The following is a 70,442-nucleotide window of genomic DNA, read 5'->3' on the forward strand; positions in this document are numbered from 1 at the left end:
ACAAATGAATCAAGGAGAAAATGTCAAAACACTTAGAATAATAAGCATACATTAACTCTGCATATACCATGTGCATTGATGCTGAGAGAAAGCAGACGAGGGAGCAGGTGCACCCTTGGAAGAGAACAATCCATGAACTTTCACAAGAGCTTTCTCCTACTGTGGAAGGATGTGTTGTAAATTCTGGTTTTTCAAACTGTGGTCACAGACCATTGATGAGTATCATAAATGAGGAACATTTATTTAAGTAGAAAATAGAATGGATGATATATGTATCTTCAATTTTATCTGTAATTTATTAATTAGAAAGAAGGGGCGCCTGGGTGGCTCAGTCGTTAAGCGTCTGTCTTCAGCTCAGGGCGTGATCCCGGTGTTGTGGGATGAGCCCCACATCAGGCTCCTCTGCAGGGAGACTGCTTCTTCCTCTCCCACTCCCCCTGCTTGTGTTCCCTCTCTCGCTGGCTGTCTCTTTCTCCGTCAAATAAAGAAATAAAATCTTAAAAGAAAAAAGAAAAGTAGAAAGAAGGGTACATACAGGGGCGCCTGGGTGGCACAGCGGTTAAGCGTCTGCCTTCGGCTCAGGGCGTGATCCCGGGCCTTCGGCTCAGGGCGTGATCCCGGCGTTCCGGGATCGAGCCCCACATCAGGCTCCTCCGCCATGAGCCTGCTTCTTCCTCTCCCACTCCCCCTGCTTGTGTTCCCTCTCTCGCTGGCTGTCTCTATCTCTGTCAAATAAATAAATAAAATCTTTAAAAAAAAAAAAAAGAAGAAAGAAGGGTACATACATGGCATATACTGAAAACAGGCCATACATGGCAGTTTATTACACTTTTACTTCAGTTACTTATTTGGTTTTATATGTGTCAGTATGTGCTGAGACATAATACACAGAATATTTCTTGCTGTGAAATGATCCAACATGTTTGAAAGCCACTGCTTTTATACCACAGTAAATTGAGCAACAAAGGGTCTCTGTGGCCAGCAGGAAAGGCCAATACAAGAACAGTCATCCTTTCTGTCCTGTACACGCACAGTGGTCACTCCTCGTGGCCAGGCTGCAATCGCTCTTTGATGGGCTCATACTCTGCTGCCTTGTCTTTTAAGATTTATAGCCAGGCAGCAATCTTTGTTTAAAAGAACTTCCCCCTTTTCGATCTTAAGCATGAGTGCTGCTTGTGTGATAGAGGCCCGCTTCTCTTCTTGAGAGCTTTATGCTTAGCCTGGCCTCCGCACCAGTCACATGTTCTGGCCCTCACAGGCCTCCCTCCTGGGTTTTCCGCTGGGTGCAAACGCCCTGCTGCGCTACCAGCCTTTGCTCAATTTAGCTCCTGCACAGATCCTGGGGCTGCTTTCAAGTGTTGTTGCCCCAGTACCGTGAAAGGGATTCTAAATGGTTTGTTGCCTGTCTAGATCCAGGCTCACCCATTTCTCTCCAATAAACAGCATATAAATGAATTTCTACCAGCGACTACGGTCTCAGAAAAAGTACTGGTGAGTCTGCCTTTAGTTCTCCTTCACCTCTAACCCTTTCTTACCTCCCAAAAGCTGGAACAATTGTCAGTTCTGAATTTGTTCAATCCCCTAATCTTTACTGATGGTTTCTTATCCCACCCTAGGAGCCAAGCACAGACTCCAGGACCCCTTTCATGTGATACCATCAATGCTGACACACATACGCCACACACACGTGCACATACACACTTTTACACATAGTTACATACAATTGCATTAAAGTCAAGAACATGGTAAGCATATGTTATCACAGTTAATTATCATTGTTCTGGAAAGTCAATGCAGTTAGGTGGGAAAACAAGGCCAGAAGTATAAATATTTGCAAAAATTAGGTCAAAATATTTTATGTAATAGGTCTACGAATGCAAGAAAATCAATGTTAAAACTATAGGAACTGATAAGAATTAATTAAAATCACAATTTATTGCTGAGTAGAACACGTTTAAAAAGCTGGATGAGGGGCGCCTGGGTGGCACAGCGGTTAAGTGTCTGCCTTCTGCTCAGGGTGTGATCCGGGTGTTATGGGATCGAGCCCCACATCAGGCTCCTCCGCTATGAGCCTGCTTCTTCCTCTCCCACTCCCCCTGGCTCTCTCTATCTTTGTCAAATAAATAAAATCTTTAACGAAAAAAAAAAAGCTGGATGAATATTTTGACTTTCTTTAAATTATTTGGAATGATGTCTGTGTGTGTGTGCATGTACGTGTGTATGTGAGTATGTGTGTAAGGATGAGAATATTAAAATGTCAACAGTGGTTATCTCTTTGGGTGATAAGATTACTAATGCTTGCTTTGCCTTATCTGCATTTTCCAAATTTTCTATACTGAACATACATTCTTTTTATAATGAAAAGGTAAGTTTTAAAATGAAAAAAAAAAAAAGAACCTCTCCCATTTTTTAAAACTATTTGCAAACCTGGGATTCTGGTGATGGCTTCTTTGGTATTTATGCCCTCCGCCATCTGTTTAGAACTTGTCCCATCTTTTAAATGTTTATTCTGCCTACTCAGCTTAGAGCAGCCCTTGTCAGCAATATGGGAATCCTGTTGCCCTGCCTGTTCTGTCATTCCCAGTCTAGCAGAACAATGTCAGGATGAACCTATAAAAAGGAATGGATTTTGCACGGTAATTTACTTCTATAAAACCAAAACTTAATATTCTTTCATTTGCTAAAAGGGCAAAGTTTTCCTGTACTATTGCTCTACAACCTGAGTGGAGATTAAAAAAGGAAAGCAAAGATTTGTGTTTTATCAAAATAATTTTCTCTGCTTTATTGGTCTTTTATTGGGTTTTGCTCAACTATGTAACCTCCTGGTATTTGCCATTAAAATCTTTTATTGTCATTGTGGTCAAATACATAATTAAGTATTGATTCATAATCTGTAATCCTATTTGGTCAGGTGTCTAAAACCTTTTGATATTTTTGACAAACCTGCATCCACCTTGGCCATGATCAAGTTTCCTAGGCATTCAAAATTAGACTCAGAAGAAGCAAAGACAAATTTTTGGCTGATCAAGCGGCAAGGACCACTGCCTTAAAATCTATCAAAACCAAGGCCCTCATAGGCAATCACTTACCTCCTGAAAGAAAACCCAAAACTCCTTTGCAAGGATGTTCAGTCTAGAACATCCCACAAAGAAAAACCATATTGGGCTGACAACGGTTGTAGTTTCAGTCCGCTGACTGATTTATGGTATGGTCCAGACAAGAAACCTGTCCTGCCACAGTCCATGAAAAGACCCCTGATGGAAATGACTCATCAGCTGACCCACTGGGCAGCTGATAAACTTAGAAATCTCATGAAACGATACGGGAGGGACTATATTTCTAGGGCCACCAAAGAGGCACAATTGATGGGTACAGTGCCTTTTTTTTTTTAACCAATAACTTGTTATTTTCTTCATAACACTTTTCATAATCGTTTTATTGGGGAATCTCCTTTATCTATTTCTCTCTGAAGTGATAAGACAGTATTTGTAACGTGTGTCCTTATACTCCTTCTTGTGGACCTCTTTGCATGAAATGAAGAATTCCGCGAATGGGCTTATACTTGGCATTTTCACTTGCAGAACAGCCTTTAGACTCTTTGGGGAATTAATCATTAAGGACTGTCGGATTGAGGTATTGGGGCTGTTACTTGTCCTACTATATTAGTATGCTAACGCTTGTTGCTATATTACACACAGTAAGTAAGACTCCTTAGTTGGTGGTAAAACCCTCTAATATCGAAAAACTCACTGCTTTCATAGGTTATTTGCTGTATGGACTGAATCTCTTACTTGTTAATTCCTCTGTCTTGCCTGAAACCCATATACTAGCCAAAACACCTAACTGTCTTTACCTAAGTTCTTCTTACAATGGCCTGTTATTAGGAATAAATCGTAGCCCCTGGGTTAACATATTATTATTTTTTTTTGTGACCCTCGTTGCTGATGGTCAAGACTTATCCTATCTTTTTGCCCCCACCCTGCAAAAAACCATCTGACTCTACAAACCTGACTGACTGTTGATTTCTGCCAGAACAAACCATACCCGTGAGATACCTGAATTAATAGCTTGGCCTCTATTCCTAGAGAGATAGAAAAAATTTTACTGGTAAAAATGTGTAGTATTCTCTGGGTCCTTAAAAATACCCCACAACTTTCTTTTCTTTAGCTAATAACTTCCTTGCCCTACCCTCCTTCGTGTAAGAACCTTCCATTTTGTACAACTCTTTGGAGCATCTCTGTGCTTGCTACGTGGCATGCTGCCTGGTTCATGAACGGCTCAATAAAGCCAATTAGGTCTTCAAATTTACTCGGTTGAATTCTGTTTTTTAACACAGTCAATCCTCACCCCGCCCCCACTGAAGCAATCACCATTCCGATTTCTATACCCATAGATTAATTTTGCCTCTTCTTGAAATACGCGAATATACTTTTTGTGTCTGGCTTTTTTATTTTCTTGCAACATAATATTTTTGAGATGCATCCATTTTGTCATGTGTATCAGTAGATCACTTTGGTATTATCAATGAGTGTTTTCCCAATGTGTGAATTGGGCTATTTTTGGTTTTGGACATTACGAATCACGCTGCTATGAATATTCTTGTAGGAATCTTTTTGTGCACTGTATGTTCTTTTTGTTGGAGTGTAAACCTGGTAGTAGAATTGCTAGGTCATGAGATATTTATATATTTTTTAAAAGATTTATTTATTAGGGAGAGAGAGTGTGCATTGGGGAGGGGCAGAGGGAGAGGGAGAGAGAATCCCAGGCAGACTCCGAGCACAGCACAGAGTTGCCCTGGGGCTCCATGTGGGGCTTGATCTCATGACCCCGAGATCATGACCTGGAGATCACAACCTGAGCCAAAACCGAGTCAGTTGCTTAACTGACTGTGCCACCCAGGTGCCCCTGGATATTTATATTTTTAACTTTATTAGGATCTATCAGTTTCCCAGAAAGGTTGTACTGTTTTACTCTCTTACCAGCAACATTTTTGTCAGCATGAGTGTTCTCCGTCACTTAAATTTTGGCCATTTTGATAGGTATGTATTGGTATATCACGGTATTTTAAATTTGTGTTTCTAATGAGTCATGATTGAGGATTCTTTCTTATGCCTTTTGGCCATAAAGAAATCTTGTTTTGTGAAGAGATTTCAAGTGTTTTGTCCACTTTTATAATTGGCTTGACTTTTTTTTTTTACTTTTTACATAAACTTTTTTATATGAGAGTAGATTCAGATTTATAGAAAAGTTGAGAAGATAGTACAGAAGATTCCCATATACCCTGCATTCAGTTTCCCCTACCATTAGCATCTTGCATTAGATTGGTATGTTTGTCATAATTGAACGAATACATTATTATTAACTAAAGTTCATATTTCATTCATATTTCCTTAGTTTGTACGTAATGACCTTTTCTTATTCCAGGATTCCACCCAGAATATCCCATTACATTCTCCTTATGTTCCCATTGACTGTCACAGTTTCTCAGATTTCCTTTGTCATTGATGACTTTGAAAATCTCAGGAGTACAGGTCATGTACTTTGTAGAATGTCCCTCAACTGGGATCTGTCTGATGTTTCCCCCGATCAGACTGGGGTTATGGGTTCGGGGAGGTAAAGTACCATTCTCATCACTTTGATTTCTGAGTCGTGTTAAAAAGAAAACCACAGGCCCAAAGTGGCATCACTTACATTAAGGGCCCAGTAAGTAAACCAAAACTTAATACCTGACCCAACTGCAGTTTCAACCCCCCAGCAATGTAACCTTCAACCAGTCAACATGGGATTTCTTGGTCAATACTAGGAGCTTTACTGCTAAACCCCTTCCTCTCACTTAAGGAGGGCCATCTTGCCTAAATAATACATTCCTTGCTGGTAAGTTCCTTGTTCTTGTCTTTCTTTCTTTCTTTCTTCTTCTGTTTTTAATGCCTTCTCTTTGCCTTTAAAAACCTCCTTTTGGGGGTGCCTCGGTGGTGCAGTTGGTTAAGCATCCGACTTTTGGTTTCGGCTCAGGTCCTGATCTCACGGTCGTGGGATCCAGCGGCACGTGGGGCTCTGCGCTGAGGGTGGAGTCTGCTTAGGATTCTGTCTCCCTCTCCCTCTGCCCCTCTGCCCCTCGCAAACCCTGTTCACTCTCACTCTCTCAAAAAAATAAATTAATTAAAAAAAAATCTCCTTTTAGTGGAGCTCCCCTGCACTTGTTGGTTGGGATGCTGTCAGATTCAGGGATCTTTTAAAAAACCAATTTGATCTTCGAATTTACTTGAATTTTATTCCTTTTTTTTTTTTTAAGATTTATTGGTTTATTTGAGAGAGAGAGCGAGCTTGGAAGTGGGGGTAGGGGGAGGGAAAGAAGCATACTCCTCCCTGAACACAGAGCTGGACCCAAGGCTGGATCCCACCGCCCTGAGATCATCACCCCAGCAGAAACCAAGAGTCAGAAGCTAAACCGACTGAGCCACCCAGGTGCTCCTGAGCTGTTTCCTGACAGTATGTACTATTACCATGACTTAGCACGTTGATGTCGATCTTGGTCAGCGGGCTGAGGTAGTGTTCGTTAGGCTTCTCCACTGTAAAATCACTTTTCACCCCATTTCCATGGGGAGAAGGAATCACTCAGTAGAGTGTCTACATAAATTTGGAATACTTTTGCTTGGGACATTTGTCTATTTTCCCTATTCATTTATTTATCTATTTACTCATATCAATATGGACATGTGGATATTTATTTATTTTAAAAGATTTTATTTATTTGAGAGAGAGAGAGAGAGCGCGCACGAGCGGGGGGGGGGGGGGGGGGAGGGGCAGAGGCAGAGGGAGAAGCCGACTTCCTGCTGAGGAGGGAGCCTAATACCGCTCTATCCCAGGGCTCAATCCCAGTGCTGGAACCCAGACCTTGATGGCAGGAACCTGGGATCATGACCTGAGCCCAAGGCAGCCGCTTAACCAACTGAGCCACCCAGTGCCGCCATGGATATTTATTTTCTATTTTGGTGTTATAATCCAATACTATTTATTTTGTTGCCCAAATTGTTTCAGTTTCAGCCACTCGGAGCTTTTTCAGTTGATTTCTGTGTTCCTTTGACGTACCCCCCCATTGCGGAGTTTGTTTTTTTTTTCTTTAATACTTTAGTATTTTCTGGCATTACAAAATGTGCTAGGATCACCTTTGTATATTTCCTGCCCCAGTGTCAGAATCAGCCATTTCTCCAAAAAGCGTTGATTCCTTTTTAAAAACTTTTTTTAAAGATTTTACTTATTTATTTGACAGAGATAGAGACAGCCAGCAAGAGAGGGAACACAAGCAGGGGGAGTGGGAGAGGAAGAAGCAGGCTCATAGTGGAGGAGCCCGACGGGGGGGCTCGATCCCACAAGGCCGGGATCACACCCCCAGCCAAAGGCAGACGCCCAACCGCTGTGCCACCCAGGCGCCCCCCTTTTTAAAAATTTTTTTTAACTTTTATTTTTTTTAAAGTAGTCTCTATGTTGAATGTGGGGCTTAAACTGACGACCCTCAGATCAAAAGTTGCATGCTCTTTCAGCTGAGCCAGGCTGGGGCCCAGAGTCCTGATTCCTTTTACTGATGGCTTGACTTTTTATTACTGGTGCCTAAATTTTTTTATATTCAGGATTTGAATCGTTTGTTAGATAAATGTATTGCAATAGCTTCTCCCAGAATGGCTTGCCTTTTCACTTTTTATAATTTTTTATGAGCATAAATGTTTTGTTTTTTTTTTTAATGAAATTCAATTCATATATTTTTTTCTTTTATTGTTAAGTCTTTTTTGTTCTCTGAGAAATCTCTCCTCTCCCAGGACTGTGAACATACTATACTATATTTAATTCTAGGAGCTTTAGACATTGTATTTTCGCTTTTAAAGTTAGGAGTCATCTCAAATTCATCTCCTGAACACAGAAGGCTTGGGAATACTAAACACCGAGAACCATGGTGTATCCACCAACAATATGACCTCCCAGAAACCTATTCTACATTTTTTATGTAAAGACACGAACAGTGTTTTCCTGCCCTGCTCTGGTGCTTTCCTCCCTTGTCCTCATCTCCTCCCCCAACGCCTGCGCCACAGAAGTAGTCAAAGCACTGGTATACCCAATCCAATGGCTTTCCTCCTTAGCTGCCATCCAGGAACCAGGAAGCGTCAACTCTGCCAACACCACCATCTCTCACACCTACTAAACTAGTGATAGAATCTAGAATGTGACTGTCAACAAAGTGTTTAAACACTCATGGTTCCATAACCTTATTTATCATCAACAGCAGCAGTGAGAAGTTTGCCTCTCCTCACTTCTGACAACTCTCTCTTTTTTTAAGATTTTATTTATTTGTTTGAGAGAGAGCATGAGAGAACACGAGTGGAGGGGAGAGGCAGAAGCAGAGGGAGAAGCAGGCTCTGGCGCTCCCCCTGCCAACTCTCTTGTGTGCATCTAATTTCCATCCAGAACCCGACCTGCAAGGGAATCTGAGAAATACAATAGTTTTTAATTTTTTGACCTCGTCAACTAAGAGGATGGAATGGATTTTGAGTGAATCAATCTATATTTAAAGTTGTTTTAGGAGCACCTGGGGGGCTCAGTCAGCTAAGCGTCTGCCTTCGGCTTAGGTCATGGTCCTGGGGTCCTGGGATTGAGCCCAGGCTGGGCTCCCTGCTCAGCAGAGAGCCTGCTTCTCCCTCTCCTTTCCGCTCTTCTCCCCCTCCTGATGCTATCACTGTCTCTCTCCCTCTCTCTCACATAAATAAAGTCTTAAAAAAAAATAAAGCTATTTTAAATCCCTCCCATCCCCTCCAATAACCTCCTCCCGCCCTGATTAGTGACATGGAATTCCAAAGATGCTATAGGAAAATACAATTTATCTAAGGAGACCTGTCTAATTAACAAAGACAGGATGAAATTTTTTCTTAAAAAGCAAAACAACAAACCACACGCTGAGGTGGTGGAAGGGATACTGTGACAGGAATTTCCAACACGACACCAATAACTGTGGATTACAATGGATCCAATGTTCTCAGATTGGATAAAACAGTAACTTCCAGGTATAGCACTGTATTAGAAAAGAGTTAAATCTTAAGAGTAGTAAACATCTGTACCAGGCTACTTGTAAACGAAAGGATGAAAGAGTGAAACATGAATATCAGACAAAGATAAAAAGCAAAAGAAAGCTTTAAATTAGATAGAGGAGTAATATGCCGACATCTACCAGTACCTGTAATCTACTCCAATTTTTTTCCCTGAACCAGCGTTTCTGGGGGGCCAGGTCAGAGCATGTGATGAAGGGAGGACATCGTGAACAAATTTTCCTTTATTTGCTTTTATAGAGGTCTGTGTCGGGCAGAAGAATTGAAAAGCAAGATTCAATCCTTGGCCTTTTCCAGGGACTCAATAGAGGCACAGAAGGAGAGAAACTCAGTTATCACCCAGATGTTCTGGAGTAAGTCAGACACATCCTTACCCCACCAGTCCAGCCTCCTGAACCATCACTGGGCCCTGAACACCTGCGTGGGGAAAAGAACCGGTGTTCATCTCATGGTTGGGAGGAAAGGGTTTGGGAGGTCCCAAGCAGTGGGTGGGCAAAGAGAATATGTCAGCAGTGAAGGAATCAACTTTCCGTGGGTCCACAACAGGTATGGACCAGGGATAAGAACAAGACGAATCTCTGATGTTTTTCTACAGAGATTTGTTATCAGTTTGTAAAGAGCCTACTTCAGAATTAGGCTTTTTCAAATCCTATATTTAGAGTTGAAGGCCAAAACTCTATAGCATTGACTGACATTAAATCTCCTTTGCAAGCCTTTGCTCTGGGTGTCTGTTTTTTGACTGTGTTGTTCAGAGAGCACTGAAAAACTAGTTTACAGTTGCTTTTTCCAAGTCTCTCCGGTGTCTCTTTCTGATTTGACCTCGTACAGCACACCACTGGGGGGCATTGGTGTTTCAGTGGTGTAACGCTAGCCCCCGCCCCCTTGAGCTTCAAATCCAGCCAAGGCAGTGTGTTCAGCAGTTTTACTTTGAACTATCTATCTATTGTTCAGGCAAGTTAGGTCCCTTTGGGGTTCTGACCTTCAGGGAACAGCTGCCACATTAGGGGAGGAAAGTGAGAACTAAACCCCTCAATAATTTGCAGGGAAGAAGACATTGAAGAATTTGGGTGAACAGGGACTTTGGAGAGGCCATGTCCTTCAAGTGGCAGGTGTGTCTGATGGGTCTTTGAAGTTTTGCATATTTGGGTCTAAAACCAGTGTTACTTTTATTCTTTCTTCTGGTGGTCCCTGGAATCCAAAGAGTCTTCTGGTCACTGATTCACATGCTGGACTTGGACAGACCATTGGGCCACATCTCACTATGGAATGGGGATCAAGAAATGAAATTCCAAAATTGAGAGACGTTGCAGGGCTGGGCAGATGCCCCGGTGGAGGGGAAGGAATTAAGGGCACCAGGAAGGGGGAGACTTGTGGGAAAGAATCCACAGGGAGATGAGGGGAACTCGGTAGAGGTAGGTCTCCGTCTTTGGTGGTCTTAGTAAAATCAAGGGTGAGTCCCCAAGTGTACAGCAGCACGTACAATACAATCATTTGCGTTACTATTGTCTTACAGTCCATTGGGGAAATCTACTTAAGGGATCCTTTTTATGCTTACGGATGGGTAAGCAGCACTGGGGGAGGCTATGGCAATCATCAGCTCTGGAGTCTTGGAGGAGACTCAGGGATCATCAGGTTTGTCTGCTACACCTGTTTGCATCTGTTTTCCTCCACAAAGTTTATGTGGGTCCCACATACCAAACTCACCTGCCACACTGGCAAACTGAGTAAGTGCCACGGGTAATTTCTTTCTTGAAGGGATAAGAAATGATTGAGCCAGTGCCATGGGAGTGAGATGCAAGAGCAGCACTTACAGCGCTTTTCTCCATCTTGTCTCTCTGCTCCCTCTGAACCTTGTCTCTCTGCTCCCTCTGATCATCAGCCTTCCACACACGTACCAGTTCAAAATCGCCTTTAGGCTCTATGGAGGTTTATAATTTTTTATAATTCCTGTAAGTCATGTTTCTTTCTTGCTTCTCTAATTCTTCCAGGGTTGAGTTTTGAGGAGCTGGTCAGCAGCCTAGTTCAACATCCTGGATTGTTTGTCTGGTTTTGATGCTGTGAGAGCAGGGGGGCTGTGAGGTTCTGACAGGAGACCTGGAGGTCAGCAATGAGGAAGTCGTGGCCAGCTACAGGGGAGGTCAGAGGCCGTCCCAGAAGCACTCCACAAGAAGCCGGATCAAACCAGACCAGCCAAGATGGCAGGTGCCATGACAGGAAACCCCTGACCAAATTAGGAAGAAAAAATGGGAAACCCTGCTTCCTACCCCAAGTAGTAAAGATTCTGCCACCTAGTTAACAACTGTCAATAAAAGATAGAAACCCAATCCTCAGGCGTGCAGCTCCTTCTTGCTCTAGCTTTTCCTGTCACTCTTGCTTTCCCTCCCTCTCTCCCTCTCTTCAGGACTGGCTGGATTGAGGCCCCACAGCCTGGTGTCTCCCCAGTTCACCGGGCAACAGTATGTTACAAAGAAAACCAGGCTCCAAATGGCGTCACTTAGGTTAAGACCCCAACCCAGTAAGACAAGATTTACTACCTAATCCAACTGCAGTTTCAACCTCCCAGAAATGTCACCTTTAACCAGTCAACGTGGAATTTCCTGGTCAATCCTAGGAACTTCACTGATAGACCCCTCTTTCCCCCTAGGAAGGCAACCTTGCCTAACTATGCAGTTCTTGCTCAAAAATTCCTTTCTTCTTTTATCTTTGTGCCGTCTGTCTTTAAAAACCTTTGTTCTGTGTAAACTCAGCGGAGTTCCCCTGCCCTTGCTAGATGGGATGCTGCCTGATTCGTGAATTATTTAATAAAGCCAATTAGATCTTCAAATTTCACGGGCTGAATTTGGTATTTTTAACAGATTTGGTGCAGCATAGGGATCCAAAGTGAACTTCTGACGGCTTTCAGGGACAATGAGAAACAGGCATGGTGCCTTTTGAGCTCAGTCTTTCTTGCCCTTTCCAAGGACTATTGGTAAGCCTCTCTTGGTTTGAGGTCCCCTCTTTTTTGCGTTCGAGCTACTTACCTAATTGGCTTCCCAGTCCTGGGGTAATGGGGGTAGTCTAGACTGACAGGAGGCTCTGAGAGAGCCGCAGTCCTTAGTCCTTGGTTCAGTCCACTCCGCAGTTGCATGTTGGATTCCTTTCCCCGTTTCCAGTCCACAGTTTCCATTTACTAGGATTTGCTGGTTGGTCCTTTATTTCCTGTCCGCTCCCCATTTACTGGAGTCTACTGGTTTAGTCCACGCTGGGAATTGATGGTGGTATACAGGGCCTTCTCTTTGCCAGTAACATCTTTGGTTCCTGCTGGTGTGTTGAGGTGCCCTTGTTTGTCTTGTTTTGTGTGAAGGAAGGCTTAGTTCAAAGAATTCTGAGATTCTAAGGAGTCAAGCGCGCCACCTTCTGGCCAGCCTGCTTACATTATGTCTAAAAACTATGGTGCCAGGAGCTGTGGATATCTATAGAAATGGCAACTCGGGGGGCACCTGGGTGGCGCAGTTGTTGGGCGGCTGCCTTTGGCTCGGGGCGTGATCCTGGCGTTCCGGGATTGAGTCCCACATTGGGCTCCTCCACTGAGAGCCTGCTTCTTCCTCTCCCACTCCCCCTGCTGTGTTCCCTCTCTCGCTGGCTGTCTCTCTGTCACATGAATGAATAAAATCTTAAAAAAAAAAAAAAAAAAAAAAAGAAATGGCAACTCGGAATTACAATGGCCATGATGGGGAACATTGCAAGTAGATAAGATAACTTAAGTGTATTAAAAGTCAGGGTTTTCAAATTAAACAGAATGGGACACCTGTTTTAATTGGCAGGCAAAAGCCTCCAGAAGCCTTCCAACTCATTGAAAGATTCATTGCAAAAGGCTCATGGAAAATTAAACAAAAGACTATAACACTGATGTAACTGCTATTTTTCCCCTCTTTCCTCCTTTGAGTACTCATTCTACTAATCCTCTGCATTGTTTTTCCACTCAGAAAAGACTACAAAAGTGTAAACAAAAGTCCTCCCAAGTTGATGGCCTCATAGACACTTCCTTACCTACCTTCAAAGGAGGGCCCCATATGGGCCCCTCCCAGAGTTGGTGAAAACGAGGGATTTTCTGGTAACCTGCTATTTTATTCCTTTAAACAGACAAGGGGAAACTCTGGCAGATACTAGAGCCTACAGAGGGGATCCTGGAAAAACTGGTAGAAGCCAGGTGAAGGGTGAAAATTCTTACCAGAATCAGTTCTGAATTTCTATCTACAGTGCCCAACTGAGAGAGGAAAAATAAAATTTCATATTGTCCCTTTCGTTTCAAATCCAAGCCCATTGTATGATCCTTTCTCTCCCTGGGATAGCTGTTGTCTTGTTTGTCTCACTTTGCATTACTGGGCTAGGCTTTTTGTCTGCCTGGAGCATGGAAGTTGTTGGTTCTTTGTTTTGGGTCTCGGTGAGAGTGACTTTGGATTTTGGAAAGCTAATATCCTTTGCACCCTCTTTGGGGACCCAGCTTACACCCAAGTGGGGTTATTCAATACTGCCAGAAATATTTAAAATTAAAACTCTGTACTCAGAGGGAAAGAAAGAAAGCCGATAATGTAGTTGGATAGGTGGCTCAGCCTAAATTGTCATTTAACTTAAAACCCAAATCTTTGAGGCAGTCCCAGCAAACTGTCCTTATCTTACATTGTAGCTTTTGCAAAACAAAAGTTAGTTTTAGAGGCGATTCGGAATTCACCTATTCCCTTACTAATCCCCAAACCTCTCCTGTTTATCTCAAAAAGACTTATTGAATACGCCTTAAAAAAAAAAGTCCTGGGACACCTGGGTGTCTCAGTGAGTTAAGCATCTGCCTTTGGCTCAGGCCTTGATCCCAGGGTCCTGGGATTGAGTCCCGCATCTGGGCTCCCTGCAAAGCCGGCAGCCTGCTTTTCCCTCTGCATCTGCTGCTCCCCCTGCTTGTGCTCTCTCTCCCTCTCTGACAAATAAAAGCTTAAAAAACAAACAAACAAAACCCCCAAAACCCTTCTTGGAAAAACTTAGATTCTCTGTCCCTTGAAGTTATACATCTTTCCACGTCTTTGAAATGTAAACACAGCCCACAATCCCCTGAGACTAGAGGCTGGAGAAAAGGGAAAGCGGCCACGTAAAAATACAAACTGCTAGAAGGGACCTTATGCCCAAAGGTCTAGCACAGTCTCCTTAAGATTAATTTCAGGGACAAATACACATCTTAACATCTCTACAAATATTAGTAACTATAGGGTTTTTGCACCCATCTATGTGTGTTTGTGTGTATGTGGAGAGAGAGAGAGAGTGAGAGAGTAATGTCAAATATTTTTCTACCTCTGGATGGTATTGTTGAAATTAATTTGTGAAAGAGCTCTATTTACTTGGTTTGAAGGCACGTGCTTGTAAGGATTGGACATTCTAAAACTCAAAGAAGAAGAAAGAAAGAAAGAAAGAAAGAAAGAAAGAAAGAAAGAAAGAAAGAAAGAAAGAAAGAAAGAAAGAAAGAAAGGAAGGAAGGAAGGAAGGAAGGAAGGAAGGAAGGAAGGAAGGAAGGAAGGAAGGAAGGAAGGGAAACTGGGGCAGTTGGTTAAGCGTCCGGCTCCTGATTTCAGCTCAGGTCTTGATCTCAAGGTTGTGAGAACAGCCCTGCCTCAGGTTCCTTGTGTGGAGCCTGCTTGGGAATCTCTCTCTCCCCCTCCCTCTGACTTTCCCCTACTTCCTCTCTACAAAAAAAAAAAAAAAAAGAAAGAAAGAAAAGGAAAAGAAACTAACCTAAGTATTTTTAAAGTTTATATGATCTGGGAAAATATTAAATTATAAAATCTAGTTTAAGGTTGATGGTTTAATTAAAACAGACACATCTTTAGAGTTATCAGCATTAAATATGAAACTTTTATTCTACTGGAGTTTACTAGCCAAATAAATTCATGTTGTGTCTGCTTCAGTAGTTTTCCCCAATCTTTTTGGTAACCTAAAACCTTACCGTTTTGCTAAGAGAGGTTAAATAGTAGGTTAAATTCATTAAATATCTAGATCATTTCCAAATAAGACAAAATATTAGAACATTAATTACTAAATAATAGGTTTATCTACTTTTGGCTTCTTATTACACAGAAACTAAAAGATACTTAAATGTGTTAGTGCCACATTAGAAAATTTAAAAGGGCAAGTGCTTCTAGAAATTATAAAATATAAATTTGCAAATCTAGGGAAACTCGTGATGCAGGCAGGCTGGGTCCGAGGACCCAGGGAGGGTCCCACAGGACCAACCTAGAGGGTCCTTGGCTTCATGCAGGACAGAAATGAAACACAAGCCAGAGAAAGTGAAAACAAAGTGTACTGAATAGCGTGAGTGACAGGTGGAGAATAGTAGACCCAATGGCTAAAAGACTGGGAAAGAAAGGAGAGTAAGTCTCCTTGTTGCTTGAGGCAAGGCGTTTACCTTGGAAAGGGTCTAGGGTTGTGTTTCTTCAGGAATCCCTGGGAGATCCAGTCCAAGTGTCACCAGAGTGTCAGGGGAACAGCAGGTGTTACTGCATAACTTAAGGAAGGTAGGGATATTGATGCCAGTGTTAACAAGTTCTGTTTGTATAGATTTCTCTCAGCCTCAACTTCCTATCTCTGGTAAGGAGAACGTTTCTTTCCTCCTGTAAAGGGATGGCATCTTTCACATGGGAGTTTTATCTCCTGCTTTTCGGAAAAAGGGAGGTCAGCGCACCCTTCTTGCATGTGCTGTTTTTGAAATATACCTTTAGCTCAAAATAACCCTTACGCCAAAGTGGCACGTTTTGGGGTAGAGTATTTGGCTACATTCAAAATCTCCACTGGTGGCACCCGGATCTTGGACTTCCCAACCTCCAGAACTGTGAGAAATAACTTGCCGTTGTTTAAGCCACCCAGGCTGTGGTATTTTCTTACAGGGGCCTGAGCATGCTAATATACCCATCCACAGTGCCAGGGGTTGGTAATTGACAATTTCCGTAATTTTTGTTTCTGCTTCCAATTTAAGACCAACTAGAGAAAGCCAGATGTGCAATGCACCCCAACCACTCTCACAGGATGCCTAAATTCTAGTTTGTGTGAAAATTAATAAAGGAAACCTCACTAAAATAGTTGGGAGGCCAGAAGGGGGAGCCATACCACTCAACATCAATTACAGGAAGACTTGTCAATGGTAGACCCCAACAGAAGAATTCTCAACAGGAAAGAATCATCCATGAGCCCCCAAAGGAAAAAGAATGTAGATTGTATCCCCTACAAGAAATCGATTACCCCCCAGCAACTCAGCCCATGAGAAACCTTCATCACCCTGAACTCTTGCTTTTTCTTCAGTGGATTTTTGTTCAAAACCACCCCTCCCAACTTCCTCCTTCTCCTCCATAAAATGACATTCGCCACCTTTGTTTATTCAGCTTGCCTATGGTTTTGCCATAGCATGCATGTCCTGGATTGCAATTCTCTGCTATTCCCAAATAAGCCCATGTTTTTGCTGGGAAAATAACTTATTTTTAAAGTTAACATCTGCCTATGCCTTACCCATGCCAACAACTCCTATCGTGGTACACCTGAAGCCTTCCCATTTTTGTACTATAAAGCTCTCCCACTCCTCTGCCTTCCTTTCAGTCTCTGCAAAAACGCAAGCTGCAAGCTCTGAAAAAATACATTTCTTTTTGTTTTGGGTCTTTGCTTATTTCCGGGAGTGTCACTGTGGGATTGGCAAGGGCTCCCTCCTTGACTAAACTTTAGTCAAGCTCCTCTGAGCCCTCGAGTAGTCCTAGTTCTCGGCCTTCCAAGTCCAGTTCCAGCAAGAATCCCCCCACCCTTAATATCTAAACAAGTTTCTGTTAGTAATTTTCCAATCACTGACGCCCTTTCTCTTACCTTTGGCTAGAAATCCACAGTTGTCTTTGCTGTATTTGGAAGTTGCCCTCAGTTTTATATTGAAGTCTCTTTCCTCTACTGCAGTATCTAAAGCAAAAACTCTGCCTTGCATTTTTACCAGGTGTCTGCGCATTCCCTTACAGGCCGATGCCAGGTCTTTCCACACAGGCTGTCAGCGAGTCCAAGCTCGTTCTGCTCCCCCCATGCCAGGCCAGTAAGTCAAGAGGCAAGATGTTGGGGGCGGAGTGGGGATTTTATTCAGAAAGCCAGCAAACCAAGGAGATGGTGGACTGTTAGCCCAAAGAACCATTTCCTCTTGGCAGGAAATTGAAGTTTCTTTTGTGTTACCAAAGAGGGAAGCAGGAGGGGGTCAAAAGCTGGCTGATGTCTGTCTGTAGACATCTGAGGAAGGTCATGTAAGTTTTTTGTCCTTGGTCAGTTGATCTTTGTGTACAGGAATCTGGTCATGTCAATCCTGTAAATCTTAAAGACAGCATGGTCATTTCTGTGCCTACTTCCTTATCTCTTCTGGTGAGGTAGATTTCAGGTAAAAAGCAATTTTTGCAAAACTTAGCTGTCAGATGCCTACCCGCAGAGCTAAGCAAGCACATATTTCTACACTCTAGGTCATAGCAGCGGGGGAGACAGAAGCAATATAAAGTAGGATATGCTGGTTCTCTCTGTTACAAGGCTGGTCAGATTCCCCAGAAAGTACTTCTTCACTCCCACCTGGACAATGAGTCTGGCTGCCAGCATTCAGGTAATAGGGCCTGGATCAAGCATTCACATTCAGTCGCTACATTGTCACCTAATCCCTGTTGCCATGTCCTCTACTGGCCTGACTGGCCACAGACCCTTGCTTTAACGTCTCCAGAGGGGAACCCTACAATAAATGTTTCGTGATAGGAGCAATAGAATAGAATCTACTTTTAATGTTCAAATAAATAGCCTTTCATTTGAGTTTCCCAGGCTGGAACACCAACAGTGGTAAAAACAGTAAGAAGGGTTGGTTTGCAGTCACCTGTTGTCTCTAGTTCCATAAATTCAGTTTCTTTCGGATATTGGATAGCTTCGAAATTTAATTTTTAAAAAAGATTTATCTGTTTTCGAGAGTGCACATGCGGGGGGTGGGTAGGGGTGGCGGAGCACAGAGGGAGACCCAGAGATAGTCCAAGGCGCTCTGCCCTTAGCCTGGAGTCCACTCCGGGCTGGAGCCCACCACCCACAGATCGAGACCTGAGGTGAAACAAAGTGTCCAGTGCTTAACCAACCACGCCACCAGGCACCTCTGGATAACTTCAAATTTTAATTGAAATCCTATATCGTAAAGATAAGTGACTGGATTGGAAAGGAACGCATTTCCTTTGTATTTCTAAATGTTCTACTCTCCACCTCTCCACTCTGAAAGGCATTATTTGAAGAAAGGTACAGAGGTGTCAGCAGATGGCCAGCCAGGCTCCCCGCTGGCCAAAAGGGCAGAACCCGCGCCCGCCGCCGCCGCGGGGGGCGGGGGGGTGGTCGCGGGGTTGGGAGGGAAAGAGGGAGAGGCAGACATCACTTCCCCCGCGGCCACCCGCAGGCTGGTTGGCGGGCTGAACTTCTCGGGAGGAGGGAGGAGAGGACGAGGGCAGGGGCGGGGCATGGGCCGGAGGGAAGGGCCACTCCCATGACGTCACAGGTAGGACGTGTCCTATGTAAATATGGCAGCGCAGGGGCTGCTGCCTCGGCCCCCGCCGCCTAAATACAATCTGATCCGCGTGCAGCGGGAAGGAGTGCGGTGGTGTCTTTGGAAGCTGCGCGTGGCGTATGTGTGTAAGGCGTAGGGAGGCTCAGGGTGTCCGGGAGGCAAGTGAGCGTGTGTGTAACAGTGTAATGCGTGTGAGGGTGGTGTGGGGCGGAGGCAGGGCTAGTCATACTTACCTGGCAGGGGAGATACCATGATCATGTAGGTGGTTTTCCCAGGGCGAGGCTTATCCATTGCACTTCGGATGTGTTGACCCCTGCGATTTCCCCAAATGTGGGAAACTCGACTGCATAATTTGTGGTAGTGGGGGACTGCGTTCGCGCTTTCCCCTAATTTGTCTTGGTTGAAAAGTAGACGTCTCTCTTTTAGCTTGTTGTGTATTACGGAATGCTAATGTCTCTCGATGAAGCTTGTAATTTGTGGGAAAGTACAACTGCGGCGGTTTTAGTTTTGCTCTGTGGTTATAGGTTGGCTTGCTTTTGTTGTTTTCGCGGAAACCAAACGTTGTTAACTTTTTTTTTTTCCTAACAACGTCCAAGGAAACATTTGTGGTTTTTCCGGAGCAGTAGTGCGCTTTCTTCCGCGTGCGAGGTAGAATCAGCTGCTTGCGACGTGCAAGTTTTGTTTAATTGAACATGTAATATGGTTATTTTATGCCAGGAAGCGACTTTGATACACGGATCGTGTACATACCGTCCACGCAAGTCGGAACTACAGTCACCTGAATCTTTGCTGAACCGTCCACGCAAGTCGGAACCACAGTCACCTGAATCTTTGCTGAATGCCCTGTGGTCCTCCCAGGAACATACAATAGGGAGTTTTGGAAGTGAACGGTGACCAGTTTCTCATCTGCTGATCTAGTGAGAGGTGCGACTAGGCTATCTCCTGTCCTTTAAATATCTAATCTTCCTTCAGACTTCATGTTTTAAGCGTTTGCTGCCTTGTTTGATAAGTCTTGCTTTTACACCTTACAACCATTACTAGCTAGTTTCCAAGTTACCACTCACCCATCCTTCCTACCCCAAAGTAGCTTCTTCGTATTTTTGGCTTCGGTTTCCTCTTCCTCCCACCTCTTCTCTCGGGCTCTCTTAATACCTTCATATACAGAAAAAGAGTAGCGCTCTCTCAACTTCCAGTTTGCACTTGTCACGCTTCAGAAGCCTGGCAAATTAGGAAGCTTCCTTAATATTCCTTCTCAAATGGCAGTAGGAATTGTAGTTAACTTTTTTTTAACTGTCAGAAGTAATTTTAGATTTTCCTTATCTGAAAATGCGGTTACATTGAACTACAGTTTAAGAAAACAACCAGGTGCAGTGTCCGCAGTTGTGGGCAGTTGCGTCTGCCAATCTCTTTCTTGGTATGTGTTTTCTGAACACTGACTAATTATACTTCGATTAAAAAAAAAGAAAAAATGGTTTTGCCCTTGCATAGCTTTGGATAAATATACTTCATTCAATGATGTCATTCTTGTTCTGTAAAATGGGACTAAGAGCATTCTACTTCATTCTTTGTCAGATGTGCTTGGATTTAGGAAATATTGGATCATTCATGTTAAAAGCTGTAGAATCATGAATATTGTCATTATCCTCTGACTCTTTTGACAACCATTTATTTCACCTTAAATTGGTTCTGCTCTTTCTAGAAATTCCTGTAAATGGGATCACAGAATATGTATGCTTATGTCTACTTCTCTCTGCATAATGTCTTTGAATTTTACCCATGTTATTAAGTATATCAGATTTTCATTCTTTTTTTATTGCTGAGTAGGATTCCATCACATAGATAATTCACAATTTCTTTACCATTCTCCTGATCATGGATATTTGGGTTGTTTCCAGTTCGAGCTGTTGTGAATAAAGCTACTATGAACATTCTTATTGTAAGTATTTTCATAGACAATTTTTTTTTTTAATTTCTCTTGGACGAACACCTAAGAGAGGGTTTGATGGAATCGAAGGGGGGGGGGGTGGTGTATGTTTGATTTTAAAAGAAACTGCCAAAATGTTTCCCAAAGTGGTCGTATCATTTTATGGTCATGCCAACAATATATGAGGGCTCTGGTTGTTGACAAAAATTCTCTTTGACCAAACTCTGCCAGGCTCTTCTAAAACTCTCTTCTTCAGTAGGCCCTGATTTTCAGACTTCTGAGTTTGTTTTTGTGTTGTCCAGTTTTAGCAAGAATCCTGCCATGTCCTTTTAACCAGAATTCCCCCTTACATGGTATCTGGTCGAGTTCCTCATCCTCCACCATCCTTGGGGTGGTGCCTGATCATTTTGGTAGGCCTTCAGCAAGAGTCCCCTGGACTCCGGGAAAACCACAATATACAGCCAGTATATTCTCCCTTACTCCCGATGTTTCCTCTTAGTAAATCGTCATTCACTAACCCTCTCTCTGTTCCTGCTTCAGGCTATACATTTCCCACTATCCTTTGTTGTACTTGGAGTTGAGCCTAGGCTAGTCTAAAACAAAACCCCACTGTAGTAGTCCTTCTGAATAAAGCCCGCCTTACTGTTCCTTAACAATTGTCGTGAATGATTTTTAACATTGTTCCATATCTTTACCAAGATTTGGTGTTTTCAGACTTGAATTTTATTTATTCTGCTGAGTGTAATAATATCTCAATGTGGTTTTAATTTCCATTTTCTTGACAACTAATGATACTGAGCACTCTTATTGGCGCTTTCCCTTTTTTGGTGTTTATTGACTATTATAACTTTATTTCTAAAGTATCTGTTCAAGTCTTTTACCCATATTTTAATAGACGCATTGCCTGATTTTTTAAAAACAAATTTTAGGAGCTCATAATATATTATGGACACAGGTACTTTATAGATTTTTTTTTTTGAATATTTAGTCTCAGTCTATGGCTTGCTTTTTTCCTTTCATGATGGTGTCTTCTTGAGTAGATTTTTTAAAACACTGATAAAATCTAATTTACTATTCCTTTCTCTTATAATGATTTTTTTCTGTGCCCTGTGCTAGGAATATTTGCTTACACAGTTCACAAAGATATTTTCATATGTTTCCTTCTAAAAACTTAAATGTTTTGATCTATGAGTCATAAAAAAATAACTTTTGTGAGGCAGGAATAAAGTTTTCTTCTAGCACCACTGGTTTCAGTAACATTCCTTTACCCATTGCATTGGTTTAAGTCTTTATTGAAAACCACCTGACCATATAGGCGTGAGTCTATTTCAGGCCTCTCAACTCAGTTCCGTTTATCTATATTATTTTCCTTACGCTACTGCCCACTGTTTTGCTTAGAAGAGCTTATAATAAGTCTTAAAGTTAGGTAGTATAAGTTTGCCAGCTTTTTTTAAAAAAAGATTTTATTTATTTATTTGAGAGAAAGAGAAGAGAGGGAGAGAGAACACTCGCAGGGGGTGGTGGGGAGAGGGAGAAGCAGGCTTCCCACGGAGCAGGCAGCAGAATGTGGGGCTCCCTCCCAGGATCCCAGGATTATGACCTGAGCGAAGGCAGACACTTGACCAACTGAGCCACCCAGGCCCCCTACCAGCTTTTTTTTAAGAGAGAAAAGGAATGAGGAGGGGCAGAGGGAGAGAGAGAATCTTTTTTTTTTTTTTTTTCTTGGAGGGGGAGAGAATTTTAAGCCGACTCCATGCCCAGGACAGAATCCAACCTCACAACCCTGAGATCATGACCTAAGCTGAAATCAAGAGTCAGACACTTAACTAACTGAACCAACCAGGCACCCCTAAGTTTGCCAGCTTTGTATTTTTTTTTTTTGCACAGCTCTATGAATTTTGAAATATGCATATACTTATGTAATCATCACACAGATCAAAGTATGCTGTTACTTTGCCCCTCTCACTTTAGTATTGTATCCATGTCCTTACATGTACTGGTTGATCATGTGGCTAAAGATATTCTCTTGTACCCTCTGAAGAGAATAAATCTTCAGTTGTCTGCAAAGATAATAGAGAGGCACAATGTCTACAATACTTAGCATTTCCTCTGGATTTTTTCTTGAAGTAAAATTAGTTCAGTTTCAAGGCCTTTTAATTATTTCTGATCATGAAAAACAATGTGTTATTTAAATTTTCTGCTTAATTCTAAGGAGAGTCTTAGGGAAAGCCCCATTTGCTGGGCTGATTTGTCAAACATAAGGTTGCAAATTGGCAACTCCAAGTGAGTGGATTTTTTTTCTTTTTTTTGGCATATGAAGGAATATGGGAGTGAGGTTTAGATACAGTAGGAGGAAGAATAAGCTGGAACCAATAAACTGATTTTAGGGTTTGGCCATGGATATCAGATTTGGGATAAAAGGAGGCTGGATGGTTATATATAAGAGAGGAAGAATTTTAATGGAAATATCAGATATTTAAAGGCTATCTTACCAGACTTTATCATTGATTCTTCTTTTCTATCTGTGTAAAAATAGCAAAAGGTGGACTTGATGTACTTGTTATATATTTTTTGAATGCATATTTAAGTAAGTTCCACAAACAATGCATTGAAAGTAAGATAGGCCCAACCTGGTGGTCAAACCTATTTGGATGCGGTGTGTGACACTCTCAACTGTAGTTGCTGTGGTGTCACCTGTTGTGATGAGGCCCCCAAATGTGGGGCCTGCCTGACTGGGGGGGGGGGGGCGGTGGCACAGGTGGTAAAAGCATTCACCTGAGGCAGAACAAAGGAGACAGAAGTTTACTGAATACACCACAAGGAAGTAGTTGGCAGGTCAGCAAAGCAGAGACTATCTGCAACCAAGCAGTGGGTGGGGGCTGTATTTAAAGGAGGAAGGTGAGGACATATGGTCACTATGGCGCTTTCCCTTTTTTGGTAACCCTGTCTGGTTGTAAATAGCCCATTGGTGAGTTAAGATCTACAGATATTTTGAGTGGGTCACATGATATTCAGCCAGGGGGTGGCTGTGGGCCCTTCCTACATTCTCTCTCTCAAGCCTGTTGCCTAAAAGCGGCCTCTGCAGTTGCTTTCTCTAGTTTCCCCCACACCTGAACGTCCTCATTCAAAACCCATCAGAAACCGTTTCCTCTGCTAAAAGATTTTAAAGTACTCTTACTTCAAGTAAGTGCATTAAAAATAAATTTACCAGGGGCGCCCCCGCGGCTCAGTTGCTTAAGCGTCTGCATTTGGCTCAGGTCGTGATCTCCTGGGATGGAGCCCACAAGTCAAGTCGGGGGCTCCCGGCTCTGCTGGGAGTCTACTTCTCCCTCTCCCTCCCAACACGTGCTCTTTCTCTCTCTCTCTCCCCCAAATAAATAAAATCCTTAAAAATTAAAAAAATAAATAAATAAGCTTACCAGTTGCCTCCTTGGAATCCACAGAGAGCCCAGGGGAGACGTTCAAACGCCAAAGGAACAGGGGCCGCTCACTCACTGGTAGCCAGGCCAAGGCTTTGGCTCCCACTGGAGACGGGAACTCGACTCACCTCCACCAGCGACGGGACCCCGATTTCATCGTCATGCGGTTTTCAGATGAGGAAAATCGCACGGAGTTCTTCCTTTCCCTCGGCTCTATTTCCACCTCTCCCTCTCTGTCTCTTCCAGAGCGTCCTGGGAAGCTGATCTCGGACAGGACCGAGAGGGGAGGCTGCCCTTCTCCTCCCGGTCGCTCCCGCCTGGGCGTCTCGGCGGCTCAGTCGCGCCGGGACGTTAGGGCCGCGAGGGCAGCGGGTGCGGGGCCGCGAGTTCGCCGCCGGTGTCCGCGCGCCCCGCGCACCTGCGCGTCGCCCGCCCAGACCCAGGGACTCGACGCCGCCCGGGGCTGGTCCGCAGGCCGCACGCAGGGGTGCGCGGCTCGGACCCGCGAGAGGGGCCGCGCTGAGGGGGCCGGGCCGGAGGAGGCTAGTTTGAGGCGCCGAGCCCAGGAAGGGCGTCCACGGCGGCCCGGGCCCGGTCCCGAGGTGAGAGGTCTCCAAGCCCGAGTGTTAGCGGAGCGAGGTGGCGAGGGGAGTCCTTCTCCCGCCGGTACGGGACAGTCGTTCGCCGAACGCGGGCCGGAGGGGAGAGTGTGTGGCTCCCAGACGGCGGCCAGCGAAAGAAGAGACGGGGTTTTCCGCCCGAGCGGCCGTGTGGCGCGGGAGAAAGGCCGGCGTCCGAGAGAACTGTTGGGCCCGAGCGTGCGGAGCCTCGGCTGAGGTAGGTCGGAAGCGCAGGGCGGCGGGTTGCGGGGGCGAGACCCCGCGTCCAGTTCGGGGCCGCCGAGCGCTCCTGAAGGCGGTCTCGGTCCGCTCTGCGCCCTGTGCTGCTGCGTCCCCCGGAGTCCGCCGGGTGATGTTGGGGACGCCGGGTCTCACGCCGGGCGCCTCTCCTCGGCAACCTCGCCCAGTCTTCGCTGAGGAAGAGGTGATGAAAACAGGCCTAAACGGTTTGATTCCAAGAGCCTTCCTTTTCCAGAACCTCCTCCAGCCCTCCAGAGCCAGCGATGGGCATGGCCTTCCCCCGGTGCTGCTGACCCATAAGCATTAAAAATGAGCCTTCTGCCAGAGGTCTGGCTTAGGGGAATGTAAAATAAACAGTGGTGATGATGGTTTTCTTGTACGTGCTGCTGTCTACTTGGGGCTCATTCTTGTCCTTAATTTTACCAAGACCACCAAAATCTAGGGCCTACTTCCACAGAAAAAAGTCTGAAGCCCCCATGTCCAGGCTAATTCCTCCACACAAACCTTTCCTTTCCTTAGGCGACTGATGCCTCTCTAGTCACCAGGGTGTCTCCTGGGTTCCACAGCTTCTCTCCTTCCTGGACCTTCATTTCTTGATACTCACTCCCGAGGGAGAGGCTGGCTGCTCAGTGGTCAGCCCTAGACCCAGCATGCTCATCAGTGACCTAATGACGTGTTAAATTCCAGATATCTGCCAGCAGAAAGATCAAAAGTAGCAATGGCTTTGGTTTCAAGTATTCAAATGACGTACCCTACTCACCTGTCCTTTCAAAGACAGAGAGCTCTGAGAAATCCCTTGTTTAGACCTCAGCCTGTTCTGCTCTGGAATTAACCTAAGGGGTATAGTTGTCCTTTTTCCTTTTTAGCGTTCCCTCCTGAGACCCACAACCCTGTAATAACCTGTCCTGCTAGTGCAGGAGATAATCCAACAGAGAGAGCACTGGACACATAAAAGTGCAAGGAAAACCCTCCTTTGACCAGAAATGGAACCCAGACCTCCCATATGGAAAGCCAGAATTCTGCTACTGAACCACTGATGCTTGTTTCTCAACTGCTGGAGAGTAGGTCTAATCAGAGTCTCTGGAAGGACTTTGAAAAAGCAATTCTAAAATAGCTTTACACAGCTGTTCTCTTTGGAAAACAGGTAGCACATAGAAAGCACTTGCAACAAAGGCTCGCAGAGGAGAGTTAGGTAAAGTAGCACTAAAAAGTAATGGCACTCAAATCAAAATATCTGATTTGAAAGAGCCTAATTCAGGGGAGGGGGGCAGCGGGAATCTCTTCCCAAATAGATAATAAACTTCTAGAAAAACATCAGAAAATAGGGCACCTGGCTGGCTCAGTTGGTGGAACATGTGACTCAATCTCAGTGTTGTGAGTTTGAGCCCCGTGTTGGGTGTGGAGATTAAAATCTTTTTAAAAAAGAAATTAATTCAGACTCTTGTCTAGTCCTAAATCTAGCATGGACCTATGGAAAGCTAATTTCCTCCCTGGCTGAAGCAATCTCTTTGCCCTCCCATTGCTTGGTGCCTCCCAAACTCTTTCCTCCCATTTTTTCACCAGTTCTTTACACAGTGAAGGTTCAGGAGGCTGGCTCTTTGGGTATGCGCTGAGATACCCAGGAAAATTGGAGTGATAATTGAGTACCTCAGTTCTGAATCTACTTTTGAGTGTCTAGAAAAGAACAAGGAAAAAATAGCCCAGCTTTTAAACTCTGATGTCTTACAGAGACCTATGCAGGATGAATAAAAAGTGAAAATTCCAGGGTTTCTTTCCTTCATCACATTATCTTGGCCGCAGAGGGCAGCCAGGGAAAAACAATTTGACATTTCCTGTAGACACTAAAATATCACTTCTTCAACCAATTTAAAAGCTTCCCCCTTTCCTTTGTCTTTGAATGAGAGTCATATCTTCACTGACAATGCCTTACAATTAACCTGGTACAGACTTATACTATTCTTAATATATAGGCTTTTTCTGTCTAACACACTGCCATAGCTGGAACTTACTTTTACACCCAATTTGAGAGGTTTTGAATCCGTTGTAATTGGTTGTATTTAGTGTTGGTTGGAGATTGCTGACAGTTGTTTTCACTTCCACCACCTTATTGTGTGATTTCTGTTGTTAAAAAAAAAATTTCTCCCTGCCTGAGTCCTGAGATCGAGTCCCGAGTCCCGCATTGAGCTCCTTGCTAAGCAGGGAGCCCGCTTCTCTCTCTGCCTGCTGCTCCCCCTGCTTGTGCGCTCCCTCACTCTCTCTCTCTCCGACAAATAAATAAATAAAATCTTTAAAAAAAACTTAAAAAATCTTGCAGAAGATCAACAAGGAGATAAAAGACTTAAACAACATGACATAATCTATCGAACACTCCACCCAATAGGAACAAAATAACACAGTTCCTCTCAATTGCACTCAGAGCATTGTCCAGTATAGAACATACACTAAACCATAAAAAAGCCTCAATATATTTAAAAGGACTAAGATCATAAAATTTTGAAACATCTCACAAACCAATACTATCACATAGTCTAGTTGTAAGTTGGCAAGCAGAATGGGTAATTTGTTGGGTCTTCTTTCACTTTGTCATGAATGTTCAGTGACACATATGGAGGTGGCCATGGTCACACGTATGTGGGCCACTAGCCTGGAAAGCAAAACAGCTAAAGGGAAGAGACAAATATTCCAGAGTAGTTTCTTTAGTGTCAGGCTCACAAAACCAGGGAGAAATTCCTCCATAGGAAGTAAGGAGGTGTCAGAGGATCACTTTCTCTCCTAACTGTGCCTCTCTTTAAAACTTCAGCCTCTATGTCATTAAATGTCATTGCACAGAAATGCTGTGGATCACCACCAACCATTATAGACCCATGACCTTGATTTTACCTTGCCCTGACAAAACAACCACAAGTCAGCGGATATGGTTCAACATAAACTATCAATCAGTGTTCTACAAAAGCTGCTCTGGATGTAAGAATAGCATTAGTTTGGGGCGCCTGGGTGGCTCAGTCGGTTAAGTGTCTGCCTTTGGCTCAGGTCATGATCCCGTGGCCCTGGGATCCAGTCCTGCACTGGGCTCCTTGCTCAGCAGGGAGTCTGCTTCTCCCTGTGCCTGCCACTCCCCCTGCGTGTGCTCTCTCTCTCTGTCAACTAAATAAATAACAATCTTAAAAAAAAAAAAGAATAACATTAGTTTATAAGTCATCCCAAAGTGGCCATTACATGCATTCAAAGACATATACAAAAACTCTTTCAATGACTTTGACAAATGGGAAAGATTTCCTGTGGAGCTAGAATGAATGTCATAAGTGACAATCATAAAATATGTGTATAGAGATTAAAACATAAAGCAATCCACACATACAGGAGGAGGGTGGGGCTAGGAAGTAGGGATGTCAAACTTGGCTTCCAGTTTAATGAAAAGCCAGTATACTTCCTCAATGAAGGAAAAAAGCAAACATAACCCTGGGCTATGGCAAGAAGAAAATTCAGACACAGGATAGAAATCTTTACAAATTAGGGGTGCCTGGGTGGCTCAGTCGTTAAGTGCCTGCCTTTGGCTCAGGGCGTGATCCCGGCGTTCTGGGATCGAGCCCCACATCGGGCTCCTCCACTGGGAGGCTGCTTCTTCCTCTCCCACTCCTCCTGCTTGTGTTCCCTCTCTCGCTGGCTGTCTCTCTCTGTCAAATAAATAAAATCTTTAAAAAAAAAAGAAATCTTTATAAATTAATTATTCACACATTGAATATTATACTCAGAATTTTCCCTATATTACTAAACTGTTGTGGAATAAAACTAGAGAACCAAAGAATAACACCAAGACTATCAAAAAGTTTTAAATATTTCCTGATGGAAAAGTGAAGTGACTTCGTGACAGTCCTTAAGACAATGAAAGAATTTGGGAAAATATTGATTCCTTCATGTTTTCTATGCACTTACAAGAATAAACAAAAATATGCTTAAATTTTAGAAAGAGATGTGGTATCAGCACAAGGGCACAGAAATACTGAGAGTGGCTGCTGAAGGGGGTGGTCCCCACAGGTGGTGACCTTCACTACAGAACAGGTGACTTGTGTATCAGCCTGGCCTCAGCAACTGGAAGACAGGGGCTCCTAAGATTCCATGACACCCCTCACTTTCCAGTTCTGTTATTGTGACTCCAAACAGTTACCTGGCAGGCTGGGTGCTCCATCTGGCACTCTAACCGAGCCTGAGCTGAAGGCAGTGCCTAGGCTCTGGGTTCTGGTATCTTCTGCCTTGTTTTTGTGGTTAAGAATTCTTACAGTTGTGGAATGCTGACAAAGTTTGGCCTCAAAGTAAGTATGAATTACATCTGCATACTTTAGACCTGTTTAAGTCCATTTTTTTTCCACTTAAGGAAACTTCGAGGTATAATTTACAAACTATAAAACTCACTTATTAGGATTGTACAGTTCAGTGATTTTTAGTAATTTACCAGGCAGCGCAGCCATCACCATAATCTATTCACTTGTTTCTAATTATTTGTTGGGTTTCTGCTCCCAGGTTCTGGCTCTACTTCTTCTACCACCACAAAGTTCAGTATGGCAGAATCTCTCACTACTTTCTCTGATCTGAGGACAGAAATGAGCATCCTAGAAACCAACCGGTACTTGTGCTCCCAGCTGGAAAAAAACAAACAGAACTTCCAAGACCTCATGGAGAAATTCCTCACATCCAAGGCTACTGCTTATGTCCTGGCCAACCAGCTGCAGAAATACAGTAAGCCCTGTGGGTTCACAGTCACCAGAGTGATAAATGATTGCCTATCTTCCCTATGAGAAACTAAACACTCTCCAAACTTTATTCTTCTCTCTCCATCAAAATAAATCTCATCCTGCCTATACTCCTGGAAAAGTAGAAGTGGGTATTTTTTTTTAAAGATTTTATTTATTTATTTGACAGAGAGAGACAGCCAGCGAGAGAGGGAACACAAGCAGGGGGAGTGGGAGAGGAAGAAGCAGGCTCCTAGAGGAGGAGCCTGATGTGGGGCTCGAACCCAGAATGCTGGGATCACACCCTGAGCCAAAGGCAGACGCTTAACCACTGCGCTACCCAGGCGCCCCTAGAAGTGGGTATTTTACCTGCAATTTGCAGAAGATGGAAACACTGAGGCACAAAGGAATAAAGTTTACTGTGAGAGGTAGGGAGGCATTGAGGCTAAAACCCTGGTTAAGACACTGAACTATCTTTTCTTTCTCAGGAATATGTGTCAGTTTCTAGAAACATATAGTATCACAGTTGGCTTAAATATCTCAGGATTCAATTCCGACTTTTACCGAGCACCCCTTTGCAAAACATTGTGTTAGCTGCACTGAACAAGTACTAGTATTCTCTACCTGCCTTATAGGAGCTCAGAGTTGTCTGTTCCCAACTGAACCGAAGATATCTGGAGAACAGAACCTCGATAGCAACACTGAGGGAAGTCCTGATGCCCCGAGCACGATTTATTTCCCCATACAAGTTCTAAGAAGTTGTTCCTCACACTCCAAGATTGAAAGTATTTCCAGGAAAATCAGAGACTCTGTAACACCTTTTTGATCTTTCCCTGAATATGAACTTTTGGAGACAGCAAGCTAGTCCACGATCTGGGCTTTGAGACGTGTAGCCAAAATTAGAATGATTCTAAGTGGGCGAGGCCTCCAGTCCAGCAGACCAGGTCAGTGTAGGAGCTGGCCCTTCCTTCTCCATGCTCAGCTCTCACATTTGGAAATCCTTGGACAATCCCAAACCTGTTGGTAATGGGGGCCAGCAGGGAAGCAGTGGGAAGCTGTAGTGACGGAAGGAACCATGATGGAAGTGAGGACACGAGAGACAGGAATATTAGAGGAGGATTCTTGCTGATATTGAATTAGAGTTTGCTTTCAAATGTCTACAGTTATTTTTCAATAAATCAATGGGGGATAAAATTTGCTATCCAGCTTACTAGACATGGAGAAGAAAGTTAAAAAGCCTACTTATTAAAGATGGAAAAGATGAGCTTTGGGGTGTAAAAATATAGGATTTTTTTTTTACATCACTCATTAAAATCACAATTGTAAGACACATTTTTTGAAGCTAGAGAAGAAAAAAGGTATCACCCTAGATCTTAGTGTAAAGATAATAAAGTGCAGTGATTAAAAGCATGTATCCTGGGGCCAGACTTCTGGGTTCAAATCCAGGTTATCCTCTTTATACCTCAGTTTCCTCATCTGTAATAGTAGTAAGAATAATATTTACCTTTTCAGCTAATGGTGATGATTACACGATAATAATTCTTGAAAATCTACTAGAACAATGCCATGGAAGCACTACGTATTAGTTCTCCCTCTAACACAACACCTGGTAGCATTTGAACATACATCTTTCAGATTTCTTCCCCTCCGTATACATATTACACAGTTGAGTCCAGATAACTTGGAAATCTTTGAAATATTGGGGGGATTATTGAAACTCTCAACATGGGAGAACTGTCAGTCCTACAATCTTTGGAACTTCCCAACACACATGAAATCACTACTTCATGTCCCAGGTTAATGGTTTACCTAAGTGGCTATGAGGCTTGGTGAACTGGCCCAAGATTTGGAGTCAGACCTCAGGGGATATGAATTCTGACTTGTCTTCTTCCAGTTCAATCATTTTGAGTACGTTACGCGTCCCGAGCTTCTCTTTCCTCATCTCTAAACTGCCATGTAGTCTGGGAGATTGAGGAATGAGATCGGGAAATCCCAGCATGGAGCCTGGTAATGGGGTTATATTTGTCCTTGACAGCGGTATGTCCAGCTTTCCACTGAGGCAGGTGTGTCTATTTTCTCAGAGAACGAAGAGTACAAAGGCCTCATCGAATCTGTGCTGGAGGAGGAAGTGCAGTTTGACAGGGAACAGGCAGAGAAGATGAGACCAGCTGCAAGGCTTGGGTAAGGAGGTACCTGTGTGGGAAAGTGTGAACTACTATTTGAAGTGGAGCAGCCCAGGCTGCTAGCATAAAGAGCGCATTTGTCCAAGGAGAGGGATAGAAAAGTACATGGCAGGCACAGAACTAGAGAAAGACAACTGGCGGGGCTGTGGGAATTGGGTAGTAGAGTAGTTAGGTCTCTGGGGTTCTCCCTTAAATAGCATATGAATAAAATGGAGACAGATGCGTGAGATGGAACACTAGCAATGTGGCTTCTAGCTGCGTGACCTTGCGCAGATTTACTTAACTTTCCTGCATCTTCGTTACCTCAACTACTTCATCTGAAAAATGAAAATACAAACAGTATCATAACCCTCAGAAGGTTATGAAGATTAAATGCGTGATTACAAGTTAGAACCATCTCTGACACATATGAAGCTCTCAATGATATTTTCTGTAATTATTATACTTTTATTTTTGATAGGTGTGGTAGTTGTCATTAATGGACTAACATTTTCTACCACAAGAGATACTTTCCAAGCTTTTCAAAGTGACTCTTCATGATAAAAATGTTTCTCCTTCTCAACTTTAATTTTTTTTCTGAATTTATACTATGTGGAGTACTAACTGGCAGGGCTATTAGGTAGACAGATAATCAAGCAACTGTTGTCTGGAAAATAGATTATGAATGTGCTGAGGACTAGCATTGTCTCCCCTCAGAGGGTTTCAAATATAGGGTAGATTGTGGCATTCAAGATGTCTTTTAACCCTTTATTGAAATGAAATCTGAGAAGCTCAAATGTGTAAAATCTAAAGCAGAGATACGTGACTGAAGGAAGCCTAGGTCTGGAGCCTCTGTTGCTCTCTAGTCTATGCCTTCACCAGCTCTGACACTTTATAGGAGCTCTGTGGAAGAGTCTGAGAGACAGGCTGTAGAAGATCACTTAGTAGGACAGCAGGGAGGAGATTCAGGCATCGGCTGAGGTAGATGACTATAAACGTCTAATCCAGCTTTAGGATTATGTGGTTCTAAGTATTAACTGAATACCTACTTACATGTGTGCTCTCTGTTGGGTACTGTAAGTTGGGTAATATGTGGTACTGTCTCTAGCCTCAGAGAGCTCACATTTTAGATTGGAATCCATGCAAAATATTTGTATAATCATTAGAAAATGGTGAAAACCCACTTAGAGTGATGTAATTGCTGTTACTCAGAACTTTATTTACTCTTCAGTGTCTTCTTACCCATGATGGCTTATTTTCATGTCACTGAAAAGAATGCTATCCTTGATCCTTTCATTGATTTTTCTTTTCATCCTTTGAGTCAACACCACGTGTAGCCATCCAACACTTCTGTAACTGGCTTGTACGTGTGTGCACGCCACTTTCTGCATAATGCTTGATGATATATATTTCATGGAAATGGAGGTGGGCTGAACTGAGGAACTGAAGGGGCATCATTTCAAAGTAAAGTTAATAAAAAACAAAGAAACAAACCCAGTGCTGTTTCCTCATTCCCTCTGTCACAGGCAAGTCATACAACTTCTGTAAAAATTCAAAAATTGGGAAATTCCTTAGGGGCATTCTACGAGATGTCTCTGCTGAAACTCCCATAACCTATCCACTATTACATTTTGCTTTTTTCCCTTACTTTAGGAAGTATGATCCCCTAATTCAGGCTCAGGCGCGAGAACTGACCCACTTACGACAGAGGATACAGGAAGGGAAAGGTGTCTGTTATCTTTTCATTCAGCATACAAAGAGCACGGTCAAGTCTTTTGAGGGCCTCCTCAGGAGCACTGACATTGCCCGCTACCAGGGACAGAGATTCTGTGAACAACTGGCCCAAGGAAGCCAGCTGGCAGAGAACCTTGCCAGCAAACTCACCACTGGTAAGTTGGCTTACAGGCTAGGGAGACCCTTAGATCCTCCCAAAGCCCCACGTAAGTCTCCATGCTTCCACGACTCTAAGAGTGACTCTAAGATGTCCTGCTGTTGGGGCGCCTGGGTGGCTCAGTCGTTAAGTGTCTGCCTTCGGCTCAGGGCGTGATCCCAGCGTTATGCGTGATCCCAGCGTTATGCGTGATCCCAGCGTTATGGGATCGAGCCCCACATCAGGCTCCTCTGCTGGGAGCCTGCTTCTTCCTCTCCCACTCCCCCTGCTTGTGTTCCCTCTCTCGCTGGCTGTCTCTCTGTCAAATAAATAAATAAAATCTTAAAAAAAAAAGATGTCAGCTTATTGATAGTGATGCTATCAGGTAGAAATACCTAGGGGCACTCACCTGGGCCCAAGGTAAGGCCCCACAATTTCCTCCTCCTTTTAAGGATAATTGATTTACAATAAAACAGACCATTGTAGTGTCAGTTCTGTGAGCTTTGAGAAATGCATATACAGTGGTGTAAGCACCACCACAATCAAGATACAGAATAGTTCCATCACCACTAAAAGTTCCTTTGTGCTTCTGTGTAGCCAATCATTGTCTCCCGCCCCAGTTTCTGGAAGCCACTGGGTCTGTTTTCTGTCCCTACAGATTTACCATCTCCTGAATGTATCAGTAGTTTGTTTCTTTTTCTACTGTTGAGTACTATTGCATTATATGGGTACACCACTTTTATGTATCTATTTACCCATCGAAGGATACTTGGATTATTTCCAGTTTAGGGCAATTATGAATAATAGCTATAAAGATTCACATACAGGTTTTTATGTGAAAATACATTTTCTATTCACTTCACTTCCCTTGGGTAAATACATAGAAGAGGGATTGCTGGGTCACATGGTAAGTGTATGTTTAACCTAGAAGAAACTGCCACACTGTTTTCCAGTGTGGCTATACCATTTCAGATTCCCAATGGCAATGTGTGAAAGTTTCCGTTGTTCCCCAATATCAACTTTGGATAATTTCAGGTTGTTGTTCTTTTTGCTTTTTGTCTTAGCAGTTTTAGTAAGTATGGGGGCAGGGGAATGCATTGTGGTTTTAATTTGCACTTCCTTAATGACTAATGATGTTAAGGATCTTCTCATATGCCTATTGACTCTCCTTATATCTTTGGTGAAGCCAGTGTCCAACATTTTGTCATTTTAAAATTGAGTTGTTTGTTTTCTTATTATCAAGTTTTGAGGGTTCTTTACATTTCTGGATACAAGTCCTTTATGAGCTATTTAATTTACAAATATTTTCTCCTGGACTATGGCTTATCTTTTCATTCTCTTAACAGTGTCTTTCAGAGAGTAGAATTTCTTAATTTTAATGAAGTCTAACTTATGGATCATGCTTTTATGTTATATCTAAGAACTCTTTGCCTAAAACCAGGTCCTTTGCCTTTCCATATAAATTTTACAATCGGCTTGCCATTATCTGTTTAAAAAAAAAAAAGCAACAGCAACAAAATCCTCTTGGGATTTTGAGTGGCATTGCTTTGAATCTATGAAAAGTTTGAGGAGAATTGACATTTTTAATAATACTGAGTTTTCTGGGGCACTTGAATGGCTCAGTCGATTGAGTGTCTGACTCTTGGTTTTGTCTCAGGTCATGATCTCAGGGTCCTGGGATTGAGCCCTGTGTGGGTTCTCGCCCTCTGCCCCTCTCCCACTCTCTCTTTCAAACAAATAAATAAATCTTAAAATAATACTGAGTTTCCTAATTAATGATCATAGTACCTTATTAGGCTGAGGACATTTCCTTTTTAATTTTTTTGTTTTATTTATTCATATTTGAATGAGCAAACCTTTTGTTTTTTGTTTTATGATGGTGACTGCTGACAACAGGGAAAAAAATTATGTCTCCTAATGCAAACATGAGTAGGCATGGTCCAACCAAGAAATGTTTCCAACTTACCTGAGGAAGTTCCTTTTTATTCCTTATTTTCTGAGAGTTTTATTTTCAATAGATGTCGAATTCTGTCAAATGCTTTTTATTCATTTATTTAACGATTGAATGTTATATTGTAAGACCCTGGGTCCTGTTAAAACCCTCTGGAAATTATTTTTTTAGCAGGCAATTAATCCTATTAGGTTCAGACTCCCAAGTTCTGTCTCACCTTCTGTAGGCAGTAGTTCCAATGTCAGGTGAGTGTTCAGTGCCTTTGATATGCTGCTGTTTGGGTTGGTCCAGCAAATATGGTACTCAGGTTTAGTCTGGACTGGGTGGTGGTTTATGTGGTAATTCAGTTCTCTAATCCTTTGTCATGATTTGTTGGGTCTATTACATACATATTCGGTTTGGCGATGAGTCCTGGGACTTTTGTCAGCTTATAGACAGTTTTCCAGCCTCTCTCCTCTCTGGTATTTCTTCCATACTTTCAAGTTCCCAAGGGTCCCTTTTCCAAAAAGTTCCTCTGTTCAGAAAGATTGAGTTCTCAGAGATTTCTTTTCTCACACTGTGTTGCAGTTTTGCATGACTGGGGCTAATTTGAGGAGAGCAAGGAGGCAAAAAAATTGAGAAATAGAAAATAAAAGGGAGCACTCTTCACATTTTTTAGGCAAGAGATCCCTTTTTCTTGGTTCTTTTGATCAAAGAGTTAGATTCTCTTTTGTGGTTTAGGTCACCATTCAGCTGCCTTGACAATACAGTTCTGCAACTGTGCTGGTCTCTAGGTGGGTGAGGGAAAAAAGAGGGAAGATTCTCTTCACACACTCTGGCATGCACAGGTGCTTTTCTCCAGTCATTTGGTTAGAAGGGTTAGGTGGATTCTCCTAAAGTTTTTGCTCCTCAGAGACTGCAGTGGGTGCTTTATGAGAGCCTATTAGGACACACAACCATGGTCTAGCCACCGGCCAGCCTTGTGGCAAAAATGAAGGTTACAGGTGGAGAAGCAACACTGGACAAAAGACATTTTAAACTTTTTTTGCCTTGACTTGGTAGCAGATGTCATGGTGATGATTTGCCACACCAGGAACACACTGCCAGTGTTGCTCAGGAAAGCCTTCCAGGCTACTTCTCTGAAGACATCCTAAGCCCTCTCTCTCAGAGCCTTCCGAGCAAACATGCAGAGTATTACGTCTCAAATCATATAGGCCCTCATATTTGTAACGTGTGAAATGGGACTTGCTCAATTTCTGAATAGCTCTTTCTATTTTTTGGTTCACAGAAAATCACAATGATAAGAAGGATGAAGATGGACAGGAGCCACTAGCACCCAGGTAACTGAATGATGAAAGGGCTGGTAATGGAATGGTGAGGTCTAGAGAAGATTCCAGAAGCAAGGACCAAGACGCCAAAGTCCCAGTTCCAGGAAAAAAACTCAGAAACTACTGATTGTACCTATTTCTTTTTTTTAATTTTTTAAAAAAGATCTTATTTATTTGAGAGAGAATGAGAGAAAGAGAGATTGAAAGCATGAGAGGGGGGAGTGTCAGAGGGAGAAGCAGACTCCCTGCTGAGCAAGGAGCCGGCTGTGGGACTCTATCCTGGGACTCCAGGATCATGACCTGAGCTGAAGGCAGCTGCTTAACCAACTGAACCACCCAGGTGCCCCCGATGTACCTTTTTCATTCATTCATCATACGATGATGTGTCTGTCCTTTTAAACAATCAATATTGTCTGTTCTCTGTGAGTTCTTGTATTGATTACCGTTTCCTAGTAATTCATCAAGTTTAGTTAGCTAGAGTCAGTCTGACATAAAGGCCAGAGATTCCTGGTGTCTGTATTCTAAAAACCTGTATGGTGAAAAAAAACAAAAAACCACGTCTCAGGAGCCAGTATTCAGTGGCCCACTTCATATTGTATTAAACAAAAGTTGTCCACAGCATTTTAAAACTGCTATCCTAGGTCTCTGTGTGTCATACGTGTATTTGAGAGTAGTCGAGTCTACTTCCTCATCCACATGTTATGCAGTCAGCACACTGAACACCTGCTGCTCCGTTCTACCCAACTCTAGGCACAGTAACAGTCAGAAGTGGATTGTTATGCTTTCTTTCTCATCCAGTTGGCCTCTTTGGTTTCTGGCGTCTCTTCCAGGAGCTTCAGATAGGACCAGCTGCTGTAAAACTGTGGTTGCAGGTTGCCTTAGTTTAATCTCCTGTCTTACCGCCTTCCTTGCCCCTATCCCAGGCTCAGCAGGGAGCTCCAGGAGGAAGAAGTGAATGAAGTCCCGGAAGACTCACTAGATGAACGGTATTTGATTCATTCCGGTCACTGTGACTCTCACCAGCCTCCCAGCAGCAGTGCCTTCCCCTCTGATGTGCAGGAAGCCAGCTCTGCTGTGGAAGTCACCAGTGAGTACTCCCATTATAAAGAGAACAAAACTCCAACAACACCGGAAGAATGGAGAATAAAGCTCCAGTAGCTTCTACATACTAACCGCCTCTGCCTAGGCTGAATGAGATCATCTCGGCAGGCAGGCCCTAAAGATTAACCTTGAAAAAGTGATGAGCCTGAACACAGCTCTGGGACCAAGTTTCAAGTACAGGTCCCTGGTGGGTCAGATAATTTGCATTGTTCCTGGCCCACACCTCACCTCAGTCACTCTGGCCCCCACTGGCATGTGCAAGCTGATGGACTCGAGGCAAGCCAGATTGAGAGTGAAAGGACCGTGGCAGACTGCTACCACTTCAGCGTGTGTACAGAATCTAATAGGCCTCCTCTAAGATGAAGCATCTTAGCTTTCTGGGAATGTTCTTGCTAATTATAGTTCCTGAACAGTGTCCCTTAAACTTTTCTAACTGCCTGAGATATACTAGCAGTCTTGCCCATATTTTTGGAGGTGCAGTATCATGGTTCCAGTCTCCAGTCTTCATCTCCTCTACAGATGACTTGCTTCCTTATAAGGTTCCGTCTTACTACCAGAACATCAGGTGGTTTCCCTAAGGACAAGGCTCAGCTCTTGGCAACCCTTGGGTAAATACTAGGGTTCCCATCCTTTGTGTGACACTATTTTTAAAAAATGTCTGTGGGTTTAGTCTCAGCGCTATAATCTAATCTAAACCAACAACCAGCCTGTCTACTGGAAAAAAGGCCTAATCGAGCAGCCATGCCGCTAGCATGCCCCTTTCCTAAGAACCCCAAACTAGCCAGTGTAGCTCCTCCAGGTATGTAAGAGCCCCTAGGGGGGTAGCAGCCTCACTGGTGTGTGTGTGTGTGTGTGTGTGTGTGTGTGTGTAGATTAAAACCTCAACCTTCATCTCTTTTCCCTTTTTTGACTGTTTGGCTTTCCTTTGGGGATCAAAGTTTGAATTGTTAGAGAATTATATGTTTTACGTCCTCTCATAGGCATGAAAATAGACTTTTTTAAAAAAATATTTTATTTATTTATTTATTTGAGAGAGAGAAAACAGGCAGAGGAGCAGAGGGGGCAGGACAAACAGACTTTGCGCTGACCACGGAGCCTGATGTGGGGCTCGATCTCACAACTTGAGATCATGACCTGAGTGGAAATCAAGAGTCAGATGCTCAATCAACTGAGCCACCCAGGCATCCTGAGAAAGAGACTCTTAATCCACTCAGTGTTAGCTGAGTTTTTTAATAGTGATATAAGCCACCTCAGGTTTTGTCTTTTCGCCAATGGTGTGTGCCTTTTATTACCCAGGCAGTCCCCTTACAAAGGCTTCCTCATTCCTATTTCCCATTTCACCTTGAGATGTAGAAGGAGGTCTTTGTCATCTATTAAAGATGTTCAGTCATAAATCATGTGGGAGAGGTATTTAGTAGAGACATTTATTAGTACCTGAAAGTCTTACATAAGAAGTGGCCACATCTCTCCCAGAACTAGATAAGCCCTTCTCAGAAGCCTTATTTGATGTTTTCCCTGCCTTGTGTCAACCTCCTTTATACTTCCCACATCCTTGTGTGAGAGGTGGTCCTGTGGAGTTTGCTTAGCACTGGACCATGCTTTGTTTGAAGGCCTTTAAGGGCTCTTAAAGGAAGTTCCCTGGTGTTCCCTGATGAAAGAGGAAGTTGGCAGAAAAATGGTGAAAGGCAGGGATCTTGCTGAGAGGCCCTTGGCCACCCCATTAGTGATAAGGATTCTCCATCTCCTACCTCATTCCCTGTGCTGGTGGAACGGCTGCAGAAGATGAGATCCAGAACCTGCAGCAGCACCTGAAGGAAATTCTTTTCATCAATGACTGCCTTCAAGAAAAGCTGGAACATCATCTCAGCATTTCTGACCAAGGAAACGGTAGGGGCAGCCCAGGTCTGCCTGCTTCTGGCAATATGTATCTTTCTAAGGACTTGTCCTGTGTTTCAGGGCTTCATAAGATTTCAAGAACTTGATAAACCTTACTTCCCTTACTCTTACAAATGGCCCAACTAGGGAGAATAGGGCAGGTATGAATACTCCTACTTTTTAGATGAGTAAATAAGTTCAGATAGAGATTTGCCCCAAGGCTGAGCTATCCCTCCGTCTTCAAGTTGTCTGACCTCCAAAACTCTTCTTGTGACTCCTCTTCTATATACTTTCTGCGGCTCCTCTCCTCTCACGTGGCAGTCATTCGGTAGAACTTGGGTTGCTGAGTACCGCATTCAGCAGAGTGAGGGTCTCTGCTGCTGCCATCCTCATCCCCCTCTCTAATGTCTTGGTTACTCTTCATTGTCCCCAGTGTGGTTCTTCTCCCCGCATCCTCCTCTTGGATTGCACTCACACAGAGGCCATCATTCCTCAGTCTTGGACTGGGCCAGAGCTGTGTCTGGGCCTCTTTCCACACCAAAGCAGCAGCTCTTTCATGAGAAAAGTCTCCTTCATAATTTCAGCCATTCGGTGTGATAATATTAATGAATGAGCTGGCATTTGTTAATGGCCTTGTGAAAATTAAGCTTCCGTCCCATTACATCGAAGTCCCGACCTTTGAGTCCCCAAGGTTTCTGGGCTGAGAAAGAAGGGGAAAAGGAATTGCAGAAAGCATTATCTCAAGTGAATGTGTTTAACTTGCCTAAACTGTCATTATTTCCTGGACTAGGATGCACATCTAACCTCAACAGGCAGAGCGTGGAGTCTGTCGCCCAGCGGTTCAATGAAAACAGAGGCATCAGGGAAGGAAGTCTGAGCCTCCTGGCTCACCTGAATCGTATTTCCAGAGGTAAGTGATCAAAACCCCCAAGAGAGGGTCGCGCTCAGAGCCGCCTTTTCTCCTGCCATACCCAGCTATAAAAACAAAAGGTGATGGGGAGGCCACAGCTACCCAAAGCCTCACGACTCATAATTCTCAATCTAGAGAGGGCTACCTCCTAGGTGCTCCCTCCACAGGTGCCCAGACTCCAGGCTCCAGGAAGGGGTACGTCTGGGAAACCCACCATTTAGGTACAAACCACACCTCACTAATGCAAGCCTGAGAAGAAAAGCACAATCCTCAAAGGTGAAAAGACATGAGAGAACAATTATTTCAATTGAGTAAAATTTGCCAAGATTAGATAAACGCTGTCTTTGAATGCGGAAAGAACAAGCAAATAGAATTTAGATTCTGGGTCAGTAGTCTTTGAGGAAATGTGAGGACCAGAAGACGTACCATGAGCTTAAAAGGAGTAAAACCCCAATTTTCAAAAACTGGCGAAAATAAAGTACTAAAAAATTGAAATAAGTATAGCTTATATTGATCCTTGGCAAAATACAAATTTATTGCACTCAAACGGTAATATTCCAGTCACCTTATGGTTCCCAACTCTTACTATTGAAAAAAGCCAAACCAAACCAAATTACCTTCAGATTGGTAAAAATATTTACAAACCTGCAAAATATCTTCAGCCTATCTCCTATATACCAGACTCAGTATTTACTGAGTTTTTGCTGTGTGCAATGCCCACCCCGATAGACATCCTTACCTGATCTTGTAGGTGCCAGGTAAGGAAGGTCACCTAAGATTCCTTTTACCTTTTTTTTTTTTTAAAGATTTTATTTATTTATTTGAGAGAGAGCACAGGCAGGAGGGGGGGGGGCAGAGGGAGAGGGAAAAACAGACTCCCCACTGAGCAGGGAGCCCCACCTGAGGCTTGATTCCAGGACCCTGAGATCATGACCTGAGCTGAAAGCAGACACTTAACTGACTTAACCAACTGAGCCACACAGGCACCCCTCCTTTTACCTTCTTGTACTTATGTTGTTTTTTTTCCCAAGGACTCTTCTAAATAGGACTGTCCTCAGATTAGTGGAACCAGTTGCCTGGTGGCTCAGAGAATGGAAGGACCTGGGAATTTATATCAGTCCCACAGCACCCAGTGACCCTACCTGTAAATCATTATCCATGATTGACAGGTATAGGCATAGGAAAGCCCAGCTACTTGACTTGAGGACATCTTTGTGGTGAATTAGCTTTAGGAAAAGCAAATCTAGAGGTGAACTTGGTAAAGACCCAGCTAGATAAACAGAAGGAAATCCTTGCCTTGGAAATCCAATTGAGAAAGAGAGATTCACCTCAGATCATAAGAAGGAAGATTAAAATCTTTAGGTTTAGAAGCCCATGGTGGGACAGCTAGAGAGAAACAGAGAACCATGGGAAATAGGTCAGGTCTCCTAAGTAGCTTTAAATCACGCTGTCATTATAAGAACCTGGTAAGGTCTTGCCTAACACAAATGCCTAGATATCACAGCTAGAGATTCTGATTAAAATGGTTTCAGATGTGTTTGGGGTATTAGTTTTTAAAAGCTCCTAGGTGATTCAAATATGAGGCTACCAGTGAGAAGGACCATCGATCTACTAAGATCTCAGCTCACCAATACAGAAGGATCCCAAACGTGCGGTTACTTAGGAAAGGCCAACACTAGCCATTGATGGGATTTGCATTCCTCTCTCAACAGTCGTATTTGTATAGCTGGAAAGAGAAAAGAAAAGATAGATGGATGGATTAGATCTATAATCAGTCTATCTGGAGCAGATAAAGCAAATTCAGATAAGAATTTTAGATGTTTTAACTTGAAAATAATCTTTACACCAAATCTATGATACCTTCAAAAGCTTTTAGATCTTAGTGTCCTAAAGAGAATATAACACTAAAACTTTAGGGAACAAATTTATATTTATACTTGCCTTCCCTATACTTAAAAATAAAATCTTTCTCTAAGAAGTAGTTTGGATAGAATTAGGTGATAAGGAACACCTAGGAATGAGAAATTATTTTTTCAGTTTTCACTTAGGAACTCTGTTACTTGATCTAGTGGAAATATTCCTACAAATGTTCCCAAGTAGCAACTGTGTTGCCATGTGACCTGGAGGGACCTCCAGCCCTGGTGCTTCCACCCCGCCAGACTGGAAGGAGTTACTGAAGGTTCTTGGTCTTACCATGAGAAGAAATTCAAAGACAGACACGCAGCCCAGTGGATAAGTAAAGAAGGAGGAAAGCTTGTTAAAGCAAAAAGTACACTCTTGAGATATCAGAGCAGGCAAGCTCAAGAGAGAGGTAGAGCAGCGTCCCCTGGGGGTTGGGTTTCTTACATTCACAGTTGTTAACTAGGGGGCGGGAAGCAGGGTTTCGGCTTTTTCTTCCTAATTTGGTCGGGGGTTCATGTGATGGCATATGCCATCTTGGCTGATCTGGTTTGATCCGGCTTCTTTTGGCAGGCTGCCAGGGACAGGCCTCTGACCTCTCAGCTGCCCACGACTTCCTCATTGTTAACCTCCAGGTATCCTGTCAGAACCTGACTGCCTGCTCTAACAACCTGATGCAGAATTAACGTTACAGGATATCAGTCTCTAAAGGGTGTAAACGGATCAGTCCAAGGTTTAACTTTGCTCTTAATTTGCTAATTTTCTTTTTTCTCTTTCTGATGATTCCTCTCTTTGTCTGTAATCTCTTAAGAATACTTAAAAGAGACTTTCTATAAAGTCAACTCCTGCCCCAGCCAAGGCACCCAATACACTGTGGAGCCTGTTGGCTTCCTCCAGACTGGAGCCTTTTCTCTCCCTTGTCTTAAACTTTGTGACATAGCGAAAAGGCTCAAGGCGTGGATTTTAATCTCAGTATTTTCATTTATAAGTCTTGTGGCTTTAGTTAATACTTGGCCTCTAGATACCACTGTTTCCTCATGGCCAAAGATGGAACTGTGTTTGGATAGTAAATAGATTCCGGTACCAATTCCAGCTTGGGGAGGGGGTGTTTCCCACACCAACAAGCAAATTTTGGGACACCACCTGGATGGTGTGGTGATTCAAATCAATTCAAATCAATTCTGACACTACCTACTAGGTTCACCTAGTAGAAGACAGCATTAGATTCCACAGGTTAAGGGTTCAGTCCTGTGAGACTGCCCCCACCCTGGCCCCCACTTCAGATGCCAGTAGAAAATCCAGGTTGTCACCTGTATTTCTGACTTTGTAATCAGTTTCTTGAGAACCCCCCCCCCCCATGAGGGTTTAATTAATTTGCTAGAGTGGCTTACAGAACTCAAAGAAACATTTTACATACTAGATTACTGGTTTATTTTTTTTCATGTATGTATGTCTGTGATCTCTGCACCCAGTGTGGGGCTGGAACTCATGACCCCAGGATCAAGAGTCACATGCTCCACTGACTGAGCCAGCCAGGAGCCCTGATTACTGGTTTATTTTAAAAGGATAAAACTCAGGAACAGCCAGAGGAAGAGATGCATAGGGCAAGTGATGGGGAAAGGGTGCAGAGCCTCCATGCTTTGTCTGGGAGCTCTACTCTCCCAGCACCTCTATGTGTTCACCAACCCAGAAGCTCTCTGAACCCCCCATCTTTCGGGTTTTTGATGGAGGCTTCTTTACATAGGCATGATTGAATAAATCATTGGCAGTTGATGACTGAAGTCAACTTCAACCCCTCTCTCATCCTCAGAGGTCAGGGGGATAAGACTAAAAGTTCCAACCCTCCAAATCATATGGTTGGTTCCCTGGGTAATCACCTTCCATTCTTCCAGGACTTTCCAGCAGTTGCCTCATTAACGTAACAAAGACCAATCCCAAGCATTTTAGGAATTCTGCCAGAAACTGGAACAAAGACCAAATTTACATTTCTTATTATAAATCACAATATTACAGATGGTGTCTAACGACCCTGCTGGTTTTCACACTCTAGGCTAGGACTCTTCCCTTGGCACCACCCTCCTATTAGAAAAATAAATAAATAAATAAAATAGGACATGTATTTCCATGCACAATATGCTCTCATTTCTAGAACAGACTTTCTGAATGTGCACGTTTGAAGCAAGGCACACCTCCTGGGAGGTGTGAAAGGCCTTCATTTTTTTCCAGAAGAGTAGAATGTAGAGTAAACTGATCCTGAGGGAGGAGGTGGTAGGGATCTGGCTTACCCACTTGGAGCAGCTTTAAGCAGGCTATTAGCGTTATGAGGTAGTGGGGCCCTGTATTTCACACCACAGGGCACATGGTATATTTCAGAGGACTTTCCCTCTAATATGCTAGTGTAACTCCTTCCAGATTATATTTCACCACCATGACTTATCTACTTTTCAGGTTGCACTCGGCCTCTTTTCTTCCTTAGCTGTCACTTCAGCCTCAGGTATCAGCAGAACAAATAGAAGATTCTCATTTAATTTAGTTTTTTTTTTCTCTTCTATTTCAGGTAAGAACTAACAGTGGAAATATGAAAAGTTCTTATTTCAACAAAGCTTAGTCATAAATGGTTCCCCCATCGATGAAAAAAACTAAAACAACAAAACAGTGAAATTACCAAATCTGAAGGCAAGAAAGGCTTCATCTCTAAGAGTCAAATTTCACAGCCACTCTAGATTTTTACTCCAAATGGATAGTCTGATTGCAGAAATCACAGCTCTTCAGCCTGCAAATCTGACAACTATGTAAGAGACACCAATACCTAGATTCGCACAAATGATCTTGAGATGCCTAATCCTTTTCTCTTGCCAAACCCTTCCTGTGGATAACTGGAGTCAGCAGCAGCTGGAAAAAAAAATGTCAAGGACTCGGGTCAAGAATAAATCAGAATAATGTCATTGCAGACTGTTCATCAGCTCTTCAGCACATGTCCATTTCCTTGAAGGATGAAAGATGAGAAATCTTAAAGGACGGAGTTTATTTTATATACATTCTCTTGCCTGTCATTTTTTTTTAACAAATCAAAATTACAAAACTTTCTCTCTCCAGCTAACAACAGGGAAGTCAAACAATATGTCCACTATATTTATATCCCAGAGTGACAGCAACCAAGTCTGGGTGCATCACTTCATTCCGAAATTAAATGTTATCGAGCACCTGGTATTAGATACAAAACTGACACTGTGTCCACACTCTGGGAACTGAGATAACTCAGGCAAAATCTCTACCTTCACAGGGATCTGTAAGCAGAGCAGCAGTCTCATACACGTCTACCTGTGGGCGACCCAAAGAAAGGATGATAGAATCACTGCCAGAGAAAGATCATGAGAGTTTTTGTTCACTCTTGTACTTCCTGTATAGGTCTAGCAAAAGTTGCATTCTAGAGGTCTCTGTTTAGAATACACAGGAAGAAATAGTATATCTACAGGAACTGATAAGTTTCAGATAACTCCTCTCTCATTTGGATTTTTTTTTTCCTGAAAATAAGTACCCATTGATTTGTCTTTTGCAATTAAATATAAAAACCAGACATCTTATTCTGAAGCTCTGAAACATATAAAGTAGCCTCAAACTTACCAGATTTCCAGGCTTGAAGGCTGATTAATAAAGGAGGACAAATCCTGGATGGCAGGAAAGATCCTTTTGATGGGTGGGTACAGCAAACTAGTGACTTATATTCTTGTACTGGTAGTCAGTATTGAGGACTGCCATACCCTCCTGCAAGGTGGAGACCCATAGAGAGCCAATTTTTAGTCCAGGACTCAGATAGCTGTTCAGTCTTTCATATTTTATAATCAATTTCCCTCAAAATTATTTACTTTGAAACATTTCAAACCTACAGAAAAGTTGGAAGAATACAATTATCACCTTTATTCTGTTCATCTGAATTCAACAATTAAATGTTCATTTGCTCCTTTTCTCTGTCTACAGAGACCCACACCTGCATTCCAATTACTTAGTAAATGCAAGCCCACTTCACCCCTAAATACTTCAGTATGTATTTCCTAATATTAAGGGCATTATCCTATATAGCCATAATACAATTCAATTATCAAATCTAAGGACAATATTAAATCAATAACATTATCTAATATATGCTGCATAAATGTTCCCATTGTTTAAAAAATGTCCTATTTATATACACATGTATGTATAAAGATATAGATGCATTTAATATTTGTGTCTATATCATATATATATGAGAGATTAAGGATTAGGAGTATGTGTTGTGATACTGATATTTCCCCAGGCTCTTATTGAAGTCCCTAAATTGCACTTCAGTCCTTATTACCTGGAACTCTATCGTGATATCTTTGTTTTTGTTGTTTTTGATGGCATTACATTTTTGAAGAGGACAGGCTAGTTATCTTGTTCAAGATCTTATCTTCTGATCAAACAACATTTTTGGAAAGAACAATACGTAAGTATTTGTGTTTCTTATTGCATGCTCTCAAGAAGCAAGCTGTCCAAGAACAAAGCAACAAAATACTGTGAACATTTTTATGTCGAAAATATTAAAGGAGATACAGCATCTGCCAGCAGATGTGTCGTGGCAGCAGTAACCTTGACTCCAAAACTGTAGTGCGTGGCATCTATCTTGACCGGTACTGACTCGTCTTTTAGTTTGCTTTTAATCCCAGCACTGACTGTGACCCTGTTTTGCTGCCAGAGATTTACTGCTGACTCTCCAGCACAATGTGGTCAGAAGGGAAGGAAAACCTTCAGTAAACACTCCTAGAGCCAAGTGTGTAGGAAACTTGGACATGCCCCATGTATAAGCATGTACAGAAACTACTCCAAAATGCTTCCTCTCGAGGAGACTTCTCTGTAATTTCCACTGATGAAATAGCGTCAGCATAGCTGTTTTTCTGGTTGAGATATTTAAAATGGTGGGAGCTGTTTTAGGAGAAATGGGGATGATCTTACTGCATTTTAAATAAAATCCAAACTCCTGTAGCCATAGGTCTACACAGGTTTATCTCCATTCCCCATCAATATGGACATTAGTTGTTCTAGCACCATTTATTGAACCTCATTGAACTGGTTTCTACTGAAAACCAGTTGAACAAATGTCAGTTTTAGGGCTCTCAATTCAGCCGAATTACTGGTGTATCCTGCTGCCACTAGCACATTGCCTTGTCTGCCATAGCTTATAATAAGTCTTTTTTAAGAAAAAATTTGTTTTAGAGCATGGAGGAGGGGCAGAGGGAGAGAGAGAAAATCTCAAGCAGACTCCCTGCTGAGCACAGAGCCCACTGCTAAGGGGCTGCATCCCAGAAGCCCCAAGATCATGACCTGAACCAAAACCAAGAGTTGGGTGCCTGGGTGTCTCAGTCGGTTAAGGGTCTGTCTTCAGCTCCAGTCCTGATCTCAGGGTCCTGGGATGAGCCCCATATCAGGCTCCCTGCTCAGTGGGGAGTCTGCTTCTCCCTCTCCCTCGGCCTATCTCCCCCCCACCCTTGTGTACTCTCTCTCTCTCTGAAATAAACTCTTGGAGAAAAAAAAAGTCGAATGCTCAGTTCACTGAGTGCCCCAGGTGCCCCAGTAAGTCTTAATTCAGGAAGTGCAAGTCCTCTAGTTTTGCTCTTCTTTTTCAACAGCTCAGTTTTGAAGAATGTAAAACTCTATGTCAACAACTACATAGATTAAGATGTGCTGTCATTTTCATCCCTTTCATTTCAGCGTAGAACACATGCCCACCTGTGTGTTGGTTGACCCCTGTGGTCCAAGGTTCTCTATTTATTGTACCCTTTAGGAAAAACAAACCTGTTGTGTGCAGGCTGAGGAAGAGGCAGGATGTCCGTAACACTCAGCAGAGTCAGGGTTTTTCCTGAACAACAACAAAAAAAATTCGATCACTTTTCTGGCCTTTGATCTTAGGAAATGTTTCCTTTACTTATTTCTGAAACATTTCCAACTGTGAAATAAAGCCTTGTGTTATTTATAATTTTTCTAGGAAAATAGAGTCCTACGGAAGATCCCTAATTTGTTAACCTGATTGTAAGAACTGATGTTGCAAATTGGAGATTAAGAAAGACTTTAACTTTCCTCTGCATAGGAAAGAAGATGGGAGAGAGGCAAAGATGCAAAGTGGGAAGAATAGTCTGGAACCAGAACACTAATGTTAGGATTTGGTAGTGAATGTCAGAGTTTGGAAAAGGGAAGAGACTACATGGGCATATCTAGGGGAAAAAAAACTTTAGTGGAAACAACAGAGAGTTGGGGTGCCTGGCTGGCTCAGCTGGTAGAGCGTGTGACTCTTGATCTCAAGTTCAAGCCCTATGCTGGGCACGGAGCCTACTTAAAAATAAACATATTTAAAGTCCCTTTTATGACGTTACTTATTTGTGAATATATAATTCTTTTCCATCTTTGTAAATGTGGCATAGCTGAGCTTGATGTGTTGGGTTTTTTTAGAATATATTTTTATTTTTATTTTTTTAAAGTATGCTCTATGCCCAAAGTGGAACTTGAACTCACAATCCTGAGATCAAGAGTGGCATGCTTTACTTACTGAGCTAACCAGGCAACCCTGGGAATGTATATATATTTTAAATGACTATTATACTTCAGAAATTTATCTGTGAACCTCTTAACCACATACATGGCCCTATCACCTGTGCCCTGAGAGTAAAATGGGCCCAACCTGGAGATCTACCTGCGAAAGTGCAATTAAAATTAAGGAGAGAGGTTCTGACTGTCACAGGAATATTAGTTGCCCCTAATGTAGCAGTTTTCCTATTTCTTTCACACCTGATTCTTCATTTTTTAAAAAAGTTTAAGTAATCTCTACACACAACATGGGGCTCAAACTCACGACCCAGAGATCAACAGTCCTATGCTCCTCCAACTAAGCCAGTCAGGCGCCTCCTTTCTTCTTTAAATAAAGGCAAATGAAAAGTAGAAGTATTCAGTTGCACCCTTGGAATCCACAGAAATCCTGACTAAGGAAGATCAAGGCAAGATTAGAGATTGCCTACTGATTGGTAGCCTGGTCAAAGTTGTCTATTTCCCTTACTTTAGCAAGGATACTACTCACTTTCACCAGCCATGGGAAGACAAGTATCTGGAGAAGGCTGACTTATGGTAACTTTAGATCCTAAATCTCACAGGGTTTCTTCCCTTCTCTTTGAACTACCTCTCACCTACCTAACAGGAGGGATTCACTGCCTTTCTTTCTGGTCAGCACTCTTTTGGGGTCCCTCATGGACATGTCCGAGGTAGGCAGCTGGTTTCTCCTATGTGTCTTTCCCAATCTGGTTGATTTTCAACGACCAGAAGTGACCCACGACATAACTCCCTGCCTGTTGGACCAAAAGGATCTGGATAGCCGTGCAAACTGTAGAGATTACATACAATTAAATCCCAGTTGCCCTGAGTGCACGGCTCACATGATACCTGGGTTTCCGGTAAAGAAGAAAATACTATCTACAAACCTTCTCTGCAGGCCAAACTGAGTGAAGTGTGAGGTTCCAAAAAGGTCAAGAAGAACCTTACTGAGCTTTCCAGGACAGGCTTGAAGGAGGCTGATTCAAAGAAAAGGAGCAATGGTAGCACAACCCGAGGATACGGAGACTAAAGGCTCAAATCTCAACCTATGAATGAAGTAAGGACCATGAGTTGAATCTGTTTCCCACATTTATGAAGTCATTAGCCCAGCTTCAGCGTCCAGGACAGGAGTGAGCACACATAAGTGGTTCTCAACAGAGGACGATCTTGCCCACCCCACCCGCTTTCCCACTAGGACAGTTGGCAATGTCTGAAAAGTTTGATTATCGCGGCTGGAGGGTGTGTTTGGCTTCTACTGGCATGTAGTACGCAGACGCCGGGGAAGCGCCAGCCTACAGTGCACCCAAATAGCGTACATACAATGCACGGGAAATGCCTCCACAAGAAAGAATTACCGTGGCAGTATCAGTGGTGCGAGGTGTGGATCCATGTCCACACTTTATTTACTAGACAACACTAATTACTGACTTACGGATATGGAGTCTGAGGAAAACTGGTGTCAGGGAGAACGCTGAGATTTTGGCCTGGGCACACGGAAAGATGGAGTTCGCATTAACTAAGGCGGGAGAACTGCCGGGGCAGCACGTTGCACGCGGGTTGGGGGCAAAAATCCGGAATCCAGTTCCCGGCCGCCGAGCCCTCGTTGAAAGTGGTCCGTACGCGCCGTCTCGGTTGCTGCGTCCCCCGGAGTCCACCGGGTGATGTTGGGGACGCCGGGGTCTCACGCCGGGCGCCTCCCCTCCCGCGCCCTCGCCGCGCCCTCGTGTCCGCACGCGGCCTCGCGAAGGCGCGTCTCCAGGGCCGCTCTGAGGGGCGGCCGGGCCGGGGCGACTGGCGCCGGACTGGAGGATCTGGCGGGGCTCCGGGTGTGTCTTTGGCTTCTCTGAGCGCTCAGTGCGTCAGGGCTCGGTTTTGGGGAAAGCAGGAAAGGAATAGTCTTCCGGATCTTCCGCGGAAGGAAGGGCGGCAGCCTCAAGGGTGGGTGAGTAGTCGGAGCTTCTCGGTGCGCGTTTCTAACGCAGCTACAGCGAGTCGGAGGCTGCGAGAAAACCAAGTAACACGCGGTGCCCTGGTGACGTAGCGGCTGGGACTTGGCGCTTTTTCGCCACCACGCCTTGGGCTAGATTCTTGGTCTGGTGGCGTTTTGCAACGTCTCCTTTTACGCAGGAATTCTCTTTATCCCCGGGTCCTTGGGGTGTTGCCAAAGACGGATGCAGAAGAGGCTCCGCGGCGAGTCCTAAAGCTCCGGGGAAGACGGGGAAGTAACGGCTGCGCGGGTCGCTTCAGCGACTCGGGGCTGAGCGCCCGGCTCCTCACGCTCGCCCGCAGGCCCTCTTACCTGCGCGCGCTGTCTTCCCTCGGAGTATCCCTGTTCTGATCGTATCTCCATTTCACGCACGGGCCGCAGTGGCTACACGGCGCTCGAAGCCGCTTGTCCAAACTTCCACAGCCAGGCGCAGAGATGAAATCTCGCACGGGGTTCAGGCCGAGCCCACGCTCTTGCTGTCGCCGCCCCTGAGGCGCTCTGCGGACCACGACAGTCGCAGCCCTCTGTGCATCCCCCGGAAATGGGCTGGTCCGCTCGGCCTCTTTGGTTCTCTTTGCGTGTAAACTACGTCCTGGGCGTTTGGAGGAGGTGAGGCCCTCGCTCGGAGATGAAGCCCTGCAGTTGGCCCAGGGCTCGCCCTCTCCTGGAGCACGACGTAACTTCTGTAGGCTCTAGCCAACCGTGAAAGGGGCTTTGTGTGGTGAATATGTTTCTCAACAAACTTACATATCGATTTTTTTCCTGCCTTATTCTCTCGTTCCTCTTTTTTTTTTTTTTTTAAGATTTTGTTTATTTATTCGACAGAGATAGAGACAGACAGCGAGAGAGGGAACACAGCAGGGAGTGGGAGAGGAAGAAGCAGGCTCCCAGCGGAGGAGCCTGATGTGGGGCTCGATCTCATCACGCCAGGATCACGCCCCAGCCGAAGGTAGACGCTTAACGACTGCGCCACCCAGGCGCCCCATCTCGTTCCTCTTCTTGAACTCTAAATATGTTAGAACTTTTGATATTGCCCTATAGGTTGCTAAGGTTCTGTTCTGGGTTTTTGTTTTTTTCAATTCTTTTTGTGCTTCAGGTAAGATGATTTTTGTTTCTCTCTCTTGAAATTCATTGAATTTTTGTCATTTCCATTACTCCATTAAATCCATCAGTGGTTGTTTTTTTGAGAACTCTTTCCAATTTCAAAATTTACATTTGGTCCTTCACTTACTCTATTTCCTGATAATTTTTCTAACTTTTAACTTACTATGGTTATATTTTCCTTTACAGTCTTGAAATAGTTATAATTGTGGCTTAGTATTTCTTGCCTCCTAGTTTCAACATTTGGGTGATGTCTCAGTCTCCCATGATTGTCTTATCTTGAGCATGGCTAGAGTAATATCAGAGTAAAGTATTAGAGCATTTTGGGTTGTATTGTGGATACTGTAAATGGTATACATACAGATTCTGGATTGCTATGTGTTACAAAAACACTGAATTTTTATAAAAGCAGGCCTGGTTGATATCAAACTGTGAATTCTCTCCCTTGCAATGGATGACAGGCGAAATCTCAGTTGTGACTTTAGCTTTTGCTGAACTACTTGGAGGCCGCCCAACATGCATTATGCAGGAGTCAGCCAGAAACTCGGGCAGAACTTTACAAACAACTTAGAACTTCCTTTCAGTGGCTTTTTCCTTTCTCAGATTCATCTCCACCTCTTGGTGTTTCAACCGCTATGCTTGCCCAAGCATTGTCCTCTGCTCCTTTAATCCAGCAAGACAGTTTGATTTTGTATTGGAATTTAGCTGACCCAAATAGGGCAGACCAAGGTGTGGTCTCAGCCAAAACTTTGCAAAGTGGAAAACTCACTGTATCAGTTCTACCTTGTGTCTGCCTGCTTTTGTTCAGTCTCCCCAGCACCTTGAGATAGTATTTAAGAAACATACGTTGTCCCCAGTTTATAGTTATTATCTGTAGTACTCTGAAAAAAAGTAAGCAGCCATTACCACAAGTTTACCTTATTGTCTCAGTAAAGGGAGCTTAGCAAATTGAGCTTGGATCTCAGCTTGGCACAAGCTGCTTCATGAATTTCTAAAGTCACTCCTACCTCAAATGTGGATATGACAAAACCCAGGGTGTATGGAGGAGGATTAATAGGGGGCACAAGTAAGGGGATTGGCCCTTCCAGAGGGTGAGGAGCTGGGTCACCAGCAGCACTTTTGAGAAGGGACTAGAGCAGACCATCATCACTTTTCTTCCTTCATCAGTTTTAGGGCTTCACAAATTGCAAGGAGACCAGACCCTTCTGCATCTACCCCACATACCGCCAGACTCCTCTGTACACAAGGAGATTGCTCCTGCATGCTGAGACTTTTCAAGAAAGCACATTCCTTAGCCAGAAATCGAGCCTGGGTTGCAGTGGTGAAAGCCTTAAATCCTAACCACTAGACCACCAGGGAATTGACCTCTGGGTCTTCTCTCCTGCCCTCTGATGATAGCTCCATTGGAATGGTACTGTAGCTGGTTTCTTCCCCTTATCCTGCCCTGCCTTGCCTGCCCCTCCAGGGATGGTCTAAAAGGTCCTACCCTCCAAATTTTCTCTAAGAGGCAAGCCCACAGGCGATGCACCAGGTACCCTGTGCCGCAAATGGCATGCCACCTAGGAGCCAGGTGTACAAGTCACGGAGGGAATTTGCACTTCTTGGCTAGGGACCTGGAGATGTGCCTTTCCTTGCGACAATGAGGAGACCAGATTGCTGGGAGGAGACAGAAGGGGAGGCTCCCAGGGTGAGGAGAAGGTGAGCACTGAGACCCAGGGATCGACAACAACAGGATTCAGACACAGGCAGGAATGGAGACGGGGTGGATGGAGATCTCTTTCAAGCAAGGTCTTAAACAGAACTCTGGGTGTTCTCCCTAACACATTTTGTACCTTACAGTGTTTCCTTCTCAGTTGGAATCCTTTGTTCTCATCCTTCCAATGCTCTGAGCAAAAAAACTTTAGAGTTCTTCTTGACGACAGTGTTTTGCTCACATCTAATTAGTCAGGAATTCGTGTTTTCCTGTCAGTCAAGTATGCATATCTGTCTACACTATCCTCCTCTTTCTTGAACTCGCAGTTAGAGCAAACAACTCTCTTGATAAGAGTGGAGAAATCAGTCTAAACAAGTGATCCTTGGCTCACTCAAGGTCTTAGGTTCCAGACACTTAGTCTCAGGATGGTTGGGTAATGTGATTTGATGTTTGGGTCTGAGAGTGAACAGTCAAGAAAGAATTCTTGAGACATTTTCAGTGCAAAAAGGTGGTTTTATTAAAGCACAGGCATAGGACCCGAGGCAGAAAAAGCTGCCTTATAACTGTGAGGAGTGATTGATTATATAGGAATTTTTTTGTTCACTTGTTTGTTTGTTTTTTAATCCTGTGGTGGGGAAGGTGATGTTAGGGCTCCAGGAAATTGAGTCTATAGGTTCCTGGAGGTCTGGCTATTATTAAGATCGTGCTTTTCTTGTAAATCACTAAGACAGTAACAAACTGATGGAGTTGCATATCCTACATGACTGTGATCTTTATCAGTTGACCATTTGTTTTTTCTTTCTTTGTTCTTGGGCAATCGTTAGTGCTTGAGGAATGTCACACATTGTCCCACCTTGGGTGGGAAGGGAAGGAGTATGTGGAATGCCAGTTTGCTTCCCCCCTCAGTTTGCTTTTTGTTGCCTCATCAGTGAGGTTGGCCTGCCCTCAACTTCAGCCTCTTACTGGTCTGTCCTCTCTTTGTGCCTCCTCTCCTCTAGCAGAGTCAGGAGCCCCACACATTCCTGTTCAGCCTGCAGGGTGGCGCTTTGGTGGGAATGGCAGGATCCTGAGAGGCGCAAGTGCACTCGAAGTGGGTTTGTGGTTTCCCAGTGACTGCAGCCCTTCACACTCCCCTACAGGAAAGGCAACTGCTCCCTTTGTTCTGTCCAGGAGGGACCCCAAAGTGTCCCACAAACAGAAAAATGATGGATCTTCTCCTCTGACTGGGCAGGGAAAGAGGGAGATAGATCAAGGAAGGATAGAAGGGGGGGAAATATCACGGAATTTCCTGATTTAAAGCCACCATAAAGTGTGCCTAATCTGGAACTGTCCCCCCGCCCTCGCCCCCAGTCACTGATGAGAGTGATATGGTCCATCCCTGCCCTGGTCTCCAGTTACAGCCAGAGTTGAAAAAGGCCAACCACCTTGGCCTGGTGGCCCCGTGTCTAATAAACCCATTAGATCTTTAATTACTCAATTGAGTTTTTGCTCTTTAACAGAGGCAAACCTGAAAACTTTTCAGACATTACCTTTCTCTGAAAACTATCCTTACCTCTTTGTTAAAATTTACACTCCAGGACCTGTTGAGCAGGAAAAGTAAAAAGGCAACTAAAAAGATGTTTTGGGTGTTGCAAAAGTTGAAATAAAACTGCCCCCACAACAAAGAAAAATCTAAAGACCAATGAGGGAGAAATTCGGTGATCATGAAATCTGCATGGCCTGTTCCCGGGCCCTCCACCTTCAGGCAAATCCCGAAAGCTTTGTGGTCAATATTCCGCCTGGCAGCCTGGTCTTCAAGTGAATTAATACAGGCCAGAAAACATGGTTTGGCCTATGTTGGACATCTTCAAACGGACAAATTCTCTAAGGACGTCAACTTCTACTACGGAACCAGCTAAAAGATGAAAGTGCGATTAAAATGTTGGACTTTAGTCGAGTAGAATAAGTGACAGCGGCAGGAATCGGAAGGACCCGCTCTGCCGAGAGGACCCGGGAGGAGGGAGAAGCGCAGAGCCAAAGGGCCGGCGAGGGAAGAGCGCGCAGGGCAGGCGCCGCGGGGCAGCCGGGAGGCCGGGGAGAGCGCGTCCTCCGGTTCCTGGGAGGATTCCAGGCGCCCAGCGGCGGCCGCGAGCCGAAAACCCTGACCGCCCCCGCAGCGAGAGGGGCCGCCGTGGGCCCAGGAGGGCGGGTGACCCCACGGCCGGGCGGCGGGGCGCCTGGGCTCAGACGCACCTGCCCCGCCTCCTCCGGGAGCTGGGGAGTCGGCGGGGCGCCATCTGCACCGGGGCCCGTCGCTCCGGATCTGCAAAGGCTGCGTTTGATGCGGATCCGAAGCCAGACCGCCTAGGGTCCCCGGGCCTTCGCTTCCCGGGATGGGGAGACGCGGAGTCCTAAGCCGGCGCCGCTGGGGCGCTGGGGTCCTCTTGCCTGCAGGGTCGCGGGTGCTTCCAGGGGCCTTTCGCACTTAGGAAAGCAGTTGGCGGGCACCGCAGCAGCGGCAGGACGCAAGCTTTTCAGGGTTCCGGCAGGAAACCCCGCCGGCTGTCTCGTTTCCGTAGTGTAGTGGTTATCACATTCGCCTCACACGCGAAAGGTCCCCGGTTCGAAACCGGGCGGAAACAGCGTTTTCTCCCCCTCAAAGTAACTCCTCCTGACGGAAGGGGAAAAGGGGACGTCGGGAAGCAATAGCTGCACCTGTGATTCTTAGGAACCCTGAGAGAAAGTGCCATTACTACCCAACCGGCCCACTATCTGTGAGCCAGTACTCATTTCTCTTCTCCTAAGCAGGTTGAAGAGGCCACAAAGTTACCGGGTTCCCTCCAAAAGCACACAACAGTGGCCACTTCAGGTTGGGTTTTATATCAGGCAATCCCTTACAATTCCCTTTGTTATCTCCTAGTGCCTGAACCTTCTCCATAGGCTGACATCGGAAAACGATTATGTATCTCAAGTATTTCCTAAGGGTACTGCTTAGCTTCCCTTGCTCTGGAGCAAAGTTGTAAAACAGGTTCACTTCCATTACAAGGCCAAAGTATATAAATCTAAATATGTACCTGGATCTCAAACCAAGGATTTGTGGAATCAATATTTCATATCCATACCAATTTAAAGTATATAGTATTGTATTTTGCCACAATTAAAAAAATAACAGCCAAGGACACTATATATATTTTTCAAAGACATGACCTTATTTACATACAGCAAAGAGAAACTGGAATAAAAAGACATATAGTGAACCCCAGAGAGTGTAAACCTCTAGGGGTGGAAAAGGGAATGGGTGTGGATAAACAGAAAATAACTGAAAGGTATGAAAGAGCCTTGCTTAGAGCACGCATGTTAATATTTCCTGAACTAAGGAACATAATCTTATGTACCCAGGATCTAAAAATATATATTAACTAATCAGGGAAATGGAATTTTTAAAATGCTATAGGAAAACAGAGAATTGTATCTATGTAAACCAGTCTAGTGAAAAACATAAGGAAAATATTTTTTAAAAATACACGATATGGTGGAAATGAGACCAACTATGTCAGGAATCCCCAACACAAAGACTAAATACTGCTAATTATAATGGATTCAAGTCTTCTCAGGGTGTATATAAAAGTAAATTCCAGTTACAGCAGGATAGTAGACAGAAAAGGGATAAATATTAAGAGTAGTACAAATCTGTACCAAGCGATGCATGAAAGAACTAAAAAGTAGGAAAACATTGTTTCAGGATTTCTTTTCCTTCAGTCCTGCGGGTGTTGGTCACACCTTCTAAGAACGAAGAGGTAAACCAGATGAAGAGTGGTGGGCAGCAAAGCAAAGTTTATTGAGCAATAGTATAAAGCTCCTGGAGAGGGAGGGAGCCCAAGTGGGTTGCCTTCAGAGTTTGTAAGTTTAGGGGTTTTTATGAGGTCTGTGGAGCTGTCTTAAGCAATCAGGGTGCGCTGAGTCACGCCAATCAGGGCTTTGGTCAGGCATCTATCTACCAATTAGGTTAATGTCTCTATGCTGATGGTCTTTTTTTGCTGACATTTGGGGGCTTATGTCTTAACTGCCCCTTGCCTGTGATATTGACAAATTCTTTGTGGTTAATTGTCTTTTTTTAGGACGTTTTGCAGAAGTCATTGCTGCAAGGGCTACTAAGCAGAATGTTAGTGTGGTCCTATTTAAGCTGCAGAACAGGATTTCTGTCTTACTTTAGCTGTCTGGACTCCATATTTTCTTGTTGGGAACTCAGGCTGGCCCTGAGCACCTAACTGTCCAACTAACTCCTAATACACAAAGGGTTAAATAAGCACTAGTACACGCGATATGGAAAGTGAGGCAGAGAACACTGGTGTTCTTGCTTTCTCATACATATGCTTTAAATAGCTCTTCCCAGGATCTGGGATGACCTTCCCATAAAGGAGGTGCACAGGACAGAATGGTAATATAAGTGGGGTCTTCTTGAAGAGGAGAAGACCACAGAACAAAGACTTTCTAAATGCAAAGTCTCGTCCCTGGGTGGGCTCGAACCACCAACCTTTCGGTTAACAGCCGAACGCGCTAACCCATTGCGCCACAGAGACCTACGGGAGCCTCTTCCCTCCTCCCACCTGAAAGCAAGCACGCACTCAACGCCAAGGGAAACCCTGGCAGGACCACCGTGCAGGCTCCAAGGCTTCGGAAAACCCGGGAGGAGGAGGAGTCGCGCTGTGCTCCTTGCGTTTGAACCCCGTGCGTTGGGTGATTCCGAAGGCGGAAGGGCAGCCAGCCGAAGTGCTGGTCGCTGTGATGGGAACCGGAAAGATAAAGGGAAGGGGGATGGCGGAGTAAGCGTGGGGGAGAAGCAGAAACGAGATCAAGGGAAAAAAGGAAACGTGAGAAGGAACAAAGAAAGAAGTATGGATGAGACGAAGAGACTGCTAGGAAATCTGTGAAGAGGCACAAGCCCGAACCTGAGATATGAAAGTTGTTTTGTTATGTAGCAGAATGGGGAGGGAGAAACGGAGAACAGTATGAAAGAGAACGGCATGAACATCTGTAGATGTCCAGGAATAAAACAAAGGAAGTGTGAATATTTTTACATCAAAAAAAATTGAAGTGCAGTGGCTGCCAGCAGGACTGTGGTGCATCGTCCCTGCGGAGTGGTTAGTGCCCTCGCAGCTGCAGAAACCTCCGTTCAAACCAGGTAGCCGTAGGGTAGTGTCTGGCCAATCTTTTGGGTTGCTCTTAATCTCAGCACCAGCTATGCACCTTAGTTTGCCGCAGGGGGAACAGAGGGTACTTAGGAGCGGAGTACACCGCTGGCCCACAGCGCCCTGCGGTCGGGAGAGGAGTAAATCCCACAGTGCACTTCCGGCGGCCGGCCAAAGTGAAAGCTTGGTTTCCTTGTCTCCCTACGGAGCAGAAAATATCCCCAAAGATGAAATACCGCCTTTCAAGGACACTGGCCTATAGCTTTCACTAATGAAATAGTGTCCTCGTAGCCTTTTTTCTGGTAAAGATATTTCAAGAATCAGTGTGTGGGGGGAGGGGTAATTCTAAATGAAAATGAATTTTCGAGTTTACGATAAAATGCCAACAAGTCATGGTCTACGCCAGCTTGTCGCCATCTGCCATCCGCTAGTTTTTATGGGAACAGTGAATTATTGAATTACAGTTCTCGAAGACTAAAGATCACAAATCTTTAGCGTCCACTTTGTTGAATGTGGGCAAATGTAATCATCACTCAAAAAAAGTTATAAAAAATTGCCATCATCTCAGAAGTGTACCTTGAGCCCCTTTCCAGGTAATTCATACCTTATCTCGCTTAGTTAATTATTAGTTTGAGGTCTATTTGCTATTGGTTACTATTGCTTATTCTTGAAATTCAAATGAATGAATGCTTATTTTTTGCGTTTGCCTTTCTATGCAACATTATGTTCATTAAATATATCCGTATTAATATGTACATGACTTGATTTTGGTTTTATTGGAGTAACTTTGGTGTTATTTGGTATTAATTAGTGTGATTGAAGAATATTCTTAGTGTTTTGGTGAATATTCTGTACCAGTCTTTCTGTGTGTTTGTGCACTGATAGACGTACTGCAATTGCTGGGCCGTGAAGTAGGTATGAGTTTAACTTTATTAGAAATTGTCAACAGTCCTCTGGAATGGTTTTGAACCAGTAACTAGAGTTGCAATTGCTCAATATTCTTATCAGCATTTGGTGTACTAATTCTTTTAAATATAGCCATGCTGGAGGGTGGATAATGTTATCTGCTTATATTTTTAATCTGTATTTCCCAAATAAGTAAAAAAATCAAGATTTTTTTTTTAATAAGCTCCACACCTCAAACTCATGGCCCGAGATCCAGATCTGAGCTGAGCTCGTCAGACACATAACTGACTGAGCCACGCAAGCACCCCTCAAGAATGTTTCTTACATTTTGGTCATTAAGATATCTTACTTTGTGAAGAAAATCGATTCAAATATTTTGCCTACTTTTATTTGGTTTAGTTTTTTTATTACTGATTTATAAAAATTCTTCATCTATTTGAATAATTGAGACATTTTAAAGTGATAGGCTAATGTGTTTTCTCAGTTTGTGAGTTAACTTTTGTCTTTCATATGGCGATTTTTCATGAGTACGAGTGTTTAATTCAGATGAAATCTTTTTAGCTTCATTTTTTCGTTTATATTTATGCCTTTTTATGTTCTATGAGAAATCTTTGTACCAAATATTGTGAATGTATTCTCTCAAATTCTCTATGAGCTCTAGGATTTTAGGTTTAATTTAAAAATCTGGGGCGCCTGGGTGGCTCAGTTGTTAGGCGTCTGCCTTCAGCTCAGGGCATGATCCCAGAGTCCTGGGGATCGAGCCCCGCATCCGGCTTCCTGTTCCACTGGGAGCCTGCTTCTTCCTCTCCCACTCCCCCTGCTTGTGTTCCCTCTCTCGCTGGCTCTCTCTCTCTCTGTCAAATAAATAAATAAATAAATAAATAAATAAATAAATAAAATCTTTAAAAAAATAAAAATCTGTGACATATTCTCAAAATAAAAATATTCTTGGGAGCTATCAATGACAATGCATAGAGAATACTTCCAAAATGCTCTTAGTAGAATCCATTAGGCTCCCATACTTGTAGGAATGATGGTATTAGCATACTCCATGATTACAGGAAGATTCAGAAATTATCCTTCAAACCTGTCAAGTGTTGAGTGAAAATGATTCTTTTGGAAATCTTTACAACAGTTTCCCCCTAGTTGCAATGGATGTTTACTGGATCCAGGGAAAGTCTGCATAGATAACTTGCACAGGTATTTTCCGAATTATATTCTTCCCAAGGCTATCTCCAGTGATTCCTCCATAGTATTTGGTTTCCTTTACATGACATTTTATTTTACTTTATTTTTTAGATTGTATTTTATTTATTTTTTAGATGGCATTCTAAAAAGCCCTGAGAACATATCATGCAAACACACACACACATACGCACACACACACACACACTCTCACACACGCAAACTCACACTTGTCATATTTGAACACTTACCTCCTTCACACATTCCCCTTTCTCGCCCATCCAGGGCAGGGACCTGACCCACAATCTATCCAGGACCAATTCTAGAAGGTCTTGGGGTGGATCCAACATCCCACAGGATTGACAATTCTACCAATTCCGTGTATCTCCTACTCCAGACCTTGATGACAAGCATTTGCGGCTCCCTCACACCTACATTATAAGGTGCCTGTGGGCACCGGGTTCACAGCTCCAAGCCACAGGAGCTAAAGGCCTCTCCAGTGCTCCTGTTTGTGTGGGAACATCAAGGCTGGTTGAGTCAGGCGCGTTTCTCCCTCCTGGTATCGCTTTCAGCTCTGCTTGGGAAATCAGGTCCCCACTCTCATCCTTCTGGCTCTTCTATTTCACGACGGAAGTGTATGCACGTAACTGCTTCTTGCACCCCACCTCCTGTCTGTCCGCAGGTTTCAGGGGTACACTCTGCTCACTCCCTACAGCCGGAAGTATCTGTGGGAGCTCCCGCGCGGGGACCCCGCTCCCCGAGCTCCGCACCAGGCCGGGAATTTCTCGCAGGCTGGAGGGCCGGCACCAACAGAAGAAAGGCCACGCGGCGTATATTGGTGGGAAAGCCTGGGGGACGTCGCCCGAAGGCCTCCCGCTCCACATTCCCTTTGGGGCCAAGTCGGAAGGAGGCACCCCTTCCAGGAACATGGAGGCCTGAGACCGGCCTTCGCACTGAGGCTCCCGGGTCCAGCGCGCCCTCTCCGTCCCGGCCCCCCCTAGCCTGCTGTTCCTCGCCTTTCACCCGCTTCTCCCTCTCCGTCCTCGTCGTCTTCCACTCCCTCTGTGTTCTTGGGGACGGGAAGCCGCCACCACTCCCCCCCCCCCCAACCCGCGGAAGTGACCCCGCCGCCTCGCCAGTGCTTGCGGAGAGAGTTGGTTCCACCTTGCCAAACCGTGGGAAGAGAGAGAACCTGCAGCAGCAGGCAACCGGTTCCTGTGCTGTTTCTCAGGGCTCAGCCCTTCCAGGGGCCCGGCTCAGGGGCCTGGAATCCCTGTTGCTCCTTGAGGGGCCAGAGACGCGTGCGGCTCAAGGAGCTGGCCAAGTTAGCGCCTCTCCCACCGCTCCTCGGGGAAGAGCAGGAATATCCTGTGGGGTCGCTCTTACCCAGAAGAGACACCTGACAACTGGTCGAGCAGGAGCCCAAGCGGCGCACCGGGCCACTTCTCAACGTCACTTCCATCGGCCCATCCAACCCTGGGAGGGCCTTGGAGAGAGGAGGAATGCTGGAGGAGGACGCATTCTTCAGTGGCAATAAAAATTCCACTTTTCTCCGACTTTCCTCACTGCTCCTTTCCGCTCTTCCATTCTAGCACTTCTAGGATAGAAGAACGGTGGTCTTGCTTTCCTTGCGGACCTTGTGTGTGTGTGTGTGTGTGTGTGTGTGTGTGTGTGTGTTTGTTTTTTTGGTCCATGGCTCCCTTTCCTTCAATGTACATTTATTCACATATCCACACATTACTAGTAGAATGGCATTTGTATGAGTCTTTCCTCAAATGCTGCAGATTGAAATTACTCAAACATCTATCATTTGTCTTTAGTTTTACGGGGATGTGATACTTATCATTACACCATTATCATTATCATTAACACCAAAATTAAAGTGTGACAAATGCAATAACATACATAAAAACCATAATGTTGCTTGATAAGGGCTAGATAGAAAAAGTGTATATTCATTCATGTGAATTTGAAGAAAGAAGCCTAATCTGTAGGGGTAGGCATCAGAATAGTTTAAAATAGCAGAGATGGACAGGCATTACCTAAAAGTGTATCAAACACATGCTTGAATCATAGAAAACTTCTGTCTTGATCCTGGTGATGATTGCGCATTTCAATATTTAAATGGCTGTCCCTTAATTATTTGGGCCTTTTGTTCTGTGAATACACGTTACTAATTTCCTTTTTAGGATAAGAATTAGCTATTCAACATTAGAGAATCCAATGTAGACCAGGACTAGTCTGGAGTGTATTGCAAACTCTCTAAAATCTGCTCTTTTTGTGTACAGAAGTCTCACTAATGTGTGAAATATTTCCACCAGAAGAACCCCCGATATGACTAGACCATTTCCGCTCGCACCTCATTTTTAGAGATTTTCTGCTGAATGGTGAAATGTGGAGCAGACCCGGGGTTCCTGTGTGACAGCTACATATAGCTTAGTGCAGTACTGGGTTTTCCTCTCTTCTCCTGACCGTATTGCCCTGGTGGTCCGCGAAAAGCGTGGCTCTCGGCCTGTAGGTAAGGAGAGCAGCCCCTGCGGTTTGAAACACAAAGCAAAACGGAAGCCTTGCCGTGACTCGGATTCGAACCGAGGTTGCTGCGGCCACAACGCAGAGTACTAACCACTATACGATCACGGCGCGCCACCCTCCCGGTGGCAAGCTCAAGCCTTGCTCTACTAATTTTGACAAATTCATTCCAGTTATTGCGCTGCTTTGTTCTTGGACAACTACAAGGTACTCGTGCCGTTTCCCTCCCCATTCTGATGCATTTATCACCTCCTCTTCATGCAGCCCGTGCATCTGTACAGGCCTCCTGGGAAGTATCTTTGCAGCGTCCACGCCTCCCCCATTTCTTTCCCTCCTCCTCACATTTCCTCTTTTGATCCCTGCATCCTCCACTCCGGCTCCCACCCCACCGACCGCAGCCGAGCGGAGCACCTGCCGCGCAAATAGGCGGGTGAAGGCGAAGCAACTGGAAGAGCCATCACGCGTGCCCACCAGGCGTTTACCTTCTTCTGGGCCCCTCTTGCGTCAGGCCCGGGAGGTCACGGCCCTGGGTGTCTGTGGGGGCGTTGGCATCTGAAGCGGGTATGGAACGAGGTGTGGGAAGGCTGTTCCGCTGGCTGTCCTTCTGCCTTCGAAATCACTCAACGCACGGGTTTCAAACGCGACCAGCACGTGGTATCCATTCCTCTCGGGTTTTCCGAAACTTTGGACCCTTAACGGCAGTCCTGCAAAGATAGGTGGCTCCCCCTAGCGTTAAGTGCGTGTGCTTGCTCTCTGTTGGATGGGGACGTATGCTTCCACGGGTCTCTGTGGCGCAATCGGTTAGCGCGTTCGGCTGTTAACCGAAAGGTTGGTGGTTCGAGCCCACCCAGGGACGAAGTTGTATTTTTAGAACGTGACAGCGTTTGCAGTTGTTTCTACTCTGTGCATCCTCTCACTTAAAGGGAGAGAAATGCCTCTATGACCCTCCGGTCCTTAAGTATTTTGTGTACAAGTGAAGGAGCTAAGCCAAGATCGTCATGGATCCTCACATCCTGGAAGAGCTGGGGAGAAAAACAGGTCACCAGGAATCCTCAAGAGTAGAGTCATCATCGTTACCTTCTGAATTCCTTTTAACAATGAAGTTTTTTTGTTCGTGTTAGTATTTATTTAACCCTTTCCATATACTTTTGAAATTAAGTTGTTTTTATGCTATCAGTATTATAAATAATACTGCAGCCATATGCCGTTTCAATACTTGGACACCTCTTTACCGAAGAATGCTGAAAGAGCAATTGCTGTATCATAGTCTTTACATGGTTTCCGTATGATTCGATTTTTTCTTTTGTTGCCTTATTAGCTATAAATCTTTCGTTTGTTATTTCAGCGACTGCTTAGGCTTCATAGCTGCATACATCTGTAACTTACCACAGTTGGCCTTTAAGTCATCTCATACCTCTTAACATTTCTCCCCTGCCTGTCTTTATGCTTGTTTTGTCATGCATTTTATTTTGCATGTTATAAACCTCACAATCCGTCATCATTACCTTTGTTTAATCTGTCCCTTTTTTTAGAGATTTAAATAATAATAAGAAAAATCTTATCTATTTTCCCATGCAAGTATCATTTCTGTTGTCTTTCATTCCTTTGGCTACATGCAGGTTCCCATACGGTATCAGTGTCCTTCTTCCTGGAGGATTCCTTTAACCTTTTCGCAGCATGAGTCTGCTGGTGAGTCTTTCAGCATTTGTATGCAAATGTTATTATTCACCTTCATTTTTGAAAGACTTTTTTTGGGGGGAGGAAGCATAGAATTCCACATTGACTACCCCCCCCCAGTCATTTAAAGATATTTTCTATAAAAAAGCACCCCAGGAAAAACCAGGCCTCCAGTAACAGCACTTTACTTCTTGGAGCAGACATTGCATGGGTTTTATACTTCTTAAAGTGACAGTGATGGCCACCTGTACCAACACCCCTAAAGTTACTCACACTTCCTTTCAACCTGTTAACCTGCAGCCACTCTATAATCTATAAAAATATGCAGCAGCATTATATTAAAAACAGTGTTTTGTTATTTCTCCTTATACATACATATACATACATATATATATATATATACATATATATATATTTAAAGATTTACTTATTTATCTAAGAGAGACACAGAGAGAGAGAGAGCAGCAGGGAGGAACAGAGGGAGAGAGAATCTCAAGTAGACTCCCCACTGAGTGGGGAGCCTGATGCAGGGCTCAATCTCAGGACCCTGAGAGCATGCGCTAAAATCAAGAGTCAGATGCTTAACCAACGGAACCACCCAGGCACCCCTGTTATTTCTCTTTTAATTAGAAATTGTCCAGGCAAAGATTATACGTTAATTCAATTTAATATCATTCAAAGAACTTAATAGATCTTAAAATCTCAAAGGAAGCTGACACATAATAGAGAAATGTATGTTGGAATCATATTAGATGATAACTAAAACATTTACTGAAAGTTGTGAGTGGAATAATTAAGTCACAATGATTTCTAGAATTTTAAAATCTTAATCTTCACTTAAAAGATATTATATGGTATATGTTAGATATGTGAAAGCTCAGTCACTACCCCACTTCAGGGAGAGACACAATTCAACACACACCAATCAGGATGTGTCTGCTTGGACTCAGACTGCTGCCAGGACCGGGTCAAGGCCGGGACAAGACATAGCGTCTCACCCCTCCCTGACTGGCAGATGTTTTGGACCCTCAGGCCTGGCCTCACCAGAGTCACCTGGACCTTGGGACACACCTACCTCTGAGGATTAAGAAGAGGCTTCTTTATGCTGGGAAGCCGGGAAAAGAGTTTCCTTGACTTAGGTAGTGGCTGTGAAAGAGATGTGAATGCTAGCCGCTAGACCACTAGACTCTCAGTAGACCATGCAAGATCTCTGCTTGGGCCTTTGCAGTAAAAGTTAGATTACCAGAGAGACAGAGCAAAAGTGGGGGTGATTCCCAGCAGCCCAAGGCTGCCAGCCTTCGCCCCGCTGCCCATCACCTTTCCCAGCCTCAGCGGCGCTTTGGGTTCTGAGGTCCCACCACCGGGTAACTGGCCTGTGCTGCATTCCAGTCTAGCTTTAGCCCGGTGTGTGGCCGCGCCAAGGCCACGCTCTCTTTCTGAGCCTCGGTTTCCTGGCGAGTTAAGGTGCGGACTTGGCTCTCAGCGGGTGGGGAGCAGAGAGTCCCTCGACTTCGTGACCTCCCAACTAGCTCAAGGGCTCTCCTGATGATGGCACCGGAAGGGCTCCTCTGGTGTCCCCGCGGGCTCAGGAGGTGGAGCCGGAAGCTCTTACTCGACGAGTCCCAGGGGCGCTTCGTTTTCTTTCGTTCCCTCGGGCAAATCCACGTGCGGGGCAAGCGTGCGGGGGTCGGAGAAAGCCAAGTGTGCTCCCCAGGGAAGAACTGGTTGGTTTTCAGAGCCGTGGGGCCCCGGTCAGCCAGCAGAGCCGATGGAGACGCCAGAGGAGCAGGTTAGGGGGTTTCTGGATGCAGAGGAAACCTGAAGGGGGCCTTGTCCCGCGTGCGCTCTTGGCCTGACGACCTGGCTGCGGCCTGCGCTCCACCGAGACTCGGAGCCGACGACCCCCGCCGCGTTGTTAAGCGCCGAGCAGGCTTTCAGGAAGCAAGGGGACTCCAGCCTTGCTTTGTGTTCGCTTTTCTGAATGGAAACTGGGGCTGCGCACGCTGAGGCCGCCTTGGCTGAAAGCGCGCTCCTGTGTGGGTTCAGAACAGCAGTCCTTGGGGGTAAAAGGGAAGCTGTTTCCGCCCGGTTTCGAACCGGGGACCTTTCGCGTGTGAGGCGAACGTGATAACCACTACACTACGGAAGCGAGAAGCCGGCGGGGTTTCCTGCCGGAACCCTGAAAAGCTTGCGTCCTGCCGCTGCTGCGGTGCCCGCCAACTGCTTTCCTAAGTGCGAAAGGCCCCTGGAAGCACCCGCGACCCTGCAGGCAAGGGGACCCCAGCGCCCCAGCGGCGGCGGCTTAGGATTCCGCGTCTCCCCATCCCGGGAAGCGAAGGCCTGGGGACCCTGGGCGGTCTGGCTTCGTATCCGCATCAAACACAGACTTTGCAGATCCGGAGCGACGGGCCCCGGTGCAGAAGGCGCCCCGCCGACTCCCCAGCTCCCGGAGGAGGCGGGTCAGGTGCGTCTGAGCCCAGGCGCCCCGCCGCCCGGCCGTGGGGTCACCCGCCCTCCTGGGCCCACGGCAGCCCCTTTCGCTGCGGGGGCGGTCAGGGTTTTCGGCTCGCGGCCGCCGCTCGGCGCCTGGAATCCTCCCAGGAACCGGAGGGCGCGCTCTCCCCGGCCTCCCGGCTGCACAGCGCCGCCTGCCCTGCGCGCTCTTCCTTCGCCGGCCCTTTGGCTCTGCGCTTCTCCCGAGTCTTCTCGGGAGAGGGGGTCTTTCCGATTCTTGGCACTGTCACTTATTCTAGTCGACTAACTTAAGTAAAACATCTTAATCATTTTTAGATATTTTAGGCATATCGTAGCAAAGGCTATGTGTTAGGACGTTTAACTGTTTTAAAATCTCGAACACCATACAGGCCAACTCACGATTCCTGGGCAGTACTGAATTCGTTTGAAGACCTGGTAGAGTATAAATCTATTCAGGATCCAGGGGGAGTCCACTCAAATTTCAGGATTGTTTGATTTCTCCCTAATCGTCTTGAGAGTCATTTTGAATAGCAGGGTTTTTTATATTTAAATTTTAGTTAACACATACTGCAATATTGGTTTCTGGAGTAGATTTCAGTGATTCATCACTTACATACAACACCCAGTGCTCATCATAAGTGCCCTCTTTAAGACCCATCACCCATCTAGCCCACCCCCCACCCGCCCATCAACCCTCAGTTCTCTATTCCTAGGAGTCACTTATTGTTTCCTCTCTTCTTTTTTTACCCCTTCCCATATGGTCATCTGTTTTCTTTCTTAAATTCCACATATGAGTGAGATTATATGGTATTTGTCTTTCTCCGACTGACTTATTTCATTTAGTATAATACATAGTTGCAAATTGCAAGGTTTCATTTTTTGATGGCTGAGTAATATTCCATTGTATTCCACATCTTTATCCATTCATCAATCCATGGACATCTGGGCTCTCTCCATAGTTAGGCTATTGTTATTAATGCTGCTATAAACATTGGGGTTCATGTATCCCTTTGCATCTGTATTTTTGTATCCTTTGGGTAAATACCTAATAGTGCAATCGCTAGATCCTAGGGTAGTAGTTCTATTTGTAACTTTTTGAGGAAACTTCAAACTGTTCTCCAGAGTGGCTGCACCAGTTTGCATTCCCACCAACCGTGCAGGAGCAGGAGCAGTCCCCTTTTTCCCATCCTCACCAACACCGGTTGTTTGTTGTGTTGTTAATTTTAGCCATTCTGACAGGTGTGAGGTATTATCTCATCATGGTTTTGATTTGTATTTCCCTGATGATAGTGACGCTAAGCATCTTTTCAGGTGTCTGTTAGCCATCTGGATGTTTTCTTTGGGAAAAAATGTCTATTCATGTATTCTGCCCATTTCTTAAGTGGATTAGTTGTCTTTTGGGTGTTGAGTTTGAGAAGTTCTTTATAGACTGGGTACTAACCCTTTATCAGATATGTTGTTTGCAAATACCCTCTCCTATTCCGTAGGCTGCCTTTTAGTTTTGTTGATTGTTTCCTTCGCTGTGCAGAAGCTTTTCATCTTGATGAAGTCCCAATAGTTCATTTTTGCTTTTGTTTTCTTTGCCTCTGGCGATGTGTCTAGTAACAAGTTACTACTGCTGAGATCAAAAGGCTTCTGCCTGTGTTCTCCTCTAGGATTTTGATGGTTTCCTGTCTTTTAGGTCTTTCATCCATTTTGAATTAATTTTTATGTATGGTGTAAGAAAGTGGTCCAGTTTCATTCTTCTACATATTACTATCCAGTTTTTCCAACACCATTTGTTGAAGAACAGTTTTGCTTTACGTTTTACAATGCCTGAAACTTCTTTTATTTGCCTTCTATAGTTTTTCTGTTCAATAGGTCACAGAGTGCAGTTTTTAACTTCGGAGGGACAAAGAGGTAACGGTGGTTTTCACAGAAAGCCAGTCAGTGTCTAGAGGGGTTTTCACGTTTACCTCAGAGTGAAGGGCCAACGGGCAGAAATGCCCAGAAAGACCTTAACACGTTCTCTCTCTCTCATTTTCCTTCAGAAGTAAAGCTTAAAACGTGTGAGGGAAGAAATGTGCCATTTTCTCCAGCAGTTGCTCTTCTTAGAGCAATGATTACCGAGTTTCCTTCACACTCGAAGTTCAAGGGTTCCCACCCTGAGGAAGGGCGGGCAGCAAACTCACTGGACACCAGCCCTCAGTGCTCTGTCTTGTTCTGCTTTGGCTCAGAATGCAGTTGAGGATGCGACTGGACTGCGTCACCTTCACCATTAACCGGAGGGCTTATTTCCAAAAGACGTGGCCTTCAAAGTAGCATTCCATTGTGACATGTCATTCGTTTTTTCCCCCTTTCCTTCTCTCCAAATTCTATTTTTCTCCTCCCCCGCCCAGGCAGTGGAGAGGATTCACCGTCTTTCTGTCGCTTTGGGGGACCCTTTGCGGTTCCGCGTGGACAGGAGGAAGGAGTAGTTGTCCCTTCCCCTACAG

At 44.3% G+C, this 70,442-nt stretch overlaps 1 protein-coding gene, 1 long non-coding RNA gene and 6 other non-coding genes across 8 annotated transcripts; 4 read left to right on the top strand and 4 right to left on the bottom strand.

Moving 5' to 3' along the window:
• Positions 1–18,870: 18,870 nt before the first annotated feature.
• On the top strand, positions 18,871–19,034 carry LOC123779232 (U1 spliceosomal RNA). Its single transcript, XR_006776118.1, has one exon. It is a non-coding gene; the product is annotated as a U1 spliceosomal RNA (small nuclear RNA).
• Positions 19,035–29,389: 10,355 nt separating this feature from the next.
• LOC123779225 (NBPF family member NBPF6-like protein) lies at positions 29,390–43,336 on the top strand. The gene is made up of 8 exons (XM_045777150.2): positions 29,390–29,582; positions 31,657–31,756; positions 33,391–33,626; positions 36,826–36,877; positions 37,789–37,952; positions 39,746–39,853; positions 40,632–40,751; positions 43,224–43,336. Exons 1-8 carry the CDS (start codon positions 29,405–29,407, stop codon positions 43,334–43,336), a joined length of 1,071 nt encoding a protein of 356 aa, XP_045633106.1. The 5' UTR covers positions 29,390–29,404.
• Positions 43,337–44,959: 1,623 nt separating this feature from the next.
• On the bottom strand, positions 44,960–51,837 carry LOC123779198 (uncharacterized). Its single transcript, XR_006776107.2, has 4 exons — positions 50,680–51,837; positions 48,465–48,528; positions 46,275–46,415; positions 44,960–45,542 (listed from the first exon to the last, which is right to left on the bottom strand). It is a non-coding gene; the product is annotated as an uncharacterized LOC123779198 (long non-coding RNA).
• Positions 51,838–56,576: 4,739 nt separating this feature from the next.
• Positions 56,577–56,649, top strand: TRNAV-CAC (transfer RNA valine (anticodon CAC)). The gene has a single exon. It is a non-coding gene; the product is annotated as a tRNA-Val (tRNA).
• A 1,864-nt stretch (positions 56,650–58,513) lies between these two features.
• TRNAN-GUU (transfer RNA asparagine (anticodon GUU)) lies at positions 58,514–58,587 on the bottom strand. Its single transcript has one exon. It is a non-coding gene; the product is annotated as a tRNA-Asn (tRNA).
• Positions 58,588–63,855: 5,268 nt separating this feature from the next.
• TRNAH-GUG (transfer RNA histidin (anticodon GUG)) lies at positions 63,856–63,927 on the bottom strand. The gene has a single exon. It is a non-coding gene; the product is annotated as a tRNA-His (tRNA).
• A 671-nt stretch (positions 63,928–64,598) lies between these two features.
• Positions 64,599–64,672, top strand: TRNAN-GUU (transfer RNA asparagine (anticodon GUU)). The gene has a single exon. It is a non-coding gene; the product is annotated as a tRNA-Asn (tRNA).
• A 2,897-nt stretch (positions 64,673–67,569) lies between these two features.
• On the bottom strand, positions 67,570–67,642 carry TRNAV-CAC (transfer RNA valine (anticodon CAC)). Its single transcript has one exon. It is a non-coding gene; the product is annotated as a tRNA-Val (tRNA).
• Between the last annotated feature and the right edge of the window lie 2,800 nt (positions 67,643–70,442).

Source organism: Ursus americanus, chromosome 12 (genome assembly GCF_024610735.1).
Source record: "Ursus americanus isolate L20-20 chromosome 12, mUrsAme1.1.p, whole genome shotgun sequence".
In the NCBI taxonomy this organism is placed as follows: domain Eukaryota; kingdom Metazoa; phylum Chordata; class Mammalia; order Carnivora; family Ursidae; genus Ursus; species Ursus americanus.

What these genes read in the sequence shown, in the direction of transcription:
- LOC123779225 (XM_045777150.2), top strand. Translation starts at nt 29,405, where the DNA reads ATGGCAGAATCTCTCACTACTTTCTCTGATCTGAGGACAGAAATGAGC. An exon ending in AGACCAGCTGCAAGGCTTGG is followed by an intron (nt 31,757 to 33,390) that starts GTAAGGAGGTAC and finishes CCCTTACTTTAG; the next exon opens with GAAGTATGATCCCCTAATTC. An exon ending in CAGGAGCCACTAGCACCCAG is followed by an intron (nt 36,878 to 37,788) that starts GTAACTGAATGA and finishes CCCCTATCCCAG; the next exon opens with GCTCAGCAGGGAGCTCCAGG.